This window comes from Pan troglodytes, chromosome 7 (assembly GCF_028858775.2).
Source record: "Pan troglodytes isolate AG18354 chromosome 7, NHGRI_mPanTro3-v2.0_pri, whole genome shotgun sequence".
Taxonomy (NCBI): domain Eukaryota; kingdom Metazoa; phylum Chordata; class Mammalia; order Primates; family Hominidae; genus Pan; species Pan troglodytes.
In genome coordinates, this window is record NC_072405.2 from 127,901,755 (window position 1) to 127,973,843 (window position 72,089).

The 72,089-nt window shown below is 38.8% G+C and overlaps 1 long non-coding RNA gene across 1 annotated transcript; it reads right to left on the minus strand.

Annotated features, from left to right (window-relative positions):
- Positions 1–22,279: 22,279 nt before the first annotated feature.
- LOC104007733 (uncharacterized) lies at positions 22,280–46,753 on the minus strand. The gene is made up of 5 exons (XR_682013.4): positions 46,643–46,753; positions 44,532–44,586; positions 30,784–30,976; positions 25,922–26,083; positions 22,280–23,242 (listed from the first exon to the last, which is right to left on the minus strand). It is a non-coding gene; the product is annotated as an uncharacterized LOC104007733 (long non-coding RNA).
- Positions 46,754–72,089: the final 25,336 nt, after the last annotated feature.

Below are 72,089 nucleotides of genomic sequence, written 5' to 3' on the forward strand. Positions count from 1 at the left end.
TTTTTCACTCAAAGTGCAAATGACTCTATTAAACTCACATCAAAAAGTTATATTCCTATACCTGAGATTTTTCTTTTACTGTGTAGGGAATTAAAAGTAAGAATATTAGTCACCCCATTTAACTCAGGCTAGGAGCTCTGGAATCATGAAGAGGTGGCTTAAAATGATAGCTTGCATTTTCCTTTTCTTCACTCTCCCTTAAAATTTTAGGTTAACTTCATCTCCAGCAATCTATAATAGCACAAGGCATCTACGGTTTTCATGGCCTTTATCGCTGGTAAAGATTCTGGGGAAGGCTTTTAACTTCTCTGTGGGTAGCTGACTCCACAGCTTAAGAGGAGGCACGAGATATTGCTTTGGAGGTCATTACCCACCTCCTCCCACCCTCTTTCTTAATCCATGATATTAACTCATTGGTTCATTCACTGATTCACTTTTTCAGCCAATATTCACTTGTACTAGTGCCACGGAATTTCATGGAGCCTACAGAATAGAGAAGAAGACAGACAGTAAACAGTGAGTTATATAACTCATTTTGTTTAAATACATTTATGATAATGGCTAGAAAAGAATTATCAAGTACTCAGAGTGTAAAATAGGGTATCCTAATTTAGCCCAGGATGGATCAGGAAAGTATTTTCTGACAACTTGGCATTATAGCTGGAATCTGAGAAGGTGGTAAGAAGGGAAGGACAAGGAAGAAGGACATGCCTGGGAAAGGGCCCGTACATATGTGGGAAGGGACAAGGAGAATGTGGGGAGCCAGAAAAGACCAACATGATCAGAGTATAGAAAACAATGGGGTGCTCAGCACAGGAAAATAGGGGTACAGGAGGCAGAGACCAGGTAACTTAAAATCTTGCAAGCTTTGGTGAGAAAGGTACACTTTTTAAAAGCAATGGAACACCACTGAGTGGTTTTAAGCTGGGAATACAATGGCCATGTGGTCACCTTTCTCTGCTTCCTATAGCATCTCCTGTCGTCCCTGGGCTTTGCTCTGCAAAGCAACACAATCCTGGTTAGAGGAAAATGGAAAGTGCTGTCTGGTATTTGATGATGTCATGCACTCGCCTGGACAATTAGTGGGTTTTCTTTTTGTCCTTTTCTGAACACAGTTAAATATGTAAAGGCAGCACGCTGGACAGCTATCAACTCTGAGCAGAAAAGAGTAATTAGTTAATGGCGGTGAAGTGTTTTGTGGATGGAAAGTTAAATGGGAAATATTATTAAAATGACCATGCATAGGCAGTGGCAGTTGATGAAACCTCAGGGCAAGCTTTCCCTCTGGGGTGTTTTCCCACATCAGGGCAGCTGGTCCTGCTGCCATAGATAAGCACAGACCATTCTAGGGGGAAGAGAAAATCTACAGCGTGAGCAAGCCTTCATTTGCTTCACTTTAATCTCAGATAAATGTTGTCCCATGGAGAACAGTCAGAGTGGGCAGTCATTTCAGTTTAATACAAAGTCATTAGACATTGGGTAACTGATCTGCCTTCCTAATGTAGTCATCTCCTAGGGAGCAGGGGGTACCAGCAAATTCTGCAGCCACCACCAACTGTGTGAACTTAGGCAAGTAGCCTTAACTAATTTTAATTAATTGGCCTTAATTAATTAAGCCAAGCCTTAGATTGCTCAAAAACAGATTTGTCTATTTATTTATTCGTGTAGCTGTTCATGCAAGTGTTCATTAAATAATTTGAAAACCACTTGCTGAACGCCAGACTAGACCTGGAGACATAATGGTAAGCAAACCCGGATTCCTCAAGAGAGAAAGATACACAAATAGTGGGTTAAGGATACTGAATTGGTAACAGCAGTAAAATAAAATAAAATAGTTACAGACTCAAAGGAAGTTTCAAAAATAATACAGAGAAATTGGTGTACCCTTTCCTCAGCATCTCCCAATGGGAATGTCTTACATAACTATGGTGAAATATCAAAGCCAGGACACTGATGTTAGTACCATCTACAGAACTTGCTCAGACTGTACCAGTTTTTACATACTTGCCTGGATATGTGTGTGTGCTTCTGTATTGTTTTGTCACATGTATAAGTTTGTGTAACCACAACCAAAATCAAGATAAAAAATCATTCCATCACCACAAAGGAACTTTCTTATACTCTTTAGAATAATATATCTTTTAAAAAATATACGTGCATATATGTGAAACAGATGTTAATGACACTCAGGAGAAAAATTAAAGTTTTTGCCCTCAAGGAGTTCACAATTATTTGAGTAACTGGGTACTTTTTAACTTTGAATTATTATATTGGAATGTCAATAATAAAGTTGACATTCCTGGGCCTCAGCTGAGGCCACGACGAGAAAGAAGAGAGCTAGTGTTTTGAAGACCTACTGTGTCCTAGGCACCTTGTTAGGAACTTTACCCTGTTAACTCATGTTCATCTGACAGATCTCTTCCGCCTCTGTGGTTCTGCCCATTGCTGAACCCGTGAACTGGCTCGGCCAGTTCTTAGTGTGGGATAGTTTCTTCTCTAGGCAATCAGGTTCTTAGAGAAGGTCATGAAAAAGTCAGAGAGTAGGGATGGAGCACTGGATTCATTAGCCAGAGGAGCAAGTTCCTGGTCTCACTCCTATGTACCACTAGATCATAAATTCCTTCCTGGCAGGGACCATTCCATAGACATATTTATATCCTCAATGACCAATAAACACAGTGTCTGCCATTTGGGAGATACCCAGTTTAGGTTTGCTGCTCTCTCTTACCCTGGCTTACCTCTCTTACCCTCAGCTAGAGCAGTGGAGTCAGTCCTTCACATTGAGACAAAGATAGAGGATCATATGAGATGGGGTGATATAGGAATGAACTTTGCTATCAATCTGCTTTTTTCCAGACACAGCAAAGAGCCTGTTACATTACCTCACTGAATTTTACATGAAGCCTTAATGCATATATTATTATTCCTATTTTATTGACAGTGACTCAGAGAGGTTAAGTAAATTGCCAAAACCTATGTATCTACTGAGCAGTTTAGCCTTATTTGAGCTCAGATCTCTGGCAGCACAGTCCTGCTCTTCTACAGGGAGGCAATTCCAGAAGAAGAACACTTCCTGCCCAGCACCAGCTTATTGTCCAATGCCTAAAACTCTACCCCTGTCACTCAATTCCTTTTGGTTCACGCTATGAAAAAGCACAGTGAGACTCAATGCACTTTGTCTTTATCCATCATTTATACCCCAGTGGGAAATAACTTATAAGCTTCTTTCCTAAAAACAGCTGGAGAGCAGGTATGAAAAGTGGAAAATAACTGAAGGATAGATCAAAGAGGAGCAACCAGGATACCAAAGACAAATTCTGACTGTGTCAGAGGGTGGCCACTCTATAAAATCAGTTCAGGAAGGACTGACACAGAAGTACTGATTCCTCTCACATAGGTCTAATCTAGCTTTGAAGGTTCATCATGAATCATTCAGCGATAAATTGTCCTTTAACCTGGAACTTTTATGCACAATTGGGTATGGTAAATTGATTGCAAAAATGGCTCTACTTCTCCACTCCTTCTTGAATTTGTGCCTCTTATATGTAATTTTTTTTTTCTTTGATGGCGTCTCGCTCTGTCACCAAGGCCGGAGTGCAATGGCACTATCTTAGCTCACTGCAAACTTGGCCTCCCAGGTTCAAAAGATTCTTCTGCCCCAGCCTCCCAAGTAGCTGGGACTACAGGCATGAACCACCACGCCTGGCTAATTTTTGTATTTTTAGTAGAGACAGGGTTTCGCCATATTGGCCAGGCTGGTCTCCAACTCCTGACTTCAAGTGATTCGCCCGCCTCAGCCTCCCAAAGTGCTGGGATTACAGGCGTGAGACACTGCACCTGGCCTATATGTGATTTTGAAGCTCTTCCTACAACCTTGAACCTAGGTTGCCCTTGTGGTTTGCTTCAGCTGACAGAATGCAGGGAAAGTGAAGCCCTATCAGGTCCAAGCCTAGGCCTCAACAGGCCTTGGATGCTCTTAGAGCCCGACCTCACTATGTGAACAATCCTACATTAGTTTGCTGGAGGATGAGAGGCCATATGAAACAAAGCCAAAGTATCTCTGCCAAGGCCATCATAGACATCCAGGCCCCAGCTGATCTGACAGCTGACCACAAACACATGAGTGAGCCTAGATGAGGTCAGCTAGGCCTGACCCAGATTAGCAACAGCACCTCACCAACGCATAGATGCATGAGCAAAACTAAGTGTTTATTAATATATGCTACGGAGGTTTGTGGTTGTTATTATACAGCATTATTGTGGCAATGGATAACGGATATAGCAAGAATCTTAATCCCTTCCCCATCTTGGGAATTTCTTTTTCTCTGCCTAGCTACAATGGATCTAGAGCTTTTTCTGAGTTATGCTAGATTTCTGCTTTGTGAGAGCAAGCAGCACCCTGTAGTAGGAAGACAGTGATGTGTTTTGCTCCTGTGTACAATACAGCCCACAAATCTCTTGCAGGCTTCTCTCTGGCAGGGCTGGAGGCAGGCTGCTAGCATCATCCTTCAGCATGAAAGAAGTTAAATTGAACACTAGCTCCTGGGCCCAACCACTTCCCATCCAATCCCCAGCATGAGTAAGAGCTGACTAGCGAATTTCGGGCACTAGGTTTCCAGTTTCACAGACCAGAGCCACAATATTTCCACATGCAGATATTTGTTACAAATATTTATAGGTGGGGGAGATAATCTCTCAGTGCAGCCTGAATTGTGCTATTCTCTACCGTCAGTAGATGTCATGTAACTCCATAGTTTCTCTGACCCTGATGGATTTTTTTGTAAGAATGTGCTTCAAACAGAATATTGATCTTCCTAAATTCCTTTTCAAAGGCTGAAATGTTCTCCAATAGACAAGGAAAGAATGCATTATTATGATCTATTAACAAGCATTTCACCAATTAATTCTTATTTATACTTTATGGCTAAATCTAGCAAATCAACTAGCCCTGTGTACCCGAGTAACTGATTCAAAATACAAAGCCATCAATAACTTCGATGACTACTTGCTTTCATTACCCATTCTTACAATAATACAATAAAAAGCTTTCATTTTTAGGCAAGCCACAAATACAACTCAACAACTCAATACTGTCATTGCTGCATAGCAGCTGACTCAAGCTCATCCTTAACCAATCAATATAAAGACTGAGCTCTCTTCCTCCAGTGGAAAACAGAAGCCAAGGACCCAGAATCAGCAAATCAGTCTGGGCTTGGATAAACCTAAGAAGGGTTATTTGTATGCTGTCTCTTACAGAAATTAGCATTTCCCCTACTCAAAGTCTGCCTACTTCAGGGCTCAAATTGCTTCACATAAGCTATTCTTAACAAAAAATGCAGGTTAATGCAATAATATTCTGGGGCTTGCAGACACCTATAAAAAGTAGATAAATTATGGAAATCTAGATCCAGCTGACATTTTACATCAAACTACACACATTGTATATACTCAAAAGCTTCTAGAACTGAGTACCCCTCCATTCACTGTCTGCATTCTTATTTTTTAGAAACAGTAGTTGCAATAAGCCAACTTTAACAATTAAACTAAAAAAAATTATTTCAGTAGAGTTATATCTACTGAACTGGTTAGGTTCTGATTAGGTTAGGTTCAGATTGAGAAAACAGCTATTTCGCATCTCCCATTTTCCACTGCATTCAGAGAATGTATTCACTGAGTTGATGTAGGACAAAAGAGCTCACTCCATTTAAATGGTTAATTTTTTTCTTTCTGAGTGCATATCATTTAATTGGCAATTGCTAAAACATACACAGTGAAACACCATTGGTGCTGCAATTATTTCCCTCACTAGGTTGTAAGCCCTTTAAGGTCAGGAACCAGGTCTTCATGTTTCATTGCTGTCTACACAGTGCCTAGAAGGGCAATGTCTGGTACATAATAGGCATGCAAAACATATTTGCTGAATAAATGCATAAACTAATGCATCAACAAACTAATTGACACACCAAAGACCACGGTCATAACACTCACTCTTCTCAGGCAGCATTTAAGGCTCTCCAAAATTATGGAAGCTTTTTCTTGACCATTCAGCCTATAGAGACCTATTTTGTTATAATAGAACTAGTGGCACCTTGCCCAGATCCCTTTATATGGCTGGTGTGCTCATCCTCCAGCTTTAGTAAGTGTTAACTTCTAAGGGCACATGGCTGTATCTTTCTCTTGAAAATTGCCCTCGCTCCCAGGAGCTACCTCACCTGTGGATGTCTGGAAGGTTACATAACCCCTCCTTGTGGGTAGCCAATAGCCAATGATGTAATGATCCAAACATACAAAAGTCTGGACCCCTTGGCTCAAAGTGGAGCAATTCTGTGTTGTCAGTGACCAGAGCTCCCTGTGTGAACAGGAGTAGACTGGATTTCAGCTAATGTTGTCTTTGCTTAATTTCTTCCCCCATCATATCCTGCATCCTCACTTCTTTAAAGGTTTCTCCTGAGAGCACTTTCTTAATAAATTAATTGCACAGGAGTCCCCATCATCAGCTCTGTATGGTAATGAAAGCCCCATCCCCAGAGACAGATGAATTATTGAGAGTCCCTGGCATGTGTAACTGCACCTGAATTTTTCACCAAGAATGAAATTGGTCAGAATACAGGTGGAAGGGCATACACTGGCTTCTGTGCATTATCCCTGGACTTTGAGAAGTATTGAGGAAGTGGTAATTATAAGGACTATATAATTGCATAGCTACTTTATGAAGAGAGAAAATGCAGACTTAGGTAGATTGATCACCAGTGTGACGCAAGGTATGAATTTCAGAAAGCCTCCTTGATGCTGTTTAAAAAGACCTTCACCTTCTGTGGCTGGAGAGACAGTTATGCTGAAAATCAAGCCCAGAGCATAATTGTAAGAGTTGGAAAACTTCAGGAGGGGATGCGATTCTCAGTTTTGATAAGACCCTTCTTGAAAAATCAGGGCATCAGTGGGAGAAAATTTAAGCCTGGGAGAGGATCTTGAGGGTATTGTCAGGGATAAAAAGCTGGAAAGGAATAATTTATGGATATGGCAACACCTTCCCTGACACAGGACTTTACGTCTTGGTAAGGGCCCAAGAACTGTACCTGATACCCTGCTGGGGTGGTTCTCAAAGACTAGAAAAAGTAGTGGTCATGTTAAATGCAGTAGAGTTTCCAGAATTTTAGGCACAGAGTATGGAGAAAAGAATCAAAAGGCTCAGAGAAGTAAGCAGGCAAAACTGGGTATGACCAGAATCCATCATCATCTGCCTTTGCTCCTTTAGAGGGCCGAAGGAACAACTTGTTTTTTCAGGGTTCTGGTGTTAGTGACAGCAGCATTGTTGAAAAGCTCATTTGTGTCTATCCTCTGCAAATCAGGACTGACAATGGGCAATGCTGTTATAAAACTGGCCTTTCTGCCAGCAATGTGGGTGATGATGGTCCAGAGTGGCAGAAGCCAGGCGGCATCACTCAACCACCAGGAAGAAGATGGGCACAACTACCTTACTGGCATCCAGGTTGAAATTGCTGCCACATGGCCTTAAACCATGGGGATTTATAGATATGGCTAATAGATAATGGTATTTTAAAGAGCAAAATAGATTGGCAACCAACAAAGGTATTCCTTAATGTAGATAATCAAAAGGAATCAAGGATGGAAAAAAGAATGCTGAGGTCAGCTGCCCCAGAGGAAATTCATGGTCCTTTGCCTATTTTCTAGAGCTGAGCTGATTCTGAAATCTACAACCCATCAGTTGAAGGAGAAGAAGGATTCTATAACACCACAGCAAATACATGCAGCCCTTCCCCAGAATGCTTATAGCTGTTTCCTTGAGTAACAATATGCTGGGGAAATGGAAATATCCAGATCTTTTGAGGGTTGTTGTGTACTGGTTTTAATACTGAACCTGGAGAACCAAAATGCCATCATGGCCTACCTGGAAGATTAAAGTTTCATGGGGAACCAATAATGAGTAAACTCCTCGTTCAGGGTAATCTCAGTGTGTCTGACAGGAAGCCTAGAACTGAGTGTTTGCTCAGTTCACAGATGTATCATTAGAATGGGCATGTTTAGAAGTAGGCAGAACCCTCTTGGCCAAGACAGTAATTAAAAAGCAATATCAAATTCCAGGGCAAAGGTACAGAGTGGCATGATCCTATGTGTTCAAGAAGTAGCATATACAGAGGTCCAGGAACCAAGGGATGAAGTAGAAATGGTCATGCTCTCCATCACTTTCAGGGACCTAGATGGGAATTTGTGCTTCTCATCTCTGTAACTTTAGGTTGTGTGGTTACAGAGTTTGTTGTTCCCAGAGATAATGTTTCCATCAGGGATTCACTAAGACTCCCACTAAACTTAAGACTATTGCTTCTGCCAGATCACTCTGGGCTCCTTGTATTAGTAGACCAACAGCAATAGAAAGGGGTTAACATGTGGACAAAGTTAACTGACTTGGGTTATCATGAGGATATGGAGCTTCTGCTATAGAATAAGGACAGTGAAAAATATGTTTAGAACTCAGGAATTCACTAGGTACCCCTTGGTACTCCTATCCTCAGTTTTAGTTGTACACAGGCAGGGACAGAAACCACTGCTTGATAAGGACCTGGGAGCCAGGGGCTTAAACTCCTCAAGGATGAAGTTCTGGGTGACCCTACCAGACAAACCATCTTGCCCAGCAGAGGTGCTAGCCTAGAGGAAAGGGGACTCAGAAGGGGTAGTGAAGGAGGGAGATGATGGATACCAATTATAGCCTTGGGATATAAGCTTCACCAATGCCCAGCATTAAATTTCCCCAGACATGTAATCAGTTAGAATCCTAGAGGAGCTTTGCATGAATGGGCTAAACATACTGTGAAAAGCAAGCAGATATGAGCAATGCAAGCAGGAGACTGGAGCAGATGATTGGGGCCCCATCCACATCCCCTTTACAGGGGCACTGCACCCATCTTCCAGACATAGTGAGTTTTGGCAACTAATAATTCCTAGCTTTATCCTTCTCTGGAGAATTGCCATTGGTCCATGGGAATCGCCTTGCACAGAAATGTCTGGGAATTACACACTCCATTTCAGACAGCAATCTACAGCGAATGACACACTGATGCCTCAAGGTGAGACAACCCTGTGGTACCATTCATGCCTCAGAACTCTACATGAGATTGGGATGTAGCTAGACTTCCCTCCAAACCATATCTTTCCTTTACTTCTTCCTCTGCCTTACCTTGCTTCCAGTTCCCCACAGATTTCTTGGGGAGAACAGCTTCAATAACTCACTTGCACAAGAATCCCTATCTCAGGCTCAGCTTTCAAGGAACCTGACCACTCGTCAAGAACATCCATTGCTCATTATTACCACTCATCAAGAACATCCACTGCTAAGACTTCCTTGACATTAGCCCTTCCCTTCTGTGCAAGATGAGTTAAATCTGTTCCAAGCAGGCTCCTTTTTCAGCCTGTTTCCCCCTATCTTAGCACTGACCCTTCCGCACTGAATGGAAGACTTGTGTGAGTGTAAAGCTATCCCTGAATCTCAGATTCAATGCAACTCTAATTTTTCATATAAACAAGGGTATGAAATATTATGACTGATTAGCCTGTGACCAAATATTGTAAAATGTGTGCTTTTTAACCAAACTAGTGGTTTGGCCTCTTTCTGTCTCTCTCTCTCACACACACACACACCTACACACACACACATACATAAAACCATGAGTTACCTGCTGATAGTGTTGAAGTGTGAATTGCCTCTTTTCACTCTCTTAGGTTAAGCTATTTTCTGTTTGTAAATATAACCTGGAGCTCATCCTGCAGTGAGTTCCTGTATTCAAGGCAATGAAGCATGTCCTCAGAGCCATCAGATATTTTGGAACATCCTTGATTTCAGACCTTGTCTTGTAGAACAATGGCTATATTAGTTAGAGCAGGTTAACTACTGCAAATATTATCCCCATATCTCCATGGATTAGCATGATAACAGTTTGTTTCTCATTCACATCACAAGCAAATGAAGGATCTATTGTGCATGGTCTTCCATGGGCCAGTCTTTGATTCTATGGGCCAGTCCAGGAAGAGGCCATCCTCCCTTCTGCCCACACTGTGGCACATGTCTCTACCTAAATGAGAAGGTTTTGGGAAATATCATTCAGTACAGTTTCTGGGAAGAAAGAGAGAAACAAGATATTGATGAGCACCAGCTCTCTCTCTCTCTCTCTGCCATTGTGAAATTTCCACTGAAGTGTTATGCTGTTTAGCACTTCCTAGGACATTCAAATAGATCCTTATGGGAAGAGCCTCTAATGAAATTGAATCTCCTTCTCTAAGATACACAACTGTATGCTCTTCAGCGTGGCAATGCCACTGGTAAATGCTGATTCACCACCTCTTCCTGAGACAAATGGATCTCAGCAGTAGGAGTTTCTAACAAATACCACTTTAGAAACAATACTACAGGTTAACTTTTTAGGTCTCGAGTTTTTACAGTGCATTCGATTTTTTGTGCCACTGATTATAGTAGCTAAAGTATTGCTAAACACACTTGACAACTGCCAACACTTGAAAGTGCCCCTGCTATTCCTAATGCCTGTTTCAATGTAGCTTGATACAAAACTAGTTTCTGCTGCTTGGGGACAATCTAATTTAACTGAATTGTCATTGGTTTTTCTCCCACTTTCCCTTTACATGAACTTAGCACAATCATGCCTGCCACCATGGAAAGTCAAGGCCAGAGCCCTCCATTTTGGCTCAGGAAATATCTTAAACAATGGATGTCTAGCCTCATCTTTCACTGGTTCCCCCCATCTGTTTCTCTTTGGTTTTATACATTCTACCCATTTCATTGTGCCTCTATACTGGGATAGACAGCTCACTTGTAGGTTATCTACCCATCCCTGACTCTTCAGCCCTTTCATGTTGGAAGAATGGAAATTGTGCAAAACTCTTAAGAATGTACTTAGTTTATTTGTTGAATGCTTAACACATGCCACAATACAATGATGAGCAAAATGCTCATGGTCCTACCCACACAGAGTTTACAGCCTATGAAGAAAGAACTCGTTCTTCCCTCCCTCACAAAAAAGTAAGCACTTGAATAAAAACATTGCAAGTAGTGATAAAGACTATGAGAGAAACAAACGATGGAATATCATATGAGATGTTCCAACTCAGAGATTGGGAAAAGCATGGCATGTCTGAGAAACTAAGTGAGAGGAGTTGGAACATAATGTACAAGAGTAGGGGAGGAGCGGTTGATGTGCTTGGAGAGATAAATAGGGGTCATTTTTACCCTACCCATCACCACCTGGGATGGTGGACAATGGCTGATATCAGGCATGTACATGTTCTCACATACACACACACATTTAAGCATACAATTTTTCATCACCACCATGATACTTCTGGCTTCTTTCCATCAAGATCACTATAATAAATCCAGTACTTCAGGCAACATTCATTTCTGTAGAAATTCCCTAGCTATTCCTCAATGTTTAATACTCCAAAGCAAGCTATTCAGAGTTAGGTTATGCTCTGGGTTCACAAAACAAGCTGAGGCTATCACATTGTTGATTTGGCACCCTGTAGGATAAAGAATTGTACAGAGCTTTACCCATGGAGTACTCACACTGTGAGGCTGGCTTGTAGGGACAGCCCAAATACTCTATTAGCAGCCCATGGGTGTGGCACATAACTACCAGAGGTCCATCTAGCCTACCAGTGTCAGGATAGCTTTTCCAGTTCTCAACTTGAGTTCAATGCTGACCATAGAAAAGGGTGTTTTTCGTCTCAGTGGAACCTAGAGGAGAAGGTTCTTGCCTGAAAGACTGAGACCTTAGATGTTTCTCACTTGATAAAGTAGAAAACTTCCATGCTTCCTGTGGTGGATACCAGTACCCATGAGGTCAATCCCAGCAAACAAAGCATAGAGATGTATCCCCACCCTGGTCCTAGCCTCCCTAATGTGGAAAGGCACAATTAGGCATATCCTGAAATAGATATCCATAATAGCTATTCCTTATACCAAGGCCTTTACTACTATTTGCAAGAAATGTTTGGTATTTGCTTATGAGTTTGCTGGTGTCCCTCTTTGTACAGTCTTTGACATTGTTATTTCTCTGGAGACTGGCTTCTTTTAATAGACTGAAAAATACCAATTGACTGCCTCAGTTACTAACGTCAGAATTTTAACTCAATGCTAAAGCTATCACAGTCTTCCCCTAATATGATCACTCTATGTGTTCTATCATTTCTCTTTACTGTGACATAAAGATATTTTTAATATGCTCTTGTGATATACAACCTCTAAGATGGGGCCCAGCAATCCCTGCCTCCTGATGTTTATGCCTGTGTGTGATCCTCTCCCCTTGAATGTTGGCTAAGCTTTTTGCCTCACTTATAATAAGAAGAATATAACAGAAATAATGAAATGTCATCTCCAAGTTGATTCCAAAAGACTGTGGCTGCCATTTGGGTGCCTGCCTTCTGTCTCTTACTTGTTTTAAGAAAAGCCAGATGTCAAGTTGTGAGCTGACTTTTGAGGAGGCTCAAGTGGCAACTGAGGGAGAACTCCCTCAGTCAACAACCAGTGAGGATTGAGGTTCTCAGTCTAACAACCCATGAGGAGCTGAATCCTTCCAAGAGTAAGCTTACAAGCCGATTATCTTCCAATTGAGCGTTTGGATGAAACCACAGCACTGGCCCACAGCTTCACTAAAATCTCATGAGCGACCTTGAGCCAGAGGCACACCCATTATTGCATTTCTGATCAATGAAGATTGACAATGAGATAATAATTGTTGAGTTTTTTATTTTAAAATAATTATAGATTCACAGGGAATTTTAGCAATAGTGCAGACGGGTCTCACATACACTTCACCCAGTTTCTCCCAATGGTTACACCTTACATAACCGTAGTAAAAAATCAAAACTATGAATAAAACCAGGTACCATATTTGTGTAGAGTTCCGTGCCATTTTACCAGTATATAGATTCATGAAAACACAGCAACCAAGACACAAAATTTTTCCATCACCACAAAGATCTTACTTGCACTACCCCTTTGTAGCCATATCCCTCCAGTATACCATCCCTCATTCTTGGTAATCAGTAATCTCTTCTCCAGCTCCATAATTTTGTTATTTCAAGAATGTTATATGAATGGAATCATACAGCATATGACCTTTTGAGGTTGACTTTCTCATTCAGCATGGTGCCCTTCATATCCAACTGTTTTTTGTTTTAAGCCATTAAGTTTTTGTAGTGATTTGTTACATGGCAATAGATAATTAATACACTACTCCTATGGGAAAAATTACTTTCTGATTAGAGTGTGAGCTGAAAATAGATTTACCACTGGGTACAGAAACATGAATGCTGACTGAATGCCTCTTATAAGTGTTCATCATACCATAGAAAAGAAATTTACAATGACCTTAAACTCATGTTCCTAGGGCTCATCTATTCACACAATGGATGAGTTAGAGAGGAATAAAATTGTGTACACATAAACCAACTTTTTTCAAAATATATTTCACCAAACAAATTGCCATGAGAGCTATCTCTTTGGGCAACACTCCCGTACAGTTAAGCACAGAAAACAAAGCATAACACATTGGCGATCATGGATGGTCACTAGGTATGTAAGAATTACTTTAGTTTCTTGGGGGAAAATGCATATGCTTATATCCTTGAGATTCACACCAGGAGACTCTGATTCTGTAGTCTAAAGTGGGATGAGTTGAGTTGTTTTTTTTCCCAGTTTTAACAAGCTTTTGAGCTGATTCTGAGGTAAGTGTCTTAGGATCACATTTGTGAAAAATACCATTCTACAGCTTTTTTCCCTTTTCTTTTATTTTGCCAGTCTCGGAACACTTCCTCATTTCCTTTGGTCTTTGATAGCTTAAATTACTATCTTAATATTGTTCATTGAATAGTAGGGAACAAACAGGAATAAGAATCACAGATAGGAAACATGATGCTAGGTCTGCCATCTTCTACCTGTGCTACCTTAAGATAGTTCCTTAAGCTGCCTCAGCCTCAGTTACAGTCATCTCACACAGCTGGTGTGAGGCTTTCAAAATAGTGTTTAAATCATGCTGGTACGTGGTAGGAGCACTGTAAATCCTAGCTAGCTTTAGAGTACTATTCCCCTCCTTCCTTTCATTTAATTATTTGGAAGCCTGGCTGCTCCATTTCATGGTTCTCCAGCAAACTTGTCTCTTTCTTTTTAGCTGCTGGTAGCCTCGTGCTTTGCCATTGTGTCTGGGATCTTGATAATCACAATGCATTTTGTCATTGCTTTTGCCACTGTTGTTCATGCAGCAGCTCCATGGCAGGACATTCCTCTGTATAAATCATTATTTATGGGCCAACTGCCAATAAAAATAACCACAGGAAATATCTAAACCCTGATTTTGTTTTCTAATACATTTTCCCCTTTGTAAAGGACACCATTATTAAGACATTTTAAAACAATTTCTGGAACCAGTTACCTCTTTACAAGAGTCTCTAGTTGGCAATGAAAGAACGAACATTAAATGCTTTCACAAAAGTGGCTGAGGGAAAAATAGGAATCGTTGTGTTAAGAAGAACAGTTATTTAATTATGAGCATTTTATGGTGCTGTTAAGGTATCAGAACCCCACAGCTTGCTTTACTAACGCTGCATTTCTAAACCTAGCTGGTGCTGGTTTCCTTCCATTTTCAACATTTCGTTTCCTGGGCAATTTAAAAACAGCAGGCCAGTTTGGGGATAAACATTAAAATACAAATACTTCAGCTCTAGTGATTTTGCAAAGCAGCCACACAAAGCACTTGCGGTTTTAAGCATATTTTTAAAAACACACATTGCTTTGGGACCGCTGTGCCATAATATGTTACCCTGAATAGGTTGTTGATTCGTGGCAATGCATTTAATGTCAGTGCTTTTATTATTTAATATAAAATTTGGGCAACAAAACTGGCCCAGATTCAGAGGGAGGGAAAGCTGACAAGTTTCTATCTTGTTGATGTGCTATTTAGCAGAGAATCTGGGTTTGCAAAACACATTGACCTGCTGCTTCAGGGGTCTTCCAGGGGGCCTTCTTTTAGGACCAGCAGTGGCGAGTGCTGGTTTTTAAAAAATCATTATCATTGTGGTTATTACTTTTGCAAATACAGTTGTAGCCAAGTATACTAATACGTAGCTCTCCTATAATGCTTGCAGTTTACTAAAGGTTTCCTCCTCATGGACTGGCTCTATTCTCACAACAGCTCTGTCGGGGTGAATGTCACCGCTCCTACTATATAGATGTGGAAGCCGAGGCCCAGATGAGTTAAGTGATTCATGCAAAGCTCCTAATTGGCAGAAACAGAAGTTGAACTCAGGTGTTTGACCCAGTACCAGAACTCAGCTGATCTTGTTTAGTCAACGTCTCTCCAAACTATCAGAATAATTACACATTTCAGGTAAACAGTAGAACCATTTGTTAGGAACAAATCAGGCAGGTTAGCTATTTGGGAGTGTGCCCTTTGTTTTAAATGTTCAAATGTGCATTTCCCCCACTGAACTCCTGTATACCCTTCAAAAGCCAGTTACTCCTACTCATGCCTTTTCCCAGTTCTACCAGACGTCATCCTCTACTTACATCTTTCTAAAATAGTTGTAAAGTACTTCTGTGCTTGGCACTGTGCTAAGCATTGAGGCTTTAGCAGCAAGAAGTACAGACACTGTCTTGAGTATCAGGAAATTACAAGTGGGACAGGTATTAAACTCAAAACTGCAAACATGATTTTTAAATTACAGTGGTGATAAAGGCTACAAAAGATAAGAACATGGAGTTTTGAGGATGCACAGTCAGGAAGCCTAAGCTAGATGGAGAGAGAGGAGAGAGGACAGAGAAGGTAGGGAGGGGACATAAAAGAATCAAGGGCAGGTTTCTCTAAGAAAACAATATGGCTCTTATTCTTCAGACTGCGACTAGTGGTTTATATGTTCTTTCCCCCATTATTCTATATAGGTCTTGATGACATGAGTCATATTTTATCTATATTTCATTCATCTCTGAGCTTAGGGTAGGGGTTCAATGATATTTGTAGCTGTTTTGTTGTGCCCTACTGAGCCAGCAAGGCAACAACCCTCTTCCTAAACCCCAAGATAAAAGCTAGATGATGCATAGTTTCCAGCTGATTGTAATACCTGGTGTTTTAGGGAGATTAAATCACACGCAAGGGTTGCTTAATAGTATTTCCTCTATCACTGCCTCTATTACTGTTACTGTTAATAATCTTATATTTATATGTTCCTGTATATGTGTTGAAATTATACATGTCCATCCATCATGTTCTTATGTTAACAGGCCTCTATATGTCGTAATATTAAGCATTATGAACTAATATTAATGAGATTCATAATATCAATATTTAGAGCACTTACTTTGTGCTATGCCCTTTTCTAGGACCTTCATAAATATTTCCTAATTTAATCTTCACAGTATTCCAATAAGAGAGGAATTATTATTTTACAGATGAGGAAACTTATACAGCAAAAGGCTCCATAACTTGTTCACGGAACAAGTAAAACGCGGTGGCATGATTCGAACTAGTAGTCTGCATCTGGAGCCTATGATCTTAGGCACTCTCCTTAAATACTTTGTATTTTTGAGACAGAGTCTCACCATGTTGACCAGGCTGGTCTCAAACTCCTGGCCTTAAGCAATCCTGTTGCCTCAGCCTTCCAAGGAGCTGAGATTACAAGCATGCCCCACCATGCTCAGCTACTCCAAAGTACATTTTTCCATGATTTGTCTAGTCTAGGACCCACCTAGTCCAATGGTCTTCCTCATTCAGTACTGGCTTGCTGCAGAATTTTAGTCTTTATCTAAAACAAAAAAAGTCATTGGGTGGATGTACAACATGAATCAGCGCATCCAAATGCCATAATTCACAGGGATATTCATCCATGAGGAGAAGATGGCATTGCCCTGAATTTGAGGATGAGGCAATACAATGCCTATATTCATCATGTTCCATCAGTTAACATTTGGATTGAATTGACCCATTAAGAGGGTGACTGACCTGTTGGCTATTTGATTTGATAGGTTTCATAGACAACAAGAAGGCTTCAGATGTAGCAACTGATCAGCCTGTCCCAGAGGATTCAAAACTATTATCATATAGTTGAAATCGTCAGCAATTCTTCATAAGCACAAACTGAAATAGTCATTTTCTTTTCAGTTCCATTGATTTTTTCCCCCTTTCTATCTGAAAAGCCCTATGCAGGCAGAACAGAATCTTTCGATCCAGCTTTACTGCTCCCTAGAGTGGTGCCTGTTTCCTAATGAACCAAGTTCATGGAGAGGGGAGGACCACACAGACTTTCAATGTCCCTCCTTTACTCTTTTTTTCTCCCTAACTAGTTGTGTTAGATTTTTGTATTAGTCTGTTCTCATGCTGCTAATAAAGACATACCTGAGGCTGGGTAATTTATAAAGAAAAAGAGGTTTAATGGACTCACAATTTCACATGGCTGGGAAGTCTCACAATCACGGTGGAAGGTGAAGGAGTAGCAAACGCACTTCTTACATGACGGCTGGCAAGAATGCTTGTGCAGGGAAACTCCCATTTATAAAACCATCAGATCTCGTGAGACTTATTCACTACCACGAGAACAGTATGGGGGAAACTGCCCCTGTGATTCAATGATCTCCACCTGGCCTTGCCCTTGACACGTGGGGAGTATTACAATTCAAGGTGAGATTTGGGTGTTGGTGGGGACAGCCAAACCATATCAATTTTCTGGGACAAGAAACATCAAGACAAATCTATGGTCCATTCATCTCCTTTGAGAGCCATCAGTGCTCTCTCCTTTTAATATCATTTCAACATTTATAGAACCCTTTCATTTTCACATTATACTCATGCCCATAAAATTTATTTGCTGTCTTAGAATTTTGCTCTTTATGAAAATGTCCCTTGTTCAGGCTTTTTCTATGTGGGCTTTTCCTAGTTTCCTTTATTTCCTGCTACTCAGCCTATCATATTCAGAGCATCCTACTTCTCAAGCTATGAAGGCTGGAAAGTGCTTTGGCCTGGTGGTCAAGTTTGGAGTTCTAGTTTGGGTTCTCTTCTGAAGCCAATCATGTGATTACATCCTCTCTATAGTCCTCCTCTTTTTCCTTTGTAAAATTAGGTGTGGGGGTTGATGATTGGATCATTGTAAAGAACTGTGCCAGCTGTAATTTTTTTTTTGTTCCTATTTTTCTGATTTTTGTTAAGAGTTAAGTGCTAGAGTTACTTATGGTCAGAGTAGATGGAGGGAGACCTGGAGATAAGTCAGCCAGGTATTTTTGTGTGTGACTTGACCAAATTGCATTAATGAGGAGAGAGGAAGAAATTGCCATTCCTAGCTCACAGTGACAGCATCTGAGAAAACAAATCACTCTTCCCTCCTGGATTCCTTAAATGACAGAGCACACTGGTGAATAAGATAAACTGGAACTCAGCTTTTGCCATGACCACACTTGACCCAACTGCCATGTCTTATCCAAGTGACTGTATCTTATCCAAGTGACTCTTGACCAAACACAGGCAGAAGAAGAATTTTGTATGTGTCTGGATTTCAGTGGTTTTTTTCTTCTTTATATTAATCACTTGTCAGTGGATTCATCCCCGAGCTCAGAGCTAGCACTGTATGTAGGATAAGAAACTAAAAGGACTAGTTTATTTTATTTAGTATTTCTAAAACTTTAGATATCATTCTGCACAGCTATAACCCCTGTAGATTTGCAAGCCACCCTTCATGCACTTCCCAGAGAGTCCTGGTCTGTTAGCTCTGACAAGCTTCTTATTTCCTTCCATTTCTGACTCTCCAAAAGATCCATCCTGGAGCTCAGAATCAGGCAGCATATTAAAAATGGACACTAATGTCTGCACTTTCTGCTGCAACCATAGATGTCTATTACAGCAATTGGATCTGCTTGTTTAAACCCTTCCCAGTAATACGAACCAGGCTTTGGAGTTGACAGCCACAGCCCTTCAACAGCTACTCTATACCCCCAATTAATGTTCTTAACATGTCTTGAATTTTAAGTTGTTTGAGTTTTTAATTAAATATTGAAGAATTTTTGTGGCACAACATGACAGCCTATTGCCAAATCATTTACCTGATCATGTTACATTATATTTAAAGCACTTGCCCTAGTATGCAAAATCCTCTAAGACATGCAACCAACCAAAATCACTAGGGTTTTCCATAAATTAAATTTTAAGAAAAGATACTTATAATTTTGGTTAGCATTTCCAGAGAAAAATCTTTGCTTCACAGAGTTATTAACATTTAACAGCTCAACATATTTTAGGAATTTCATTCTTTCATTCTTTTTTTTTTTAAAAAAAAAAAGATGAGGTCTCACTGTGTTGCCCAGGCTGGCTCCAACTCCTGTCCTCAAGGAATCTTCCCACTTCAGCTTCCCAAATAGCTGGGATTATGGGCCTGAGCTACCATGCTTAGCTGGAATTTCTTTCTTTATAAAAGCATTTATGAGGTATTGTGCATGCTTTAATATACTATCTTAATCTTTATAAAAATTCTGTAGCATAATAATTTCTTACTTCCCTTGAAGAGATGAGAAAACTGAGGCCTAACTAGTAGAACAGCTTGTACAAAGTCACAGAAGGAGAAATTGGCAAAGCCAGGATTTAAACTGATTCCAGTTCAGAACCCTTTCTCAAACTCTAGCCCTTTGCTTCTGTCTATTAGGCTCACTTAACACCTTTTCCTTGTGGATTAAGGGAATGACTGATAACCTCACAAATTTTCTTTCAGACCTGTGATCCTATGATATTAACTAATTCCTTCCTTCCTTCTTTCTTTAATTCCTCCCTCCCTCTCTTCCTTCCTCCCTCCCTCCCTCTCTTTCTTCCTTCTTTCCTTCCTTTCTTCTTTCCTTCCTTCCTTCTTTCCTTCCTTCCTCCTTCCCCCCTCCCTCTTCCCTCCCTCTCTTCTTTCCTTCTCTCCCTCCCTCCTTCCCTCCCTTCCTTCCTTCCTCCTTTCATTCCTCCCTCCCTCTCTTCCTTCCTTCCTCCCTCTTTCTCATCCTTCCTTCTTTCCTTCCTTCCTTCTTTCCTTCCTTGCTTCCTTTCTTCCTCCCTCCCTTCCCTCCCTCCTCCCTCCCTCTCTTCCTTCCTTCCCTTCCCTTTCCTTCCTTCATTCCTTCCTTCTTTCCTTCCTTCCTCCTTCCCTCCCTCTCTTCTCCCTCCCTCCCTTCCTTCTCTTCCTTACTTCCTTCCTCCCTCCGTCTCTCCCTCCTTCCTTTCCTTCCCTTCTTTCTTCCTTCCTTCTTCCCTCCCTCCCTCTTCCCCCTTCCCCCCTTCCTTCCTTCCTTCTTTCCTTGCTCCCTTCCACATTTACTGAACACCTATTATGTACTATAGGCCAAGCATACAAAAAAGATGCTGCAACCACCTCGGAGCATGTTATAACGCACTTTTCCAGTCCTAGGATAGTCTCTGGCCTTCATCTATGCATCCACTCATGCATTAACTGAGAAAATATTTATTGAACACATAGTAATGAATTATACTAAGCTTTAGGGATTCAGAAAATAATTCAGGCTCTGTCCCGGATCACATAGAACTTCTGCTCTGGTGTTTCTACCTGGTTCTCTCTTCATTTTCTCTTTTCCTTCCACATGCTTATTCATAAGGGCTTTGCTGAGTCAGGAGGGATTGGCAGGCTCATGAATTCAGGGTGCATATTTTCAAGTGGGAATTGAGGTTATGAGATGTTCTATCAGCCAGTCATTTCCACTTATTTGATAGTCAATCATGGTACCAAAATATATTTTCATTTATCTTATTTCTTCTCCTCTTCGTTTTGTTTTTATTTAACCTTTTCTATGTGCAGTTCTCACCTCCCCCAATTTGTCTGTAAGCTCTTTGAGTCACTCTATGGTGACTCTACACAGAGTATAGGCTATAAAAATATTCACTGAATAAATTCCAAGTCCATTTCTCTGTCCCTTGTTGTTGCTATGTGTCTATAAACATGAGGTAGCAACTCTAAAGTCTTGTTATAACAGGCTAGCCTGTAACTATGAATAATACATATATCTCAAGCAAACTCCCCACCCTGGATAGCAGGCACTGCCAGTGAATGATACTACCAGTGACTATAACTTCTTGAGGAATATAGCAAATGCTCTCCTAAAAGTTATGCAACTCCCCAAAGTGGATTTCAGACTTTTCTTTCCTTCTCAATAACAACATTACAGAGCTGGGTGTGGAGGATGGTGTGGGAGGGACAATAAAACAAAAGTTGTCACATTTGTCTTAATCTGTACCTTGATTTCCTTATCTTGGATTTAAGCTTAACAATAAAACATACTCCATCTGTACCTCTATCACGTGAAAGTGTTTTTATAAGCAATAAACATATTATTTATATTGTGACCAAAGTTTAAACCATATATTGTATTGCAGGCCAATTTAATTTTTGTTCTTTCATTGTCCATTTTGTGCTTTTACCTTACCAGGTTTGTGACCCATTTTTTGGGTCAGTCCTCCCAGCCTTGATACTCATTTATGCCAAGATGTTTGTGCTTGATAATAGTTTAATTATCAACAATCTTCAGATACTAATAACATGTAAATACTGAGTATCATGACTTTTCCAAGTAAGGAAATATGGTAGAATAAAGAAACCTTGACACTATTCATCCTACAACATGTACAAATGTGTCTGATCCACTAATCTTCCCCCAAGGCCAATATTGCTAGAAGATCAAATGTTGAAATGTTGCAGAACATTCATTTTATTGATGTTTGAAAGGGACACATATAAGAGTTAATAGTTTTTGCACTGTAATACCTATGACAGGTACAACTCTAAATGTCTTTCATGGGTTAAATCTTCACTGCAACCCTGTGAAGGGGACGATATTGCCCCCCTCGACACCTTTTTTTTTTTTTTTTTGCGATGGAGTCTCACTCTTTCACCTAGGCTGGAGTGCAGTGATGCGATCTCGGCTCACTGCAACCTCTGCCTCCCAGATTCAAGCGATTCTCCTGCCTCAGCCTCCAGAGTATCTGGGACCACAGGCACGCACCACCATGCCCAGCTAATTTTTGTGTTTTTAGTAGAGATGGGGTTTCACCATATTGGCCAGGCTAATCTCTAACTCCTGACCTCAAGTGCTCCAAGCTGCCACTCCCGGCCTCCCAAAACGCTACGATTACAGGCACGAGCCACCGCGCCCGGCCTATCCCCAATATATAGAAGAGAAAATTGATAAAGGGCGGCCTATCCCCATTTTATAGAAGAAATTGATGAAGGGAGAAGCCAGGTAAACAAACTGTGCAATGGCACTCTAGTAGCAAGAAGAGAAAGGTTTGAACTCAGGCAGTCTGACCTCTGAGCCTACCCAGTTAGTCACCATGACACACTGAGAACCACTGCAGTAGTAGCAATAGAAGAGTGATTCAAAGTTTCAGAATACCTCATGGGAAAACAAAGATCCCTTACTGTGTAAACTCAAACTACCTAGCCAGTCACATTTTGTTTTAATTCCCACCCCCTCATCTCCATGTTTCATACCTTCTCATACTGTCTCATGCCTATTTTTTTGTGCACCGTGTGACCTCTGTGTGACTTGTGCTCTCACCTTTGCCTAAGGCTTATTCATTTTCTGAGTTAGCTTAAGGCTCATCTCCTGTAGGCAAATGTGGATGCTTCCTTCGTATAAAAGAAAAACTTCAGCTGAATTAAATTTAAAGGAGTTTAATTGAGCAATAAACGATTTGCAAATTGGGCAGCCTTCTGAGCCAGAATAGGCTCAGAGACTTCAGCGCAGCCACGTGGTGGAAGAAGATATATGGACAGAAAAAGGAAGGTGACATACAGAAAACAGAAATGAGGTACAGAAACAGCTGGATTGGTTACAGCTCAGCACTTGCCTTATTTGAACACGGTTCAAACAGTTGGCTACATTTGATTGGCCAAAACTCCATGACTGGCACAAGTGTAGGCTACGGTCTGTTTACACCTCCACTTGTTATAGGTCACGATGTACAGTAAAACCATTAGACTGAACTTAAATATATATGGAGGCAGCTTTAGGCTAAACTTGATTTAACACTTGTATGAGTTCCCATTGCCCAATATACATACCCACCGTGGTACACTTATCTTCACATACTGTAATCATCTGTTTACCTCTTTGTCCAATAGACAGTCAGTTCTTGAGAGCTGGGATGAGCCTTTCCATCTCCATTTCACCATCATCTAGCATACTATCTGATACCTGTAGAAAGATTCATATGAGCCTATCATCTGTGAGTGGAGCTGGGAGGAAACTGACTTTATATTAATGAAAACTACCCAGAGTCTGATTCACTTACAAATGTATTTCACTATTTGAAGCAGAATTCTTTTTCTAAAAAATTCTGGAAGGCATCAAACATTTTAGTTTTCTTTTGTGGTTTTCCAAATCACAAAACTACCTGGAAGGCATATTATATGTTTAAAAATTAAGAAATAAAATAAATCACTTTTTTTTTTGAGATGGAATCTTGCTCTGTCACCAGGCTGGAGTGCAGTGGTGCCATCTTGGCTCACTGCAACCTCCGCCTTTCAGGTTCAAGTGATTCTCCTCCCCACTGCAGTACCTGGGACTACAGGCATGTACATCACACCGGCTAATTTTTGTATTTTTAGAAGAGACGGGATTTGGCCATGTTGGCCAGGCTGGTCTCGAACTCCTGACCTCAGGTCATCCACCCGCCTCTGCCTCCCAAAATGTTGGGATTATAGACATAAACCACCACACTCAGCCCCAAAACAAGATTTAGGATTGTGTGTTTCCTGTTTCCCTGGTTTCTTCACCTCTTCTGCTCCTTAAAGGCGGTCTTTGTCACTAGAATATTGTGATGCAGCCTCAGGAAAATAAGAAGAGAGGGGTAGATCCAGAAACAGAAGACAGAAGGAAGGACTGAGCCAAAACAACTAAATCAATCCACACGATGACGAGCAAAGCAACAGGGAGAAGGCCAGAGAAAAGAAAATAAGCAACCTGGACTGGAATAGAGAAAGTGGAGGGTAACCACGTGAAGGATTCTGGATGAAACAGTTATAAGAGGAAACTGGGGGGTGTACTGGCAGCTATAAGAAATAAGATAGGACATGGATATTCTTTTATTTTTATGAGAGATGTGAGCAAAAACATTTTAGAAATTATTTGTGGCTAATCAACTGTAATTCTTTCTTTCTTTTTTTTTGAGATGGAATCTCGCTCTGTCATCCAGGCTGGAGTGCAAGGGTGCTATCTAGGGTCACCACAACCTCCCAACCTCTGCCTCCCGGGTTCAAGCAATTGTCCTGCCTCAGCCTCCCCAGTAGCTGGGATTACTGGTGCCCGCCACCATGCCCGGCTAATTTTTTTTTTGTATTTTTACTAGAGATGGGGTTTCACCATGTTGACCAGGCTGGTCTCAAACTCCTGACTTCAAGTGATCCACCTGCTTGGGCCTCCCAAATTGTTTGGATTACAGGTGTGAGCCACTGCACCTGGACAATTGCAATTCTGTAAATATGACTCCTTTAAGAAACAGAGCCAAGATACCTAAGGCTATATGTACCATTTTATTCCAGAATTTTGGCCATAGCTACATGCGTATTTTACAAAAATGCTCAAAAGATATGTCAAAAAATTTTCAGTTTTTAATTTCACTCAAGGGCAGTGTCCAGTAGGAGTGAGATGAATTTATACTTTATCAACTTACTCTAGTAATGTTTTCTTTTTCCTTATAGAGGGCACTCCAGAGGCTGACTCTCTGTTCTGTCCTTTAACCTAGCTTTGCCTAAGGCTAGAGACATCCTTGATTCAGAGAGATTTGTGCCATTTACTATGGAGCAGTATTTCAAAAAGTTTCCAGGTCCTGAATCCCTTTGAGAATCCAATGGAAAGTATGGACATGCTTCAAAAAAATAAATGCACTGTATTAGCCCATTTTCACACTGCTGATAAAGACATACCTGAGACTGGACAATTTACAAAAGAAAGAAGTTCAATTGGCCTCACAGTTCCACGTGGATGGGGAGGCCTCACAATCATGGTGGAAGGAAAGGAGAAGCAAGTCACATCTTACATGGAGGCAGCGGTAGAAAGAGAGCTTGTGCAAAGAAACTCCTGTTTTTAAAACCATCAGATATTGTGAGACTCATTCACTATCATGAGAACAGCACTGGAAAGACCTGCCCCCATAATGAATCCCACCGGGATCCTTCCACGACACGTGGGAATTGTGGGAGTTACAATTCGAGATGAGATTTGGATGGGGACACAGCCAAGCTATATCATGCAAATAAGAAAATACACACAAAATTTTGCTTACACTTTGAAGAGACTCAGGAATTCCTGAAGTCTTTCTGTGAGCCTTCCAGGCATCCACAGACCCACATTACCAATCCCTACTGTCCCTAGATGGGCTCATTTGCATATCAAGCTCCGCCATGTTAGAACACTTCATCTTACTTCTCATCTCAAATAAGCAACATTTCTGGCTAAATTTTCTCTGGGAAAATATGGAGTTTTGCTTAACCCTAATGTGATTCTGGTGTCTAGAAATCTCAAATCTGATCCTTTCACCTGTGACTAGAGACCACAGAATCACTCAGCATGTTAACAAAGACAAATGTTGGTCTTTATCATTTCCAAGATAATTTAAAGTCACTGTCCTGCATGGGACATTGTTTAATAATTGATATGCAGTTCTGAGTGGCAGGTTTTTGATGAACAGTTGAGGTCTTTGGGTTAGAAGGGTCACCCATGAAGGAAGAGGTTGGAGATAACAGGTTTCTCCTAGACAAAAGCCCGCAAGGGTACTCCTGCTGCTATACTGGGTACCATCTGTAATTGATGAGTGGTTTTCAAAGCCATCCCCAGCTAAAGCATTTTGCAGTAATCCACTCAGACAATACTTACTTGCTGCCAATAAATCCCATAATTCAGGCTGTCCACCTGAATCACTCCTCAAGGAGTGTGAGTAAAGGCTTCTTCCTCCTCTCTACTTCCTCCCTCTCAATCATCTCTCTCTCAGGAGCAGGCCAGCACTACTGAAGGCAGTTAAATTCATCTCAGATCTCACTGTCAAATGAAATGTTAAAATTCCCTCAACCTCTCAGAAGAAACTTTTGACAATCAAGTAATATAACAATTCCAACCAGATGTCAAATACTTTTAGAATACAATTTTTCATATCTCGCTTTTTTCCTCTAATCATTTTTATGGCAAACATTAATAAAAATAAAATACTATGTTCTTAAGAATTATGACACAGATGCTTTTTCCTTAGCTGAAGTATGAGCCTTCCTTTTTCAATGAGATACCAAGGGCAAAAAAAAAAAAAAAAAAAAAAAGTATTCTTAATGCCTAACCACAAACAGCATTTATACTTCTGGGCCAGAGTAGGACCTCAATGTTATATAATTGTATTTACATTATATAACAAAATAAGATTTGAATAAAAAGCAAAAGTCTTTGAGTCCCTGCTATGCACTAGGTACTGTACCAGAGCTGAGGGCCGGGTTTTCTTTTTGAAAAAAAAGAGTTGAAAATCTTTTGAAACAAAAAATGTCAACCTCATATAGAATAATGGTTTTTACAAAAATAAATACAAGAGGAAAAAACCTTTAAAAGTGTGGGAGAAAACAAAACAAGATATCAATGTCCAGAATAAGGGATATTCTGAAAAAATTAATCCAATTGAAAACAAAGCGTTCCCATTTTTCATGTAATGTCAGAAGTGGTTAAACCTCATCAGGAATAATTTCTTCCATATTAACCCCACTATGAGTATATGTAAGAGTAAGATCCAACATCTCTAAATACTTTATTCCTCTCAGATTGAGGGAAATGCATTTTCCTTCACTTCTACCTTCAACAGAGCAAGGCCCAGAGTATTATGACATCCTAAGGGAGAGAACTGCAAACACTATTCTGTAACGAACATTTGTCATTCTTGTGTCATTCTTGTCATTCATGTGTCATTCTTGCATAATAGCTGAAACCCATTCCTCCTTGGAGAATCCCTCCCTTTGTGGGCAAAGCACAATTTGTGTGTCCCTGTGGAGACTGAAAATGTCTGATACTCATTTTACTAGCCTTCCCTTGCACCTAGAGATAGCCCCACAACTTGGGCTCTATCAATCTGATTTCTGCACCTGGACCTTTAATTTAATGTGAATCTAAAAAGCAGAGGTACTAGAGATAATTCTATGGCATGGGTGGTGGTTATAAAAAGATGAATCATCCAGAGCAGCCACCGCAACTGTGCTGGTGGTGGTATAAAGTGTGGAGTGCCAGCTACAGCAGCAGGGTAAGCTGCAATGTGTGGCACACCGTAGTGGTGGCAGTATTGTCCATGGGGTTCAGCTCTGGGGTGTGAATTGGACCATGGTTTCCTGTTCTGAAATCTTTCAGCCAGGATCTCTTGCAATCTAGTCTGCTCTTAAGCTGTTCACTAAGTATCCTCCTCGTTGTCTTTAGAGGTGTATTAAAGGTGTATTAAAGCAAGTTTTTGCCTCACTGCAATCTTACTTTTCATCTTCTTGTATCACTAAACATTTTTTTTTATTTGGACATAAGTTAAACTTATACAAAAGTTGCAAGACTAATTCAAAGAATTCCTGGATATCTCTTTGGCCAGATTCCTAATATTAATATTTTTCTACATTGACCTCCTCCTCGTCCTCCTCTTTCTTCCCTCTCCCCCTCCTTCTCACTCTCCTCTCTCCCCCCCTTTCTCTCTGTGTAGTTTTTCTAAACTGTTTAATAGTAAATTGTAGACATGATGCTTTTTCCCTAAAATGGCATTGTGTTTTTACTAAAAAATAATTATCTTACATAATCACAGCCTACTTTTCAAAATCAGGTTACATACAACACTATGATCTGATCTGCAGACCTTATTCTGAATTTGCCAATTGTCCCAATAATGTCTTGTCTAGCAAAAGAAAATTCAAGATCATTCTGGAACTAGTTTAGTACATTGAAAATAAATGTATATCTTGTTTAAATCAGCCAGAGTTGTTTTCTGTTTCTTGTGACAGATAACTAAAATTGATTTTAAAAAAACGGAAGCAGGGATGAAGTTCTGCAAGTAACACATTTTGAAATGTCTAATTACCTATATGGAAAAAGTAGGGACAAAGGGGAGAGAGGACCTCAGTGTGCTGGGCTGACATGTTGTTAAACGATTGTGTGCTGAAGCCTTGAGACCATTTACATCCTAAGGAAGCTGCCCTATAAATGAAAATTGTAGGAATTGTTCAGAAGGTTGACAAATGCCAGCAATTTCTTCTGGTCATCAGTAGCCTCCTATAAGAAAGAGACCTAAGGAAAACATGGCCCTTCTTCTTTCTCTAGAATCACGTCTGAACATGATGCCTGGGGCTCTAATATTCATTTTGCAACTAGAGGGAGAAGACTAAAGGCAAGGACAAGCCTCTGAGGAAGGGATGGCGTAGATGTGGAAACAATGGGCACTTTGGAATACGGCCAAGCAATGCTACCTCCGGACTTTGAGCATTCTGCGATACAATTTCTTATTATTTAAGCCAGTTTCTGTCACTGTTTCCTATTACACAGAGCTGAAAACACCCTAAAGATAAACATACTCAGTTAAATGACTCCAGCTCCGTGTTGACACTTTGTTTGATGTGTTAGATGTTCTCATAAATATAAAACTAGAGGAGGTGTCATTATCCTCTATTATATCATACAGCTAGATTGCTAGATCTTCCTAACATGGTATTTCTTTTTTTAAAGCATCAGAGAGGATGGAATAAAGTTTTAAAACCACCAAAGATCTATAAAATAACACTGGTGAAAACAATATGAAAACGCCTCCTAAAAATGAGCTTCTTTGTGTTCTTGCATAACAGATAAAAATTTCAACTTTTATTTATTTACTTACTTATTGTTTGTTTGTTTATTTTAGACTCAGGATCTTGTTCTGTTTCCCAGGCTAGAATGCAGTGGGACAACCATGGCTTGCTGCAACCTCGAACTCCTCAGCTCAAACAATCCAACAATATTGTAATGGTTAATACTGACTGTCAACTTGATTGGACTGAAGGATACAAAGTATTGATCCTGGGTGTGTCTGTGAGACTGTTGTCAAAGGAGATTAACATTTGAGTCAGTGGGCTGGGAAAGGCAGACCCACCCTTAAAGGTAGGCACCACCTAGTCACCTGCCATAGAATCTAGAATAAAAAGCTGGCAGAAAAATGTGAAACGAGAGACTGGCCTAGCCTCCTAGCCTACATCTTTCTCCTGTGCTGGATTCTTCCTGCCCTTGAAGACCAGACTCCAAGTTCTTCAGTTTTGGTACTCAGGCTGGCTCTCCTTGCTCCTCAGCCTGCAGATAGCCTATAGTGGGGCTTGTGGTCATATGAGTTAATACTTAATAAACTCATATATATATATATATATATAAAACTTAATAAACTCATATATATATAAAACTTAAACATATATATATATTCCATTAGTTCTGTCCCTCTAGAGAACCCTAATATAAATATTTATTAAGGAGCTAATAGTACTAAGTTGATAGTGCTAAGTAGTCCTTTGTATGAATTAATGTATTAGTCTATACAGTATGCTATGCAACCGTTATTAGTTCCATTTTATAGATGAGGAAACTGAGGATTAGAGAGATAAACCAACTTTATCAATTTCACAGAGATCATAAATAATGCAGTCAAGATTCGGGATTCAATAATGCAATCTGCTACTTTTTTTTCGATAATTAGGCCAAAGTGATAACTCTCCTCGAGGGAAAATTAAATTAAAGGTTGCATTTAAACTGAAAAATAGGTATGTGTGTTATACGGGTATAATTTCCAAACCCTTATGGATGCCTTTGAAGAGATGGAGGTGTTAGTTTGAAGGAAGGGGATTGATATATTTCCATCATCAATGACCCCCTACCCTACTCCAGAGCAGCCACAGCCACCCAACTCCCTCCACAGATAAAGAAGTGGCTGGCACAGAGGCACCATAGCAGAATTGTAATGTTTTCAGAGGACTCGTCATGTTTAACAAAGGATCCTCACAGAGCAGCTAGGGCTAACGGCTTCATTTCCTGGAAAATGAATCTGAGATACTTGCTCAATTATATCCCTGACCCACTCTCTTGTGCTTCAGAGGGAAAGATAGGCTTGTGTGCTGCCCCAAGGTGGGGAAATTCCTGCTTATTTTTACAGCAGTCATGACCGATTTCAGCTGTGCAAGGATTTCTATCTTCACTATATCTGCTCACTGGCAGCCTGAAACTTCAGTTTCAAAGACAGGCCTGGATCATTCTTCACCAGAGAAACACAGAAGTATGTTTCTATCACTGATGCTCCATCTTTAAAACATCACTGATCTGAGTTTCACACATCCTGTCTCTGAAAGAGACAAGATATAGGGTGTTTGCTAGAGGGCACAGGGGCAATAGCAGGGTTTGGTTTATAGATTGTTTAACTTCTATTCTGCAGCAATAATATGTAGATATTATCTCTCCAACATAGTTCTAAACAATTAACTATGTTTAGGGCCAAAACACTAGAAATAACCCTTATTTTCTCACTTTTCTTCACATCTGTCATCCAATCTATCTGCAAATCTTGGCTACTCATCTTTCTAGGATTGCTTGATAGTGATCCATTTCCGTAGTTAGCCAATCATCATCTGGGAAAAAAATAATAAAAGCTACCATTTGTGATCTACTTACCTTCTGCCAGACACTGAGCTACCACTTTGTATGCATTACATTAATGAATCCCCACAACAAACCTGTCATCTGATATTGTCATCTTCACATAACAAATGAGGAAACCAAGGCTCTGAGTGGTTAAGTAATCTTCCTACATCTCCACAGCTAGTGAGTGGTGGTACTCTAATATCAGTAATGCCAATGTTGAAAGGTAGATCCAAGACCCTCCAGATCTGTCAAAATGCCATTTTATCCACTTCCTAAAATAGCAGACTGAAAAAGAAAAAAAATGGAAACAATTATTGTTCTGTAATTAACCTCCTTTCCAGTAGAATCAAATGCTAAGGAGAGGGGCATGGTATTGTGGGTGTTTGGGAGAAATATAAAGCAGAAATGGGATAGAGCATTAGTCAGTTTTCAGCATATGGCTTTCTTCTTGCAAAAATATCTCCACTCAGCGTTCACAACACTACTCACACCTGATTTTCTTCTAATCTGAAACTTGTGCCTTCTTGGACTCCATTTCTGGTTCCTCCGCCTCTGCTAACCCTTAACTCTGTCCTCCACCCTCTTTTCTCTCCAAATTCCTTCTCTAGGTGATCTCATCCTCTTCTATGGCTTAAAATAACATTTTTGTACTGATGACTCATAAATCTCTATCTCCAGCTCTTACCACTCCCCTGGGCTCTAGATTTATATACCCAACTGCCTACTTGACATCACCTCTGAGCTGTCTAATAGACATCTCTAATTTAGTATTTCCAAAATAAAATTCTTGATTTACCCACAGCCATCTTCCCCATCTCTCAGTTGCTGGTATCACCACCAATCAAGTTTCTTGGGCCAAAACACTAGCAATAACCCTTATTTTCTCACTGTTCTTCACATCTGTCATCTAATCTATCTGCAAATCTTGTCTACTCTTAATTCCAAAATACATTCAAGATCCCACCACTTATCACCATCTCTATTGCTACAACCCCAATCGAAATGACTAATTTCTCACAGCTGGGCTGCAATGGGCTGCTTCCACTCTTCCCCTGCCAGAATTCATTCTCCATGCAGTAGCCAGCCAGAATGATCGTTTTAAAGAGTAAAACAGATCAAATTGATCCATTGCTTAAAAGCTTTCAATGGTTCCACTGGGTTTCGAGTAAAACAGAAACTGCCCAACATGACCAGCAAAACTGTACACAATGTACTCCTTGCCAGCCTCTCAGACATGACCACATACTTCTCTCCTTACCATTCTCCCAACTCCCTGGCCTTCTTTCTATCCTTCCAATACACTGAGCTCCTTCACGTCTCTGGCCTTTTTCACCTGCCGTTCCTTCTGCATAGACTGCTCTTTCCTCAGATCTTCTATGATTGCTTCTTCCCCTCCTGTGAGTCTCAGCTCAAATATCCCCACCTTAGAATGGTTTTACTGGCCATTCCAGCAAAAACATTTTCTTCCATTCTCTCCTCCAATTTTCACTATATACCATTACCCAGTTTTATTATTGTAAAAACACATTATATGAAAACTGTTGTTGTTTTTTATTTTTAATTGAGACAGTCTTGCTCTGTCATCCAGGATGGAGTGCAGTGGCGCAATCTCAGCTCACTGCAACCTCCACCTCTCAGGTTCAAGTGATTCCCATGCCTCAGCTTTCCTAGTAGCTGAACAGGTATGCGCCATCATGCCCGGCTAATTTTTGTATTTTTACTAGAGACTGGGTTCCACCATGTTGCCTACGCTGGCCTCAAACTCCTGGCCTCAAGTAATCCGCCTGCCTCACCTTCCCCAAATGCTGGGATTACAGGTATAAACCACTGCACCCGGCCCAAAAAGCATTTCTTCATGTTCATCATTTGTCATCTTTCTCTGCCCCCCAAGAAAATGAGATGCAGAAAGACAACCCTATCCAAAAGAAAGTCTTGTACTTTGGGAGGCTGAGGTGGGCAGATCACGAGGCCAGGAGTTCAAGACTATCCTGGCTAACACAGTGAAACCCCATCTCTACTAAAAATACAAAAAATTAGCTGGGCGTGGTGGCATGCACCTGTAGTCCCAGCTTCTCAGGAGGCTGAGGCAGGAGAATCGCTTAAACCCAGGAGGCAGAGGTTGCAGTGAGCCGAGATCCTGCCACTGCCCTCCAGCCTGGGCATCAGAGCAAAACTCTGTTTTGCTCAAAAAAAAAAAAAAAAAAAAAAAAAAAAAAAGTCTCCTGGGCAATGACAGCTGAGCTCTATGGTACCGAAAGGGAGATCAAGATTCTTCAAAGATTAAGTGAATTATCCCACAATAGTATCCACTAATGATCAAGGAATTCATTAAAAGTCATCAAGAAGGAGTCAGGCTGGGTTCAGTGACTCACATCTGAAATCCCAGCACTTTGGGAGGCCGAGATAAGAGGATTGCTTCAGGCCAGGAATTCAAGACCAGCCTGGGCAACTTGGTGAGACTCCATCTTTACAAAAATTAGAAAATTAGCTAGGCATGGTGGTGTGTGCCTGTAGTCCTAGCTACTTGGGAGGCTGAGTCTGAAGAGTTGCTTTAACCCAGGAGTTCCAGTCTCAGTCACCCATTATTGTACCACTGCACTCCAGCCTAGGTTACAGAGCAAGACTCTATCTCCAAAAATAAAAAGAAAACAAAAAGAAGAAACATTCAGATTAAAACACTGGTTTCTGGAATCCATTGACCCACGGAATATGTTCTAAGTTAGAAAATACAGATATTCTAGTCATTTAGGTGGACTTTCAATTTTAAATAAACAAATCAGCACTTTTTTCTGTAATCTCTTAGAAGTTTGAATGTGTATTCCAGTTGCCTGGGACAAAATCATTTAATAACAATCAAGTTTCAGGGGTCTACAAAACTGAAAACTAGATTTCTCTTATTCTGGCCAATTTTTTAAAGCATCTTTTTAAAAAAAGAATTGGAGTAATACATCAAAAACAAAGTCTGTGGCATTGGCTCAGTGATCAGGTGGCAGGCAGCAACGAATCTTCGGTTGCAGCTGCAATGACAGCAATCTATGTTATGCACAAATGAGCTATTTTGTAAAATTGTCACCTGTGAAAACTTAAAAGGAAGGTAATGTCCTCTGTGAACTTATAGCTATAGGCAAAATGATTGAAAAATAGAACTTCTAGCAAGTGTCAATCACTGTTGGCTTCATTTGACAAAATACTACAATAAAACAATGAGCTAAAAACGAATTAACAAGCAAGCAAGTATGAAAGATAACAGAGATGGTCAAGAAAATTTGAAGACTTGGAGAATTGGACAAGGCAATTGTTTCTTATCACTAATTAGAGACAGACTGATAAGAACACAGTCTTGCATCAAGGAATAAATCAAGGGTATGGTTTCCACACAAGTTTTTAACCTTTGAACGGGTTAACATAACAACCCAGTTAGTCTTTCATATGGACAGAATGACTCAATTTTTTTTTAAGACTGAAGCTGTGGCTCTTTTACTGAAGCTTAGCTGACTTAAGATATCTACAGTTCAGAGAAAACACAGAGAAGCATGTATCAAAAAAGCTGTGTATGGGGCTATTGGCACAAGAAATTGACCATAATCAACTATAAAAAGAAGCTGATTACTTTTTTTAGAAACTTGTACAGCCAAAGAAATAATGAACCTTCTAAAACTTTTGTGTAAAGACAAAAACATTAACATGGTTAAGTACGTGAACTTCTATGAGCAAGTATCAGACTAAGAAAGCTTCTCATCCTTGAAGGAGTGTACATTCTATAATACACTCTGCAGACGTAGCCAAGGCAACAATAGAAAAGGAAGAACCTCCAAAGAACAAAATTAAGGGCCATGGACTGGAGAACCCCTCCCCAGGCGTCAAATCAGAACATAATTAAGAGCTTTCCTCATCCCAGGGAATGGGGACTGGCAGTAAAATATCAGAATTTATATGAACCAGCCTTGGCAATATTACAGACACCTTGCCCCATTCTGCTATTTTGTACTAAGTGTCAGGGGAAAGAGATAACCTTTTTTGTTTTTGTTTTTTTTCAGTTGATTTTATAACCAAAAGGAGCCACATCCAGACCTGATAAAGAGACCACTTGGTTACCACCCAGAAACTATAGACATAAGAGTTTTATGCCATAAAACTGGATAAGTTTATTCTGTAAGACGGGATAAGACTTTGGGGTTGTTTCCATAGGGACATACTGAGTGAGCTGAATACTGATGACCGTAAGTGGTATCCTTAGTACTGCTCACAAAATATTTCTAATTCTCTCATACTCAATTACATAGAGGATTATAATGTCTTGCTCTCTTTTGCATGGATGGGACATGTGTCTGGATCTGACCAATGAGTTTGAATAGAAGCAACATTTTACTTCCAGGTTAGAGCCATGAATTCCCAGTGTGAAACCTTCCAGGACTCCTTTCTATATGACATTGTGAACACCATTTATTTCAATGCTATCTTCAGCCTGGCATCCTGAGTGATGGATGAGCAAAGCCTCCCTGCTGATTCACAATAGCCATATAGCACAGGTATTGTTGTTTTAAGTCACTAAAATTTCAGAGTTTTTGTTCTTTGAGACTGTGCCTGAGTCTCTGGTAAAGTTCCTTCTTTGACAACCTTTGAAAAATTTTTTATTTTATCATTTTATAACAATGGATTAATACTCTGTGCACTGTTTTACAGCCTACTCATAAAAATAGTCACATATATCTTTCTGTATCCTTTATATATTTTTATGCAATATCAGCATTCATGGCTGCCTAATAATCCATAATAGAGATGTTATATAATTTTTACTCAATCCCACATTGATAAAACTAAATGAGACATTTCAAGCATTTAGTATTATAAATAATAATATAATGTGTATTCCTACAGCTAAATTTTAATAGTAGATTCATGATGACTTCCAATTCTTAGGATTTGTGCATCAAAGCATATGCAAAATTTTAAAGATTTTGACATTTATTCATTTATTCAGGTTTCCTTCTAGGCATTAGGGATAGTAATGAATAAGATGTACAAAGCCTTCACAGAGCATATTTCCAAGTTGTTTTCAGAGAGTCTGCTGATGTCCTCTAATACACCCTACTACCAAAAAAGTGAATGCCCACGTTCCCACGCTGTTGGCCACGTTGCTTATGAGCATGTAAAAATTGTCTCTCTTGTTAGCCATAACATCATCTGTCCAGAATGTCTTACCTATATTTGAAGATGACAAGAATGATAGTAACCCCACAACCACAGGCCAACCAAAAGATGTTTGTTTATTCTCAGAAGAGTACACAACACGAACTACAATGAGTAGTCAACCTTTTCTATCAACTTGGGAAAAGGGGCAAATCCTGCATGACTATTGTCTACTTTGTAGCATTTCTTCCATTATACACGTTGTTTGCATCTCTTTTTCTCAATAGACTATCAGGCCCTTGAAAAAGAACAAGGAAGAATGCTTAAAGAGGTGTTAAGGCAGTCAGTTACTCAAGCCAAGCTGCAGGAGATAGGGGATGAATCACAACCCTGCTTACACCTTGCTGCTTCACTATGTCAGTTGCAACAAACAGTGAGTGCCTGTGCTCGCCTCTGCTCACATCATCTCCCTCCACCAACAGGCAAGTTAATTATGCAAATAAAGGCAGCAACTGTTGTGCAGTTGAAAGAGCCTGGTCGCAGAAACCAGTAATCTTTTGCAGAAAAATGGAGTTAGAGAAACAGCTGTAATTTGGCACCGTTTATGTAGATGTAAGTTTCCTACTTACATTATAAGAAAAAACAAAATAAATGAAAGTAGATGTCTATAGATTCTTTTTTCACACTAATTCCACATGCACAGCAATGGTGATATGGAGAACAGAATTTCATACCCCAAATTCAAAGAACTTAAAATTCAAACTCAAAACAACTACTCACTGAAATTTCACTGGTAAGTTTGTATGATGAAGTGTTAAGGATGATTATTTTTTAAGCCTCTCAAGGGAGGATTTGGGGAAGAGCCTAAAAGGATTATGATTTTGATATTTTATAAGGATGTTATTATTTTTCAATAAGATATAAAATATTTACTGTCAGTGATGGTGTGCTGAGTGATTTGTAGATATTATAGTGACAACATAGCATTTAAGCATGTACTTCATCCTATATAAGCAATAATTTAAGCTATATATCAAAACCTTAAAAAAATCCAAACCCCAGGGCAATCGAAATTGGCTATCTCTGAAAGTAAGTGTGTGTATATCCTTAATATTATTAGTTCTCTGTGGGTTTTCTCCAAATATTCCCACTTAGATTTTTCCTACCAAACTTGTAAATTTTAGTCAAACACCGTGAAGTCGTGTGCAATATAGAGATGGAAAAGGAAATCTGATAGACTTACTGCCCTATTTAATTTGCCAGAATGATTTTCATTTCTTTTGAGTTTCTTTCTGGGTCCTTGAGGAATGTTTTGTCTTTCTCTAGAGTGGGAGTGGAATGTATAAATCTTCCAAAAGCTTGGCTTACACTTAGTCTCTTACTCAGAGAAAAAATTTTCCAGCAGGCATTCAGCTTTCTTACATCAACTGCTCTCACCTCACTGACCCAACCTAGTTCCTCCACCTCTTCCACAGAGGCTCTCTGTGCAACTCAGGGCCATCTTCACTACTTTTGTTGATCTTTTTTTAACCTGATTGTATCGTTTTTTCTGTATCTCTAATGTCTGCTTAGTTCTGTTGCCCTGCATTTATTTATTTTGTTTGCCACAACTAAAATGTCTTCTTTCCAGCATTTATGAGCTCATGCTCTGTATTTCCTTAAAGTACAGCTCCAGGCTCACCTCTGCCCTTAAACCTTCCTTGAATTCTCTTGCTCAATGGCAAATATTCTTGGATGTCCCACAGATCAGGCATACAGGATGATCCCACACTTGCTTACATAATAACTTGGGATTACTTATTTTCCAACTTTTTAGGCAGACAAACATATCTGACTTACCCAATAAATATAGTAGAAAACTTATTGGACTAGGACTTAGAGCCCTGTGGCCCACCACATAAATTTTTAAATATTACCTTAAGCAAAATACCTAACAACTGTGTCTTTGTCTCGAAAAGAGAACATAGAATTACAATAACATCATTTTTTAAACTACCTTCAGTTTTAACGTTATGTGAATCTTCAAGAGTAAAGATTATCTTTCGTTTCCCTTGTGTCTTTCACAACATCTACCACAGAGCTGGAGAAATAGTAATTTAATAAATGTAATTTAACAAATTTAATAAGTAACTGTTGGGAAATGGATAGATGGTGGATGGGTTGGTGATCGCTCAGTCTTTGATCTTATCAACTTTATAATCCTTCGTTTCTTTGAACCAGCCTAAAGCAAAATCACCAGATACTTAATTGTTCTCTTTCTATATTGATCACATATGAATATTACTTTTTTCCTTTTCTTGTTTGCTTCCCAGATTGACTTCAATAAAGGAAAATGCTCTGCCTTGTACGGTTTCTTCAGAAAAGCCCTGTGGAATCTACCTGTTGAAATAAGGATGTCTAGCTGCTTCTACAACTTTAATTACTAAAAAAAGAAAAGATCCAATGCAACACTGAGAAATGTTATATATTTTTTTAAATGACTGCTTCTTATGAGAAAAGATAATGTTGCATAACCAAGACCTGAAATTCAATTCTCATCTATGGTAACTCTGGCTGTTTCAATTATGTGAAATCATGTTCATCAACAATTTGACAGAGAAAAGCAAAAGAAAATTATTTCACGTCTTCTAACAGCTGCAGATTTGTGAGCAGAGAGCAAATGACAGGAGTATATTCGGATCAAAATGTGAAGATGTGCTTAATTCTATTCCAACACTCATTCTCAGCCCCATTTTTAACATATAAGAATTCATTCTCATGTACACCAACCAGATCCAGACTTCCATGGGATTTACTACCATGAGGGACGGTGGAGTTTGTTATGACATAAACCCTTACTCCAAATATCCAACCTACAAGATAAGTTTCCTAATTCATACAACACTCTATCCTGTTTCAGGCATAATTAAAATATCTTTCTTTATTCCAAAATCAAGACATTCCATGGTGATGAGAATGAGAACCACCCATTCTGGCTTGGATGGTCTGCATTTTAAATGTTGCGTAGGAAGATTATCTAAGTATAGACCTACTTGACAGGTTGTACTTCAATTTTTAATTTCGATCCCATGGTCACCATAGCTGTGGGTCATAAACTAATTTTAGGGATGATCTTGGCAATATCCTTCTCAATTTGTATTTACTCAATAATCATATATCAATTAGAAATTTACTCAGTCAGCCAATATTGCAAATATTTACTGTGTGCTTATTAGGTGTCAGGTTCTGTGACATGATTTGAAGACACAATGAAAAACAAAATACAATATCAACCCTCTAGAAAAGAGGTCAACTAACTTTTCTGCAAACGGCCAAGTAGTAAATCTTTTAGGCTTGTGGACCATATTGTTTCTATCACAGCTATTCAACTGTGCCATTGTAACGGGAAAGCAGCCATAGGAATATAAACAAATGTGCCTGGTTGTGTTCCAATAAAACTTTATTTCAAAAAGCAGGTGGCAGGACTAGATGTGGCCCATCCATCATAGTTTTCCAATTCCTGCTGTAATTGCCTAGGGTCTAAAGCAGTACCATCTAATAAGAATATAATGCAAGGCACAAATATGAGCCATGGATATACTTTTAAACTTTCAGTTAGACACACTTTGAAAAGTAAAAAGCAATAAGTGGGGTTAATTTTAATAATATGTTTTATTTGACTGGGTATATCCCAAATATTATCGTGACAACACGTAAACAAGTACTTAAAAATTACTAGGCAACATACTAGGTTTTTGAAATCTGATGTTTGTTTTACATGTACAGCACCGTTCAATTCGTCTCAGTCACATTTCAGGTGCTCAGTAGCCACCACAGTGGTTCGTGGCCACCATGTTACACAGTTCAGGTCTAAACAGATGCATAATTGGTAGGGATAAGCATGAAGTATTTAGAGTGAACATGAAGGAGGAAAAGCCAACCTTATATCCATGGCGGTTATGGCTGGTGGTCAGGGAGAGTTTTTATAGAAAAGAAATCCAGCATGAAGAACAGGAATTCCCTAGTTGAGGATAGAAAGAAAGACGATTTTGAACAGAGAGGAAATATGCATAAAAACCTCGAGAGGGAGAAAGGTGCAGCTTCTTAAAACAATTTAAAGCAGCTCCATATGTATATGTATAAAGTCAGGGTGGGTGGTGTGGACCCTGAGCTAAGGGAGTGGCATTGGGAATGGAGGGAAGTGACTTAGATGTGAGAGATATTAATGAGACAGAATTGACACAGCTTGGAGATGGATTGGACATAGATCAGATGAGGAAGAAGGAAGCAGAAAGGATGATGTGGAGGGTTTTAGCTTGCACAGAATGCAAAGACGAAGCTATCATTTGTTGAGATGGGACATGCAGAAGCAGGAGTAGAGTTGGGGAAAGGTGAAGAGTTCAGCCTTTGAGGCCTCAGGGAGATGGGCACAAAGATAACAAAAGACGTGCAAAAGCCACATCCATGTGCAGAACATGCCTTCATGCTCAGGAAGGCCTTTTATGGCAAGAGCTTCCCTCATGCTGTGAGCAAAAGTCTCTCTCCACACTCCCTCCAACCTAAATTTTTATCTAGTAGCTCTGCCACCACATGAAGGGCTAAAATCCTGATTCTGTTGGCCTAGAATGCTTGTTCTTTCCCTTCTGTTTTACGTACTTAGCTCCTGTTCATTTTCAGGTCTCAGTTTAAATGCCACTTCTCAGGGAGACTTCTCAGATACCCCAGATGATCCCCTTGCCTCATAAATTCATGTATCTTTCCTCGGTGACAGTTTTCACACTTGTAATTTCACAAGCATTTGTGTAATTATTTGATTATTGACTTTCTGTCTTGAAAATAAAGTTTAGTAAGCAAGAACTGTGTTTATTCTTGCTTGACACTGTGATACTACCCTCTGCCATTTACCTAGCACATCATGGATGTTCAATAAATATTTGTGGCATTAATTAACATAATATTAAAAGTCACTGTTGAGATTCAAACTTATCTGGAAAAGATTGTGAACCTTAGCATGAATCAATACAATGGATTCCAATATTCATCCACAAATACAATCTGGCAAGACGTATTACTTCTCTTTATTTTTCTATCGTTGAATCTAATTTTTATTTTTAATTCTTCATTTACAGCTAAGGTGGCAAAAAATTAATCTCAGTCATTTTATGTTTCCTGACATTACTGGAGGCATTCCCAGTCCAGGAATTCTTTTCCTACTGAATACAGAAATTAGATCCCTAATTTCTCGTAAGTTTTTTCTATAATTGGGGTTATGCCCAGAGTCTTCACCCTTTCTTTGAGGGGACGGGCTTTTAAAAACCACAGCCAAAATGATTGATTTCTCCCCCAGTTTTCTGCCGTATAATAGCCATTTCCTTAGGTAATGAATGTACAAAACTTTAGCTGCATGACTGGAAGTAGAGGGTGGAAGAGAGGGATAAAAGATAAATTTTGGAGAAAAAAATTGGTCAATAACTTAAAAAAGCTGTCGTCCTATCACATTCATTTACTTAAAACATAAGAGGTATTGCTTCTCACCCTTTTGGCTAAGATCAAGTGTGAAAAATAAGGGGTCATAAATGATTTTGCATGAACAGATTTAGCATCACAGAAATTTTAACTGCAACAAGACAGATAAAGAAGAACAAACAATATTTTCCAGGTAAGGTCTATCCCTGTGGAATGTAGCACAATCTGGGATAGAGTAAGCTCTCAGCTCATAGTTCCTGAATTGAAGAGCATCCTAAATTTCTCCTCTGTAATTACTCATTAAGTGCCTGTTAAATTGTCATCTCCATCTCTGGATCATAAGTTCCATGAAGGGATGAACTTTGAATCAGGGACCTTGTGTCATGCTGCCAGCACCTACTATAATGCCTGTCACAAAATAAGTGCTGGACAAGTATTTATTAAATAAATAAATGTATTAAACAGGAAAAAGGAAGATGAGAATGTACAGAGCCAAAATTCCTCTTTCTTCAAATCCCAGCTCAAATTTTAAGCCTTCATCTTCTTAGAAGCTCTCCTTAGAAGTTTTTGCTCACACCTCTGACCTCCCCCAAATGCTTTGTTTAGTCTTCTTAGAGTATTTATTAGGAAACAGTATACACAATGGTAAGGATACAAACCCAGGAACCAGAATTTGTTTGAATACTAGCTCCCGCTATTTGCAAGCTGCATTATCTTGAGCAAATTACTTAAGGTCCCTGAGCTCTGCTTTCTTATCCACAAAATTGAGAAAATTATATGATCAATTTTATTAGGCTTGTTGTAAGGATTAAACTACATAATAAATGAAAAACATTTAGTCCAATATCCCACACATAGTAAGCACTCAACAATTATCTATTACATGTATCACTCTCCACTTTGGCAATGATAGTTTTAAAACTGCTGCGTTTATTGAACATTTACTATATTCCTAGTACTATGGAAAGCCCAGAATATGTTTTCTTAAATAATATGGGTTTATATGAGTTTTCACAATGCAGCCATAGTTGATTCTATGGGTTATTATTTTACCTATCAGCCATTATGAAACTGAGACTGAAAGGGATTACATAAACTGTCTGAGTTCTCATAAGTAGTAATTAGATTTACTGTCATTTGAGCACAGCTGATATTGCAGGAGCCCCACACACTGTCTCCATGGATGTACACATCTTATGTCTTGTACTGAATTGTAAATTCCATTGCAGGCAAGGATTTGATCTGATTTATCTTTGTATCCCCTGATGTATCTAGCTTAATACCTTATATGCCAACGATGAGTAAATATTTATTAAGTGATTGTATACAAAGTGAAGGGACCCCAAAGTCAAACTTTATCAATGTCACAATTCTGTCCTAGCATTAACTCTGCAGAAGTTGTTCACATGCATTTTGAGTAGAGGGAATCCTTTCTAGCAGCACCCATACTAACAGTCACATTCTAAAGGGCAGTGCTGCCCCAACAAAAATGGCATGTAAATAGGTCCTTTGTGCCACCAAGTCTATCTGCACATTGGCTGCGCTCATCCAATACTTAGTACCCTAGAAAGTTGGTATTTATACTATGGCAGCAGCATGGACTGTACATATTTGAAATTTTAAAAATTGTTTATGATGGATGCAGTGATCTTCCTCAGAAAATACTAATAGCAACCATTGCTCAGAATAATGAATCAAGAACTTGAGCATCAGACACAAAACAGGAGCAGCTAGGAAGTGAATTGCCAGCTCCAGAGAGGAAAGGACTTAACTGGTAAAGAGTATAAGAGTTCACAGTAAAATAGAGCTACCATTCAACCCAGCAATCCCATTATTGGGTATATACCCAAAGGAATATAAATCTTTCTACCATAAAGACTCATGCACATGTATGTTCACTGCAGCCCTGTTCACAGTAGCAAAGACAAGGAATCAACCTACATGCCCATCAATGGTGGACTGAATAAAGGAAATCTGGTACATATAAACCATGGAATGCAGCCACAAAAAAAAAAAAAAAAAAAAAAAAGGAATGTAATCATATCCTCTTCAGCAACATAGATGGTGCTGGAGGTCATTATCCTAAGGGAATTAATGCAGAAACAGAAAACCAAGTATTGCATGTTCTGACTTACACATGGGAGATAAACATTGAGTACACACGTACACAAGGGAGGGAACGACAGACTCTGGGGCCTACTTGAGGGTGGAGGGTAGGAGGAGGGTGAGGATTTAAAAATTACCTATCGAGTACTATGCTTATTACCTGGGTGACAAAATTATCTGTACACCGAAACCCCAAGACACGCAATTTACCCTTGAAACAAACCTGCTCACGTACTCCTTGAACTAAAATAAAAGTTGGAAAGAAAACACATAAAAATAATAAAAATTTTACAAAGAGTTCACAGGATTCCAAAACTGCTAGAGCAGCAGTTCTTTAAGTTTGGTCCATGGACCATCAGCACTGGCATCACCTGGGAACTCAACAAGCAATGTAAACTCTCAGGCCCCACCCAGATTTTTGAAATAAGAAACTTTAATATGAGACCCAACAAACTGTTACAAGAAGCCCTCAGGATGATTCTGATGACTACTCAAGTTTGAGAACCACTGAGTAGAGCATAGATCTTCACAATGTATAACTTCATTCTCCAGATATGAATTCTGAGACACATAATTTTTTCATGACCACACAGCTAGTTAGCAAAGACCAGAATAGGTACCTCCTGGTTCAGAGCAAGGAGGGCTGGGAGAGGTAAAGGCAGATGTAAGGAAACTTTATATTCCTGGAGCCTAAGTCTCATTTTTAAAATATGGATTGTGAGAACGGCTGTTATTTCTGGATGAAGGCTGCAGGGACAGGCTCTGAAGACCACTGGATTAATGGTTGGAAGTCCTAGAGTAAAAAGAGTTAAACCAGTGTTCTTTACTGAAAAACATTTAATATGAGGATATGGAATATTAATCTTCTGGAGGATAACAGGGTACATAGCATTTAAAATTTTTTTTTGACCATAAACTGTGTTAGGTTATAAAAACAAAAAAAGTGAAATGCCCCAGAAGCTGCCCAGGTTGCCATGTGACCACCATACACTTCCGTTTCTGGTTCTTAATTTCAGAAGTTTCTTTCTAAAGCAGCATTCAGGGGAAAAAAATGGGAAATGCTGGCCTACATTTATGTCAAAATAGTATGTAATTTTTGTTTTATAACTGATTTATGTTTTAACTGTCAATCAAATCAGTCAGAATCACATGTGCTTACCTTGTAGTTCACAGGGTCCTAAAGGGTTCCTGGTTCCCAAGGTTCTATAAGCTCCCTGAAATTATAAGCAACATTTTGAGTATGTGTAAATGTGGTATTTTTCTGGGGGATTTCCAGAGATTTTTCATTAAATTTTCTAAGGGACCTATGGCTTATGCAATCACTAGATTTGTTAGCTCCCTGAAAATACAGCTAGTGACATCTGGGTTTTCCCTTTATTAACTTAGAGTCTCACAATTTTTCACTTAATTCTACTACAGAATTCTCCTGATTGCTCATGTTACTTCCATTCCAGTCTTTCTTGGGTCTGTACTCTAATTTTCTTAAATTTCTAATCTATTACATTCATTTCTAAAAACCTTTAATGGCTCCACAGTTGACTGCCAATTCAAGTACAAATGCTGTAGACCTCCCACAATAAGGCTCTTATTATCTTGTCTTTCTCTCGTTCTTGTGTATCCTACAGCCAAATAGACAACTTTCTCCAAAGATATACTTACCCATACTACCTCTATATTTGGACTGCCTAGGTCTATTTCCTTCTTCAACATTCTTTACATGCTTCTAAAAAGCCTTCTCTTCCATGAAGTCTTCTTGATTCCCCAAATATTTATTATGATTTTCACCTTCCATCATGAACCCAAAGTAAATATGTGCCAATCTCTTATGAAACTAATCCTACTTGGAATTCATATAATCATTATTGATGTGCTTACTACCCATCCTGTGCCAGGGCACAGGAACTGTTATTCCCCTTGTTTTAAATTTGTCATTGGGTCTTTCACTGGATCACCCCATTCAAGGCTTTCACCAAAAAAGCAGTATTGGCCCCTATCATGTTTTAATCTGAAATGCTCAGATTTTGATTTTTAAAAAGATTTGTTTTCTAGTTCAGAAACCGAACCACAGACAGCAGCTTCTATGCAAGCTCGTCTTATTTCTAAGATGAAAGAATACTATTAAGGCAGATCAATAAAACAACAAAGATTTCCCCTTTCTCTTTGTTCTTTTGCTCCTTGTGTTGAAGAACCCTCAAATACATTTTCAGAACTCAGGAGTCAAAAATAATCATTTTTGTTTTTAATAGATCAATTGACCTCTAGTAGTCATCATTTCCTATTCCTACTTTTTTTTCCTCTTCAGTTGAAATGCCTAGCCTGGAGAAAGATGTCCCCTACCTCAACCCAAGGCCCTAAGCAGTCTGCTTCAGTCTGACATATGGACAAAAATCACAGTGAAGATGAAGTAGGAACAGAGTAGTAGGTAGCCACGACCATGGAAGCAGCAGAGTTTGGAGCCAGCTCTATCTGTGTGTGTTAGGAGGGTGGGGAGCTCCAAGGCTAAAATCTTCTGATGGTCTAGGATCCTCTTTTATTCATTGCCATCATAAAAGAGAGTTTTAAATGAACCCATTGGCTCTGGATCTATTGACACAAACAAAATGTTTCTTGAAATAAAACTTAGGCACAGAACTTCGAGTTTCCACATTGAGAAAAATCCTACCATAGCCATCAATTTATATACTTATAAAAGATAATCGGGGCTCACTCCCCTTTTCCTAGCTCTCATTTCTCTCATTGGATAATGACTGATACCAACTGGCAGAGACTGATTGGCACACACAAACAGAATGATGGCTGAGTCAACACAAGTGCTTACCTACCACCCCTCCATGTGTTTACGCTTAAGCATCTCAATTAACTGTTCATGTTCAGTATATTTTCTTTATTCCTGAGATTTATTTTTCTGGCAAACTCAGCTATGTATAAGTGAAAAGAGCAATCTACCAAAAATAACCTAAGTGGGTCCTAATCTCCTCTCAATATTTTCTGTCTGACTTTGGGCAAGTCTTCTTTCTACCTGTTGGCCTTGGTTACTCTCTATAAAACAGGAATAATGTCTTGCTTTTCTCATTAAGTCTTGTGTCTGCTCTAAGTTATGTGGATGCTATAATTCAATAAATGTTAAATGATGCTAACAGTTTGCCTCATATCCTTCAAAAGTACCTTGAATGCTTAGGATGAATCCAATAAATAAACTAACATAAATTCGATATCTAGGAGAACTGCTTAATGAAAGAGTAACTGAAGTATTCCCAAGTTAATTATTACCAATCAGGGTGGGTGTGAGAGATGATTTGCTTTTTTCAACTTCAATTTGAGAGATTGATTTTATGGCTTCTCAGGTCTCCTTCACTGTTGAAATCCTACAAAACAAATGGAGAATCGATAAAAGAAAAGTGTGCTATGGCTTAAGCCTGAGATCCTGTTCCCTCCATCTTTCCAGTTTTTCCGAAATCAGTGTTACTATCATGGTTCTTTTTTATTAAAAATCTAGATATGCACACACAGTTTTTTAAAAATAATTCAAATATGTGTGGGCAATGATATTCTGTTATGGTCTTTTCCATGTGCTGTGCACTATCCCAGAACATTGGGAAATTCTACATTCAAATATTAAAACAGAAGACTTGCATGAAATGTGCATTTACTTTCATTTGAGCTTATCTATTTAATAAGGCATTTGGTCTAGAACCTCTTTCTGTTACCGTGCTTGAAATTTAACTAACTTCCTTCTTAAGAATGACCATAAAGGGTATGATATTGCAAAAAATCACATTTTATGATAATTTTATAATAATATAGAAAATATGGTCTGTACCACACAATGGCAGGCTCAGTGACAGAGAGTCAGTCTTCATTTATCCAGGATGATTGGGAAATGAGGTGTCTCTGCTGTGATTTGTCCTGATAACTGAGGCTTATTCCCTTTGCATGCCAAAAGGTTTTATTTAAACTAATTTCAGTAGAAAGATTTCTCAAATGTGTCACAGTGTCCAGCCTAATTAAATATATACTGAAGCTATTAACCTGTTGTTAATGATAAACTCAGCACATGGCTATCAGCCATCATACAGGGCCACATCATGGTCAGAGGGGAGCCTGAGAGGGGAAACCTCACTTGCTCCTTTGCTCAGCACCCCCAACTTGTTCTGCTTTCTGAGTCGTGTCTGTAATAGGCTTTCTATTCCCTTTCTCACTATTAGTGGCCTTTTTTTAAAATCAGTTTTCAATACTCTCACTCCAAGCAATTTTTCATTCTTTTAAATTCCTGTTTTTAATTTGTAGAAAGCCCAATAATAAAGCCCTGTTAGGACTAGATAGTAAACAAGAATCATTCCAATTGGGGTACAACTAGGAGTCAGTGAGGATCAATGAGGGTTCGTGTGCAGACAAGTAGATGTTCCAGCTGCCTGGTTTTCTACCGGGACCCAGAGAGTGAGGTTACTGAGAGCCTTCCATCAGAGCAGCAAGTACTCTTATTATTTTTCTTTGTATTTTTATGTCATTATTTCACTCTGATAGCTTATATTACCTATGTTATATATAAAGTCCTTACCTACATTATATATAAAGTCCTTGAGGGCAGGAAACATATTTTATTGTTCATCTGTTTTGCCACACTACCTAAAATAGTGCTGAGTACATTTAAAAAAAAAAAAAAAAAGGCCGGGCGTGCTGGCTCATGCTTGTAATCCCAGCATTTTGGGAGGCCGAGGGGCGTGGATCACTTGAGGACAGGAGTTAAAGACCAGCCTGGCCAACATGGTGAAACCCCGTCTCTACTAAAAATACAAAACAATTAGCCAGGCGTGATGGCAGGCGCCTGTAATCCCAGCTACTCAAGAGGCTGAGGCAGGAGAATCACTCAAACCCAGAAGGTGGAGGTTGCAGTGAGCTGAGATCATGCCATTGCAATCCAGCCTGGGCAACGAGTGATACTCTGTCTCAAAAAAAAAGAAAGAAAAAAAAAAGAATGCTTATGTAATTTGGCTATGCTATGCTTTCCCCCAGAACCTTAGAGAAATCCACATTGAAACGTTAATTCAATATGATACCTATTTCTGTCATTTGGCATTATTTGTGCCATACTTTTCTTCCAATAGCGTTGACTGACTTGCCCTAGACTTTGCTGTAAATAAATATAAAGATTTCTTGTTTAATTTGTGGTACTGTAATTGGAAACTAGTCTCCACCTCAGCTATTCTCTTTTTTTGATTAGCAATCCTTGCATAGAGAATCTCCAGCTCTACCCTAAAGCCCAACTATAGTCCTTATTTTTCATACCTTGAAGGCCCAGTAACTCATCAATATTTCTTAAGCTGTGCCTAACTTAAACTTTTTGGCCTATCAAAGGATCTTTCTTTTTTAGGATCTGTCTCTCTCTCTCTTTTTTTTAATGATGAGTAGAAAATGGCCCTCAGACCAGATGGATTCACAGCCAAATTCTACCAGAGGTACAATGAGGAGCTGGTACCATTCCTTCTGAAACTATTCCAATCAATAGAAAAAGAGGGAATCCTCTCTAACTCATTTTATGAGGCCAGCATCATCCTGATACTAAAGCTGGGCAGAGACACAACCAAAAAAGAGAATTTTAGACCAATATCCTTGATGAACATTGATGCAAAAATCCTCAATAAAATACTGGCAAACCGAATCCAGCAGCACATCAAAAAGCTTATCTACCATGATCAAGTGGGCTTCATCCCTGGGATGCAAGGCTGGTTCAATATACACAAATCAATAAATGTAATGCCGCATATAAACAGAACCAAAGACAAAAACCACGTGATTATCTCAATAGATGCAGAAAAGGCCTTTGACAAAATTCAACAACGCTTCATGCTAAAAACTCTCAATAAATTAGGTACTGATGGGACGTATCTCAAAATAATAAGAGCTATCTGTGACAAACCCACAGCCAATATCATACTGAATGGGCAAAAACTGGAAGCATTCCCTTTGAAAACTGGCACAAGACAGGGATGCCCCCTCTCACCATTCCTAGTCAACATAGTGTTGGAAGTTCTGGCCAGGGCAATCAGGCAGGAGAAGGAAATAAAGGGTATTCAATTAGGAAAAGAGGAAGTCAAATTGTCCCTGTTTGCAGATGACATGATTGTATATATCTAGAAAACCCCATCGTCTCAGCCCAAAATCTCCTTAAGGTGATAAGCAACTTCAGCTTTGGGTATTTATAATACCCAAAGGATTATAAATCATGCTGCTATAAAGACACATGCACACATATGTTTATCGCGGCACTATTCACAATAGCAAAGACTTGGAACCAACTCAAATGTCCAACAACGATAGACTGGATTAAGAAAATGTGGCACATATACACCATGGAATACTATGCAGCCATAAAAAATGATGAGTCTCAGGATACCAAATCAAGGCACAAAAATCACAAGCATTCTTATACACCAAAAACAAACAGAGAGCCAAATCATGAGTGAACTCCCATTCACAATTGCTTCAAAGAGAATAAAATACCTAGGAATCCAACTTACAAGGGATGTGAAGGACCTTTTCAAGGAGAACTACAAACCACTGCTCAACAAAATAAAAGAGGATACAAACAAATGGAAGAACATTCCATGCTCCTGGGTAGGAAGAATCAATATCGTGAAAATGGCCATACTGCCCAAGGTAATTTATAGATTCGATGCCATCCCCATCAAGCTACAAATGACTTTCTTCACAGAATTGGAAAAAACTAGTTTATAGTTCATGTGGAACCAAAAAAGAGCCCGCATTGCCAAGTCAATCCTAAGCCAAAAGAACAAAGCTGGAGGCATCACAATACCTGACTTCAAACTATACTACAAGTCTACAGTAACCAAAACAGCCTGGTACTGGTACCAAAACAGAAATATAGACCAATGGAACAGAACAGAGCCCTCAGAAATAATGCCACATAGCTACAACTATCTGATCTTTGACAAACCTGACAAAAACAAGAAATGGGGAAAGGATTCCCTATTGAATAAATGGTGCTGGGAAAACTGGCTAGCCATATGAAGAAAGCTGAAACTGGATCCCTTCCTTACACCTTATACAAAAATTAATTCAAGATGGATTAAAGACTTACATGTTAGACCTAAAACCATAAAAACCCTAGAAGAAAACCTAGGCAATACCATTCAGGATATAGGCATGGGCAAAGACTTCATGTCTGAAACACCAAAAGTAATGGTGACAAAAGCCAAAATTGACAAATGGGATCTAATTAAACAAAAGAGCTTCTGTAAAGCAAAAGAAACCACCATCAGCGTGAAAAGGCAACCTACAGAATGGGAGAAGTTTTTCAACCTACTCATCTGACAAAGGGCTAACATCCAGAATCTACAGCGAACTCCAACAAATTTACAAGAAAAAAACAAACAACCCCATCAACAAGTGGGTGAAGGATATGAACAGACACTTCTCAAAAGAAGACATTTATGCAGCCAAAAGACACATGAAAAGATGCTCATCATCACTGGCCATCAGAGAAATGCAAATCAAAACCACAATGAGATACCATCTCACACCAGTTAGAATGGCGATCATTAAAAAGTCAGGAAACAACAGGTGCTGGAGAGGATGTGGAGAAATAGGAACACTTTTCACTGTTGGTGGGACTGTAAACTAGTTCAACCATTGTGGAAGTCAGTGTGGCGATTCCTCAGGCATCTAGAACTAGAAATACCATTTGACCCAGCCATCCCATTCCTGGGTATATACCCAAAGGATTATAAATCATGCTGCTATAAAGACACATGCACACATATGTTTATTGCAGCACTATTCACAATAGCAAAGACTTGGAACCAACCCAAATGTCCAACAGTGATAGACTGGATTAAGAAAATGTGGCACATATACACCATGGAATACTATGCAGCCCTAAAAAATGATGAGTTCATGTCCTTTGTAGGGACATGGATGAAACTGGAAGCCATCATTCTCAGCAAACTATTGCAAGGACAAAAAACCAAACACCGCATGTTCTCACTCATAGGTGGGAATTGTACAATGAGAACACGTGGACACAGGAAGGGGAACATGACATACAGGGGACTGTTGTGGGGTGGGGGGAGGGGGGAGGGATAGCATTAGGAGATATAGCTAATGCTAAATGATCAGTTAATGGGTGCAGCACACCAACATGGCACATGTATACATATGTAACAAACCTGCACGTTGTGCACATGTACCCTAAAATTTAAAGTACAATAATAATAAAATTAAAAAAAAAAAGAAAATGGTCCTCAGAAACAAAAGCAAAGACACCTTGAATATCTGGCCCATTTATATATTTATTCTGAATTTTTTATATAATACCGTATGTTATTTCAATTCTTCTCATCCTGCAAGTCACTACAGGAAATCATCTTTCCTTATGGCATCAACTTTCTGAGCATCACCTTCTTGATTTGCCCAGAATGTGAAAGTGCATGCGCTGTCTTCCACACAGCAAACATTTCTTGCTTCTGTCTGTAATGTTTTGGTTGCTTTTGAAGTCATTCTCTAAACCTGTAATGTGTGCAGGTCACTTGTCTGTAGACACTTGGAAAGTGGGGTCACTGATCTAAAGACAATATGCTAATACCAAGCTCTGCTTTATACATAGTACCTGTAACCAAATCCTCTTGAAAATCCATGATACCTTAAGTTTTATTTCAAGAAACATTTTGTTTGTGTCAGTAGATCCAGAGCCAACGGGTTTATTTAAAAACTCTCTTTTATGATGGCAGTGAATAAAAGGGGATCCTAGACCATCAGAGGATTTTAGCCTCGGAACTCCCCACCCTCCTGGCAGTGGTAAGGTCTATTCAGTTTCTGATCTTATTGCAATCATTCACTGGATATCTCCTTTGACATGACCTTCTTTTCTCAAAGCTAACTCTTTAAAACCCCTTCTCATTTACTTGTGAGAAAAAAGGTACGAAAGTCACCTTTGTGCTTATTGCAAACATTCATTTTTCTTCATGATGCTCTTGAAAATCCAGAATGACCACAGCTTATCCTGATCCTTCAGCTGTACACTCCATAAGCACAATGTAGGATTCATACAATATAGTCCTATAGGTGGCTAAATAGATTTTACAGTAAAATATGTGTGCTAAGGAGTGAATAAAACAAACACGTTTATTGTATGTACATCTTAGCGGGCAATAATAAAATACTCATGTACTCACCAAAAACTTGAGACATTCAGCATTACAACCCCGTAGCAGGCTGTGTACCCCTCCCCACTTGTCACCCTTTCTCTTTTCCTAGAGGTAACCACAGTCCTGAATCTTGTCTCTGTCTCTCCTTCTCTTTTGCTGTCTCCCTCTCCCTCTCTCTGTCTCTCAATCTCTCTTTCTCTCATAGTTTATCACCTTTATATGGTTTCCTAAATAATATTTCATTTGGTACTTGCCTTTTGTATTTATGCAAGTGAAATTCTATATGTAATTTTTTGTGATAGGCTTATCACATTCCATATTGCAAGATTCATCTATGTTGAAGAAAACAGCTGTAGCTTGCTTGCTTGCTTTTTCTTTCTCTTTTTCTTTTCTTTCTTTCTCTTTCTTTTCTTTCTTTCTTTCTTTCTCTTTCCTTCTTTCTCTCTCTCTCTTTCTCTCTCTCTTTTTTTTTTTTTTTGAGATGCAGTCTCATTCTGTTACCCAGGCTGGAGTACAATGGTGTGATCTTAGCTCACTGCAACCTCCACCTCCCAGGCTCAAGCAATCCTCCCACCTCTGCCTCCCGAAGTGCTGGGATAACAGGCTTGAGCCACTACACCAAGACAATAGCTATATTTCATTCTTTTTAACTATGGTATAGTATTCTAGTCTATGAACATACCACAACTTACGAGTCTATTAAACTGTTGGTAGACAATTTGAATAGTTTCCTGTTTTCTGCTATTATGAACAATGCTGCTTGGACAATCTTGAATTTTCTGGTGTACACATCCTAGAATTCCTCAAGGGCATGTATCTGGGAGCGTAGGTATGATTGTAGGGAATTTTCATCCACATCTCTACTCTATAATGACACACTGCTTTCCAGTTCTACTAGTTTATACTCTTGTCCGCAAGAGATGACTATTCCTATTGCCCATATCCTCACTACACTTGATATTAATCACCTTTTAATTTTTTAATAAACTGGTAGGCATGAAATGATATCCTACTGAGATTTAATTTAGCATTTCCCTGCTTAACAATAAGGTTGAGCATCTTGTCTTATGTTTATGGTAATTCGTATTTCCTCCTCTGTAAGATGTATGTTTAAGTTTTTTGTTCTTAGTTTCATTGCGGTGTTCATCTTTTCGAACACAAATCTTTACTCATTGACATGGACCACAAATCACTTATTTCAGTATGTCTTTCTCTTCATTGTCTGTAAGGTGTTTTTATTCTATAAATGAAAGCTTTAAATTGTAATGTACATACATTTTATCAACAATTTCCTTTGGACTTTGTAATTTGCTTAAGAAACTATTTTACTTCAAATTCATATGACTATTCCAAATATTCTTAGAAGTTTTGAAATACTGCCTTTTACATTTACATCTTTCATCCACTTGGAATTGTAGTTTATAGTTTGTAATACGGAACTGTTTTTTTTTATTTTTCATGTGTATAATCAATAGTCCAAGCACCATTTATTAAATAGTTGATTCTTTCCTCACTGATCTACAATGGCTGAACTGACATAAATTAAGTTTCATGTATGCTGTGGGCCTGTTTCTGAGGTCCCTGTTTAGTTGAATTGACACTGATTAAATCCCTGTAGCAATAACACCTTGTTATAATTACAATAGCTTTAAACTAAAATTAAATCTGGTAGAACAAGTCCCTTTCCTTATATGAAAACATTGTTCTTCAGAAATGTTTGAACTAACTTTTGATTAGGTATTTAATTTGAGATGTTTCCTCCTTTTAGTATAGGTGTTCAGAGCTATAAATTTCCCCTTAAGCATTTCTTATGCAAGATGAACACTTTAGATTCGAAGACACAAATAGGTTGAAAGTAAAATATTGGGGAAAGATATACCATTCCAACAGTAATCAAAAAAGAAGTGAAGTAACTATATTTATATAAGACAAAATAGATTTCAAGACAAAAATTATTACTATAGACAAAGATATTTTATAATGATGAAAGGGCCAATCCACCAAGAAGATAAAACAATTATAAACCCATATGCACTTAACAGAAGGGCTCAAGAAAACATGAAGCAAAATTGACAGAATTGAAGGGAGAAATACATTAATTCAATACTCTAATCTCAATAATGGATAGAACAACTAGACAGAAGATCAACAGGAAATAGAAGACTTGAGCAACAGTATAAACAAACTGGGCCTTGCAGCAGCTGCAGAACATTCCATGAAACAACAGAATACACGTCCATCTCAAGTGCACATTGAACCTTCCCCAGGATGGAACGTAGGTTAGGCCATAAAAGACGTCTCAGTAAATTTAAAAGGACTAAAATAGTACAAGTATGTTCCTAGACCATAATGGGAAAAAAATCAGTAACACAAGGAAATTTAGGAAGTAGGAAATTCACAGATAGTGGAAATTAAACACACAATATTAAATAACCAGTGGGCCAAAAAAGAACTCACAAAGAAAATTTAAAAATACATAAGAGTTTTTAAAAAAGTGCTATGGCAACGTAAGTTTCACATGCAAAAGAATGAAGTTGGATCCCTATGTCATATTATGTACAAAAATTAACTCAAAATCCATAAAATATCTAAATATAAAGGCTGAGATTATAAAACTCTTAGAAGAAAACATAGGTGTAAAATCTCCATGACTTTGGATTAGGCAATGGTTCTTAAATATGACACCAAAAGCACAAGCAATAAAATAAAAAAATAAGTACATTGGACTTCATTACAATTAAAACTTTTGTGCTGCAAATGAATACAGTAAAAAAGAAACCTAAAGAATAGGATAGCTTATTTGTAAATCATATATCTTGTTCAGCTCTCATATCCAGAATATGTAAAGAATTCTTATAATTCAATAACAAAAACACAAATAACACAATTTTAAAAATGGGCAAAAGATTTGAACAGACATTTCTACAAATATATATATATATATGCAAATGGACCAATAAGCGCATGAAATGGTGTTGAACGTCAATTGTCCTTAGAGAAATGCAAAGCTACAGTGAGATACTACTTCACACTCACAAGCCTGGCTATAATAAAAAAAGACAGGAAAAATAACCACAGGCGGTGTTGAAGATGTGAAGAAACTGGGACCCTCATACATTGTTCAGGGGGAATGTAAAATGATGCAACTGCTTTGGAAAACAGTTCAGCAGTTTCTAAAAAAGTTAAACATAAAATTACCGTTAAGATTCAGCAATTCTACTCCTAGATATACACCCAAGACAACTGGGTACATATAAACTTATATTTCCTTTATGCCCACATACACCCTTAGATATATGTAGATATAAATATATGCCTAAACAAAATCTTGTATGTGGATGTTGCTAAAAGCATTATTCATGGTAGCTAAAAAAAAGAAACAATCCAAATATCCATCAGCTGAAGAATAAAGAAAATGTGGTATATTTATATGATAAAATATTATTTGAACATAAAAAAGAATGAAGGACTGATACATACAATAATATGGATGAAGCTTGAAGACATTATACTAAGTAATGAAATTGGTCCCAAAAGGCCACATATTGTGTGATTCCATTTGTATGAAATGAGAAATTTCTATGGATCTTTTATGTTTCCTTGAAAATTATATGTATTCTACAACTGTTGGATACAGTGTCCTATAAATGTCTATCAGGTTCCATTCAAATCTTCTACAGTCTTCCTAAGTTTTTAATGTGCTTGATCTACCAATGAAAGACAAATGTTTAGATCTCCCATTTTGATAGTGAAATTGTCACTTTCTCCTTGTAGTCCTATTAATTTTCATTGTATATGCTTGAGGCTATTGGGTCCATACAAGTTTAGAATTATTACATCTTCCTAGAAAATAGAATATTTTATCATTATTTAATCAGCATCTTTATCTCTAGTAATATTTCTTTCCTTAAAATATATTTTGCCAGATATTAATATAATTACATCAACTAGCTGTAATTATATATATTTTCAACTAACATTGTAAGCTTATTAAAGGATTCCTTTACATTCAGTGTGAAATAATTGATTACCTTAATAAGAACAATTTGGAGGATTTTAAATTTTATAAAGTGCCTTTTCATGTGGCCTTTTGCTTTTTCACTAAGGTATTTCATTCAAAAGCATCTGATGTTACTCTCAGTTTCTCAAAATATCTGACAGTTGTAAGTTGCTAACCAACATACAATCATGTCCATGTCATGAGTTATGTCAAATGATACCAAAATATGCTGACTTAATTACCAACACACAAAGAACCTTCTTAATTAATCAGCTGATATGATGGACAATTACACTGTTTTAGAAGTTAGAATTACATAGTCATAAAACTAGGTTTAAATATTTTCTCTGCTCTGTAATATATAAAATGGGCTTTGACATGACATTAAAGTAAGTCTTTTTTTAAACCAATGCTTGCTCTGGATTATATTTACTCTGCAAAATATAAACCTTCTTTATCAATAACTTCAATCCATCAATTTATCTCACTACTTTTCTTTTCATTGCCTGCTCTCGTTGACCTGTATTTTCTCTGCAATTTCAAGGACAGTGCCATAACAACAGCAATAATACCTTTCATCTCATATAGTTCTTTGAAGTGTAAAAAGCACTTGTAGGCATATTAGTAGGTGTTCAATAACTAGTTGTTGAACTGAATTATTCTGCTTCTTCATGATTACCAAATAGGAATTTAACAATGACATAATCAAGAATGTTCTCTGTGTGGCGCTGAATGTCCTGGAAGCTGAGTCTGTTCCCAATCTCTATGTCTGTGTCTCCAGCCTTATGCACTTAAAATGTCTACTGCAATTTCCTTCATTATTATGTGCTAAGAATGCAGCCAAGAAAGACTGCTCACCTCTATGAAGTATACCTAAGCCAAGGATGTTAAATTCCATCCTTACCATCAAATATAGATTTTCTATGAAAAGGTCAATCCATTTTTAAAAGCTGAATGGATAACTGGAAAGTAATTTACAGCTGATTAATATTTAGGGACCAAAAAATCCAATACAAAAATATTTCCCAGATTTATTGAACTTTGATTATGACTTGATTGAATTTTCATTTTTTTCATTCACTCAGTTCTTACCTTTTTTTGGTTCTGAACTAGTCAGTGGAATGTCACTGGCCATATTGAGCTTCGTAATTCTGCTACCTTTATTGAATTAATCTATTTCTATGGCAAGACTGCCAGCTTGAGATAGTCTTTTGCCTGCTGAGCCATTTGCAGTGATGGATGACACAAGGAATAGTGACACTTTCCAATTTGGCATCTTTTAGGCATTAACTGGGTCTTTTATTACACATCCTTTCAGTCTTACTCTTATTTTTCTTTGAATTCATTGACTTCTAGACAAGAAAATGACACATTTCCTTAAGGAATCCCCTTTAGCTAGCAGTTGATGTCATTTTAAAAAGAACTTTTTAGAAAAGACAGAAGTGACTCTTAAAACTTAATGTTCTTCCTTTGGAAATAAGGTGAAAATTTTGTTAAAATAGGTGAACAAGTATTTGTTTACCTAATAATAGAATATATTGTATAGAGAGAACCACCTGAAGCTTGAAATTGGTATTTTATGAAAATTAAGAGAGAGTAATATTTAATAATTTACAATATTTGTAGTAACTTTATGTGTAAGCAATGATTATTACTGTTTGAATGATATTTTCACTTCTCTCCTTCCATATGCAGGACAGATTTATAGTTCCTGACCCCCTTATGGTTGAGTGGGGTTATTCAGCTAGTTCCACCTACTGAACTGTCTGATTATGAGTGTGTCATTTCTGAGCTGCGTCATGCAATGTGAGATCCTCAAGGGTTCTCTTTTCCCTCTGGCTGGCAACTGACAATGTTTGAGACAATGACTATCTTGTCAGTCAGTCTGATTCACCAAGTCACTACTTCAAGGAATCCACCTCTGCTGATTTGCAATGGATGGGTAGCATGACCAAGAAACAATCATTTGTTACCTAAACTACTGGGATTTGGGGTTTATTTGTTACTGCAGCATAAACTAGTTTTATACTTTATTTTAAAGATACTATGGAATTTGCATTAGCCCACAATAGTGTCTAGTTAAATTTAGAGATGAACCATCCATGACAGGCTCTTAAAGATTTCTAACTTTTTAAGGTTGTTAATAAATCCTTTAAGTTTGAAGTTGTTGATAAGGACTACCATATTTTCTCACAAATTCTGCCTAGCGTTGCTGAACAGTCATATATCAAACGTTCCGGATGTAAGTAAACCATGAACATTTTGAACTTTTGAGAAGCAATGCAGCCAGATTTGTTAAATCATGAATTTAAGAACATCAGTTTTATTTCTGACTGCATTTTTTATTAACACTTCTGTAACTGCTTGAAGCCTTGGTTTTCTCATCTGTAAAATGAAAATGATAATATTTCCATGTGATGGTTATGGAAAAAACACCAGTGAGAACACCATAACCCTCTTATAAAAAAGGAGTAAGTGTTTGTTCCAGTGCTGGGCCTCGAGGAAGTGCTCAGTAAATCCTGCCTCTCCTCCTGTTTTGAAGGGATAATGACACAAATTCAAACCTCTTACCAACATTATAGGGAAGCTACTCCATACACCACCCACTTTTTTTCTCTTTTCTGTTCTAACTGATTCTTTCTGGTTCTGCTTTATTTTTCATGAGAAAAATCAGCCTGAGTCACAAACTATGGCGTTTGTGCCACCAAGTCATAGGTAAGAGGAGCACGGTGATAATGACAGCAGCCTTGTCTCATGTGTTGTGTGCCTGGTCTTTGCTGTAGGCACTTTCCACAAGTTTTTCTCCTTACAACAGCCCAGTAAGGTGGACATTTTTCTGCTCATTTTGCAAATGAGAAGATTAACAGTAGATATTTGGATAAGGTTATGTATCTGTTAATTGATACTACCAGAATTTGATCCAAGATGTCTGAAGATTGTGCTCTTCACCACCAAATAGGGGAAGCATATACCCGGGTTTGCCTCCAGCAGTCTGTATGTATGACTAGTATCCTGGCATTCCATCTGGTTTACCATTTGTCTTAGATTTTTCATCTTTACAAATGTATTATTATTAATAGTTGCATTAAAACATGCCAGGTGATACAGTATGGCTGTGTCCCCACCCAAATCTCATCTTGAATTCCCATGTACTGTGGGAGGGTCCCGATGGGAGGTAATTGAATCACAGGGACAGGTCTTTCCCGTGCTGTTCTCGTGATAATGAGTAAGTCTCACGAGATCTGATGGTTCTATCAGTGGGAGTTTCCCTGCACAAGCTCTCTTTCTTTGCCTGCTGCCATCCATGTAAAACATGACTTTTGCCTTCTGCCATGATTATGAGGTTTCCCCAGCCACGTGGAACTGTTAAGTCCATTAAACCTCTTTCTTTCGTAAATTGCCCAGTCTCTGGTATGTCTTTATCAGCAGCGTGAAAACAGACTAATACACCAGATTTGCTAGGCTTCCACTCCACTGCCAGCCTCTGCCATGGTTTCATCTAGTCTCAGTGCAAAATGCACAGGCCATAAACAGAGTTCTTAATTTAACATGTGGTCATATTTGAAAAACAACCAAAGATCACCTTTCTTTCTTCTCCTGACCCTTTCTGGAGGCAATGTAACTAGTACCTTTTTAAAGGAAATGAAGAGACTTTGTACACTAGGGTCTGGGAAGAAGCTAAATCCTTCTAGTCTGTGGTGGTAATGGTGGCAGAAGTGTCCAACAGGCCTACCCCTATCAATCAAATGGAGCTGGCATGCAGGTGGTAGCCTGGCCTGTGCTACAGCCTACAAGATGCATGAAACATCAAACCAGGCTGCAAAGTCAGGAAAGCTTGGAAATGGTAGATTCGGTATATATAAAACATGTGGGAATAAAAACTGAGAGTTCTTTCACAGAGCATATAGAGAATACTTCCTAGTACCGTGGTTTTTATCATTTATTATATACTATAAATCAATAACTTTTTATTTATGTTATTATTTGGTAGCTTTTTAAAAACTTTTCAACTCTTTTCAGGAGCAATAAATTCTAAGGGGAGGGGAAGCACATGTTTAATAAAATTTTAAGTACAGAATTTCTATTTTGTAAGAAAATTGACAAATATGTAACTTACACAAAATGTTTGCTGGCATTTGACATCTAACTTGGGGACCGTAATGATATTAATTATCATTTGAAAAGGCACAAGTCTACTAAAGAAACATCAGCATCCATTTCAAAAGCTAGTAGTTACTTTGTGCAGGTTTTCTTGAAAGTAATGATTTACTGAAACTTATCACTAAACATATTAAAACACCAAAAGAGGAAAGAACAAATAAAAGGTTGAACCCTCAAGGGAGTGCTGTGTTTAATATTTAGATTTAGAATACTATAAATGCACTTTAGAGTATCTCAACTTGTGGTGTAATTTTTTTTTGATGGAACTGCTATTTTTAATCAGGTGAACTTATATTCTGACTAGAAAGGAGTGAAAATAAGAATGCTTATGATTTTCCAGCATCTGAATTTAGAGAAACAGTCAAAGGAATCATAGATACAACTTAGTTGAAAAACTTTGATTAAAATATTTTTCAAAGAAAGATATGGAGGTAAAAAGAGAGTATGTGTGAAAAATATTTAAGCTAGGTACACATTTTTATTTTAAAAATGGGATTAAATTTAAAATGATCCGCATGTTTAATTTACTTATCCATGCACCATAATATTTTTAGTTAAGTAAGTATGCTCTTTTCAGATACTAAAGTACCTGGAAAACTAAAAAAAAAAAAAAAAAAAAAATGCTACTACATGGTGGATATTTTCATTAGCCGTAAACTACTTAGAGTAAGACTGCAGGCAATTTTATGAAAAAAAATTTTAATGACACTATGTTGAAAAAAATATCAGACAAATGGCATTAGAAACAAATATAGCAAAGAAATTGATTAACGTATGTGAAGTGTATCAAGACTGTTATTGTTTATGTTATTTTTAATGTTTCAGATACTTGATGTAATAATCAAAGTGAAGATTTTTATTTTGCTTAAATGTAAATGCATATGTGTTATTTTCATTTTTAGGAAAAAATTATTTTTGAAAATGGTTTTTAACAGAACTAGTTTATAAATACAAATGTATTTTATAAAAACAATTGTATTCATTAACAAATGAATATTCCAAAAAGCATAATTTTAATTTTCAAGTGTGGCCTTGCAGTCTAACAATTATTTAGCTACTTGTCCCAAACGGGGAGTCTGTATGCACAGCCTGCAGGGTATGGTAAGTGACACTCTTTGTTTTCATCTCAGCTCCCTGGATGTGGAAGGCCAGCTTCATCCAAGGCATCATGGTGAATTCTTTGGACAGTTGTTTTAAGTAAAAAATTGAACATAATCATTCTGCTGCCCCTCCTAATTTTAAAGGGAAGTGTCTTTCTTTTGGGTTCTTTTTGATTCACCAGCATCAAGGATTCCAGGACACAGCAGTCACCTGAGAGCTATGGCTGATAAATGTCTTCATTGCCTCAGAGAATTGTTCCGGGGCCGTGACGCTCTCCAGCATTGCCTGAATTCCAAACGGAACTACATGCCTTTGTGACTTTGAAGATTAATCTCTGTCACTCACAGCTCGTTGGCTTCCCTTGCTCATTTCTGCAATGTCTGCAGATGGTGTGGTGCTCTGTGCCAGAGTTATTTACCCACAAGTTCCTTCACACATAGCTCCCTCTTTGAGCCATTCCAGGGAGAGTTAAATACTGAACAATTACGCAACTCTTTTGTCAACCCATGGGTCTTTCCAGCTCTGGTCCAAAAGAAAGTCTCTGCAGCAATACCTGCTATTCCTGGAGGCTGCTGCTGTCTCTCAATTGAATGCAGCAGAGACATCGCCTTCAAGAACCCTCTCACCACAAAAATAAACATTTTCAAAATATACACAAACAACACATTTTTCATTGGTAAACATTCCTTAACACACTTCCCAGAGTGCCTGCTGCTTCACTGCATTTTTCTCCCAGAACTCAAGTCGCAGAATTTATCATCCTCTAGCTTTTTATTAATTTACAAGTCAGCAAATATTTTGGCACTGAGTACCACAGCTTTGTCAGAAAGATGTAAGGTGGAAGGGAAAGATGGAAAAAGGAACAGAGAAAAATAGTAACTGTGGAGGTAAGTTCTTTACCTTCATTTTTTAATTTTTCCGTAACCACTATGAGTAAGTATTTTTATTATCCTATTTTACATATGTAGGAGACTGAGACTCAAAGAGATTAAATAATTTACACGAAGTCACATCCCCAGTAATGACGGAACAAAGACTTGAATCCAGGCAGTTTACATTTAAAGCCTGCAATTATAACCCCTAAACTATATCTCTTCACACTGTAGAGAAAGTAGGAGCAGAAGAAAGAGGAGAAAAAAGAAAACATGGGGAAAGGGATGGGAAAGAGGTGAAGGCAAGTGGAAAGAAGAAAAGTGAAAGGTGGTGATCAGAGGAGTGAGGAGGAATAAAGAAGAAAACACTGGTGAGAGGGAGGAAAAGAGAGCTGAGAGAGAGAGAGAAGATGGGAACAGGGAGAGGAAGAGGCAAAGGGGGAGAGAGAGGGGACAGAGGGAGAGACAGAGAGGAGAGAGAGAGGAAAAAAGAGAGAAGGGGCTGGGAGAGGAGCATATGCAGTGAGTAATAATCCCAAGACTTTCTATGGTTCATATCTTGGGTAATCTGTGCCTTGATAAATCTGAAATAAGTATAACAATTTTTTAAAAGCCATCATCTTTTTAACGACTTTATTTATTTATTTATTTATTTTTATACTTTAAGAGTCATTACCATTGATTCACTAGAGGAAACTTCAAGTATTAGAAGGACACTGGCTTTCAAATCAGTAAGGTTCAATTTCCTCTTCTGGAAATTAGAAATAAATACTCACTGACCTCATATATCATTATAAATAAGTTCTGTCAGTAAAGCATTAGAAATTGCACATCAAATTCCTTTGCACTGAGTATCATCACCTTGGTCATGGACCTAAGGCACAGAAACAGAGAACTGGGAAAAGGAAGAAGAAGAAATGGTAATAACAAATAGCTGGCATTGAGCACTTGTTATGTGTCAAGGACTGTGTGTACTACCACTGTGCACTTGGGAAGTTTAAGTTCTCTTGCTCTCTCCTCTCAAATAAAAGCAAGCGCTGGCTAGTACTTCTAGACCTAGACTTCCTAAACCCCAGCCAAGAGGTAGAATATAAAGTAGCGGTTATGAGAATAGGCCCAGAGCATTACTGTGTTTAACTGCCGTTCCTCCATTGAGCTCATTATTCTCATGACCCCCTAGATGCATTCTCTGCTTTGTGCTGAACTCTATGAACTGCACCCCTTGGCTGCTTCCTCTTCCTAGATCGCTGGGAGACACAAGCTCTCCTCTCTCCTCACTTCCTCACAACTACCCAAGACATGGTTGATTTGGGCAGGAAAGGACTTCCTTTCCTTAAAGCTATAGCTCCCATCGAGGGATTTCTCTCACACAGTTAGTTGTTGCTGTTTCAGTAACACTGTTTCTAGGGATGCTAAAGGATTCTAATTGTTGCTCATCTTTGGAGACTTTGGAACTATGTCTTGTTGGTTCCCTTAATCCTACCCTTGTCTCCATAAATAATCCTATCATTAAACTGTTTCAACTATCTTTTAAGAATTTGCCATCTGATTCTATCACCACTCCTTCCAACACAGATGTGAACTGTCTGTGGGATCTTAGATAAGTTCCCTAGCATCGCCAGCCTCAGTTTCATCATCTATATAATGGGGGTGTTGTACTTCATGGGGAAGATCTGAAGAGTGAATGAAAGTGCCTGTGCTTTGTTGCTTAACTTCTTGCCAGGCACATGCACAGTAGTAGTATTTACAACCTACTTAGAAAATATGAATGCATATAAGGTCAGACTTAAACATGAATTACCCCCCATCCCCCACCACTACACGCACAGACCTTTACCCCAGGAAGTTCTCCGTAGTATCCAAAATGCAAGTGATTATCTTCATATCATGGTCTCTGGTAGTTCCTGCTTTATTCTATTTCTAGTGGTTCTAGGATTTTCAGCATTTTCATGGAGCTTGTGAAACTCAGAAGATAAAACAGAAAGCCGTGTAAGTATATGTGGGATCAGTCTACCTTCCTGGAAGACAGAAGACTGGCCCTTTATACAACTAGACAGAAGCTAATCTAAATCCTAGTGGGTTCTGCCAGAACCCAAGGATCCCCAAAACCATCCTTTTAATTCAAGGAATAAATCCCAACAGTATCCAATGGTCTGGTCCTCATAATTATCACATTTCTTAGACATATCAGATATAGGAACACCCCACTGCTCTACCATTGCTCTGTGTCTGGGGATTGCAAATAGGTTTCTTTTTAAGTGCCAACTTGGATCAATTGGCAGTGTTGCCTGAAGTGCTGGGTGGAGAAAAATTCTCAGGCCAAGTGCAGGCTCAGCAGTAAAAATAAGCATTGTGATTGATTAACAATGTCTGCTATGGACCCGGGGTGAGGGGGAGAACTCCCACACTTGCTGCATGTTTGCTGACCATGCATTATAATGTGAAGGGATTTTCTGGAAGAAAGTAGAATGGGGTGGTGGCATCCCAGTGACTTTCAGGCATCAGGCCTGAAAATATTCTTTTTGCACCCTTCTCTTGTAGAACCTATTTCAAATAAAAGGTAATGACTGAGATTACAGATACATTTTCTCATTTAGACCTTTCATTTTTATGCACATTTGCATTCAGCAGTAAAATTATAACACATATTTGGTATCTGTTGTAAGCATCTGGGGATGGTTTATATTATAGAGATTCAAGAAGTAGAGCTCTCTACTGGACAGTGATTCAGTCAGATATGTTCAACATAGCTCACTGAGCTCATCTCATCAATGATATGTTCACGCAGCTAAAGGCAAATGTTTAAACATTTAGTTAATGCACCATATGTCTTAAATGTTTTAGTTCCATCTGACATTTTAAGAAATCCATTTTAGTGGAAACCCGCCAAGTAAATTTACTTCTCTGGAAGATGATTATTCCATTCATCTTAAATCCAATTCTCCTGGACCTCTCAAACACAATGAACTCTTAATTTGTAGGATTCTAATCCAAAGACAGGGCTGTCTTCATGTTCTGCCTCCTGAAGTGTGGGGAAATGCCTGATCAGGTGGTTCCATGTAATATAGTTTCTGTCCTGAGGGCCCCACAGCTAGGTGTAGGCAAAGGTGCCTCCAGAAAACTAATTATCAACTCTGGGGGCTCAGCAGGGTGGTAAGTGAAAGGCAAAATGGAGGACTATGAAAATAAAAGGAACAAAGTCAGAGAAACATGAGAATCAGAGTAGGAAAAACAAGAACAAAAGACAAAGGCAAATAATGAACATTTACAACAGGATGTGGTTATAACTCTTATGTTTCAAGTCACACACTCCTAGCAATTAAAAACAATACAGAGGGTAAAAATAATAACCATAGAACTGTGAGGCTTAGGCATAGTGGTTAGAAACACAAACCTTGATATCAAATAAATTAAAGTCTCAAATCTTGGCTCTACCAATTACTAGCTGTGACCTTAGGCAAATTATTTCATCTCTCTGAGCCTACTTTCCTCACAGGGTTGATTAAAATATTAAACTTGTAGAGTGGGTGAGTATAAAACTCAGATTTGCAAAAAAAGGTAACTTAATTTTTAATAAGTAAATTCAATTTCATGTATAAACTCCTAGTCTGCCCATAGCTTAAAATATATTTTATCACATTGCAGTATACTCAATTTGTATTCAGTGATTTTTATTAAGACACTTAAAGTATCATTCTATCAGTCTTTATCCCGTCCCAATCTTAGACATTTTTGGGTAAGAATTAATCATTTCTAAGGCTTCCCCTACTGCACCTCACCATCTACCTGATGGTAAGTCGGTAGAGAGGAGAGGAATGTCATATAATGTCCTAGCCTCTAACCCTTGCTGGTCTTCAGTTGAGAGGACTCATTCTGCTTGGCCTTTGGCCACCAGCCTTTGTCCTTTTTCATCTCTTCTGGTGAAGTTACTCTCACCAAGCCCTGGGCATCTTGAGTTGGCATCCATTCAAATCAAGCAGGTCCCACTTGACCTTTGTGATGGTTTGCTGTGACTCCTAGCTAATGCCTCTGGTCTAAAGGTCCTTGCCTTTAGCTTTGCTGTCCTGATCTCAGACCTCTTGCTGTCCATCAGTCCTCTCTATAATTCTGTGAACTTTGATTTTCAGAATCCAGGATTTTTATGAGGTATATTATTTGAACTCGAAAAGCTGAGCTTTACAAATTAAGAGCCAAGGGGTTTTATTTAGCATGAGTCTTGATGTGTGGAAGAGTGAGAATTGGACTGAAGGGCAGTTTTTGTCCCTAGGGCTAGAATGGAAGATCAGCAGATGGAGCCTAAGATGGGGAGAAGAAAAGTTGAGATGCAGAAAAGTGAACTTATTTTCCCATCCCCTTCAAGTTAATGTTGGGGGTTGGTGGGGGCTGGATCTAGACACTGATAGTTAGGGTCAGGGGATATCAAAACTAGGTGCTTATTCCTTGCCTCCCCAGAGCTCATGCCTTTCAGAGATGACCTGAACCTCCATGGCAGCAAGGCCAACATGGTGTAGATGCTGGAATAGAAATAAATGAGGAACGTGCCAGATGGAAGGACTTGAGAGAGCATTCTCCCATCCCCTGCCCTCCACTCAGCCTTTGTCCCATTCCCTGTGATCCATGGGGAATTTGAAGTTTCCAGGAGCCTAGAAATGGAATAGGATATACAGCCAGCCCCAAAGAATCAGCAGCTCCAGGGATAGCAAAGGTGAGACTCAAGTCCACCATAGAGAAATCACCAGGCCTTAAATGAGATGTGCAAACAAGTGACCCTGCTGTAGACACGTTAGCAAGGGCTACAGCATGAGCCCTTTCCAAGGAGAAGGCCAGAGGGACCTCAGGCCCCCAACACCTCAAGAAGCAGGTATTCCTCTGCTCCCAGGGCCTGTCTGGGGAAGAGAGGGGAATTAACAATCCATACAGCCCTCCATTTTAAGCCAGAAAGCTGAGAACACTTTAATTGGTGAGAACAAATATTTTCCCCATCAGTAGGGTAGGAGAGCAAGAGGTAAAGTCAGAGAAAATAATTGACTGACTTACAGAAAATAAAGGAAGACTAGGGGAGGAGTTAGTTCTTATATTTGGTTTTACTGTATGTACTAGCCTGCTCAGGCTGCCATAACAGAATACCACAGACTTTTCCAAGGTGGCTTAGAAAACAGAATTTTATCTTCTCACAGTTATGGAGGCTCAAAATTCCAGATCAAAATGCTGTCAGGATTGGTTTCTGATGAGGCCTTTCTCCTTGGTTTGGAGATGGCGACTTCTGTTTGTGTCCTCATGTGGCTTCTCTCTATGTGCACAGAGAGACAGAGAGAGCTCACCTGTCCTCTCAGATTAGAGCCCTACCCTTATGACCCCATTGAATTCCAAATACAGTCACATGGAGGGTTAGGGCTATAACATATACATTATGGAGGGAAAAATTTCTAGCCATAACAGTGTATGAACTTAACTTGAAACAAAAATTTTTTGTCTATATTATGCAGTAAACACCTTAGTCCAGCACTTGGACTGAATAAGTGCTTAACAAGAGGGAAGTGTAATAATAATATTGTTATATTATAATAATAAAATTAGCTAATTTGTAATATGTGCCAGGCATTTTTATGTGCTTTGTGTGTACTATTGCATTGACTCTAACAACAATTTATAAGAGATATACTATTACTCTCTGCCTTTACTCCTCTCGGTTCTCCTCGAAAAATAATCTCCCACCCCATACCCAAAGCTTGGCCTTATAGTTTTGATAATCCAAAACTGTGTGTCTTTCTTGGGACAGTAGCTTAATTGGAAACTATGAGGATTCAGCTTTCTTCCTCTTCATTTCCTCTGGCTTAGTGAGGTGATACCTTCAGTCACTTCTGACACCAAGAAAGGTCAGTCATGCTTCTGGTACTCACTGAAGGCACAATAACAACTGCTTGGACCAACGAAGGCCTTGCCACTGATTCCACCATCACTGAGGATACAGAGCAACAAGGTCACTGAGACAGCCACGTTCCTTTCACCACCAATGTTACTGTAGCTATGCCAATCCTGCTGCTTGTCCAAGCCATGCCATCCTGTTAGCACCCAAGCCAATGACCCTTCATATCATACCACTGCTGGGAGTTCATTCATTGTGCTCTGCCCGTAACTATCCATCCCTTCTAAACTTCTGCATCTTTCCTACCCTTGGATCTCCCCATCCTCAATGTTTATGCTGATATTTCTGAATCTTATGGTGAATATAGCTTGGGCTCCACGTAAAGAAAACAAATGGAGACCCAGAAAATACAAGAATAAGAACAACATCCAAAACGGATTAGGGGAGGACTAAGGTTGGAGGTGCAAAGCATAAAATAAAGAACAATTTTGGATTAAGGGATATGTTGTAGATGAAATCACCCAGCACCGTGAATGTTTTTCTTGAAACTTAATCCCAATGTACATCATCTCTTTTGTGTTCAGTGGGTAATACCTCTAGAGATTTTTCCTGCCATTCTCACAAAGTTTTTCAGGAAAAATATACCTTAAATATTAAGTAAAAGTAATCCTATGCACAGATTCCACTACCTTTATTTTTTAGCTTTATTTGATATAAAGCTGCCATTTTTCTCTGAACACACCAAAGCCCTGAGTTTAGGGAGAGAAATAAATCTGCAGTTCATCTTCCCGAAATGTTATTTTGGAGCAACTCCATTCGATGCTTCCTAGATAAAGCAATCAACCTGGAGAGGATTGAGGGGCCCATACACTAAAAAGTGACATATAATTATTACCATACCTATTAAGTGAATAAACCAGCCAGAGCCCAATTACATCGTTGCAACATACAATGAAATATCTCTTAAACAATTCTTCAATGAAGAAATAAACCTGTCACGGAAGAAAAATGTGCTGTACATCAAGGCTATGTATTGAGGAAGTAATGTTGCTGTCAGGGTCGCACTGGCTGTAACTCAATGTGCAATTAAAGGAAATTAGAAGCAATCCTCATTACATACATTTTACACTTTGTTTACTGTGCTACAAATTCTGTAGTGGAACCACTGACTTGTAGCAACAATAGCTCATTTAATGGAAAATGAGAATGTTTAACAAAGGATATTTGATGGCTGAGGAGCAGAATACACCAATTTACATTTCTTGCCATGTGTCCCTTCTTTAAAACCACATCTTTGGATAGAGCTGGGCATAATGTAGCCACAACCAAAGCCGATATGACATATCTGAAATTCTGCTTGATAAGAGAAAAAAAAAACATTAAACAGGAAACAAAAGTGTATTGTATTAGTCCGTTTTTACACTGCTATAAAGAACTACCTGAGACTGGGTAATTTATAAAGAAAAGAGGATGAATTGACTTACAGTTCTGCATGGCTGGGGAGGCCTCCAGGGAAACTTATAATCATGGCAGAAGTCAAAGGGAAAGCAAGGCACGTCTTACATGGTAGCAGGATAGAGAGAGAGAGCGAGGAGGGAAGTGCCACACACTTTCAAACAACCAGATTTCCTGAGAACTCACTGACTATCAGCAGAACAGCAAGGGGGAAGTCCACCCCCAGGATTCAGTCACCTAACACCAGGCCTCTCCCCTGATGTGAGAATTACAATTCGAGATGGGATTTGGGTAGGAACACAGAGCCAAACCATATTATGTATCGATGATTTTTAGCTCAAAGAATACATTTTCCATCAATCATTTTACAAAGAATCGGGAAGAGAGGAGGGAACAAAAGGGTCTGAGACAGCAACCTTGGGCTGAAACTCATTAAGAAGAAAATGCTGGTCTATAAAGATTACCTTTGAAAGCTCCCCAGTCCCCTCAGAAAATATTTGTTGAAAAATTGCTAAATCTTAAATTCTGACATATTCAGTCTGAAAACTCCACATTTGCCTGTAAGCATTATTTCTACAAACTTCCGTCATTCATTTGCAGGCAATGCTAAAAGGTGGAACTTTGAAAGGATGAATTGCAGGGCAACAGCGTGGTAATCAGATGGCCTCCCTGATGGGAACCTCAGCTTGGGGGAAGGAGTGGAAATTGGCCACATAGAGTCACTAGCTGGTAAGCATTTTAGCCTGGTTCTTGGGTACTGGGTCACTTTGTGGACCTCCAACAGAAAGTGAGTGTTGTATTTTACAAATTAGAAATTATTCATGGCTTCTTTTAAACTCATTTTGACTTTGGAGGGGAGTTCAGATGTGTGGCAGTAGCGACAGTATTGGCAGCAGAGAAATGGGACCACATGGGCTTTGGAGAGCCTCTTACAAGAAGTAAGATCCAGGAATATTGTTGCATGAAGGCTCTGCCTCTGAATCATTTGAGTTCTTTTCCTCCTTGGAGCTTTTATAATCCCTGACATCTTGACCACGAAGTCTCCCCAAATGAAACAGGCATTTGCATATTTGATGCTAATTATCCATGTAATCAGAGTACGGTTAATATTAGTTTAAGAAAAATTAAGAATGGCCCAATGACATTGGAACATCTTTTGCTCATTCGCTGTAGAATCTTTTCAAAAAAGGGTGCCTGGAGTCTGAAGTTTGGCAGATGTTTATTGTTGGGAGGGTCGTCAGGAGGACAGGAAAAGCTGCAGAGAAAGAGTAAAATGCCTAAATCGTTTGCCAGGATGCTTAAGGAGGGCAGGTTCTGCTTCTGAGCAATTAGAGGCATCCGCTGAAGTCAGAGCTCTGGCAAGCTGGAAAGGAGGAGCTATTTAAAATTCTGCTTCTCTTCCACAGCGAGAAAAGAGACTGTCGCATCCTTAACCCATCCCAGATGTCACAAAAATATTTATAAAGTAATAATTTTAAAATTGTGTGTTCTCAGACTTCTCTTACGCTCCTTTTCTAAAAGTGGTTTTGCATTGCTGGAAAACATTTTCTGTTGGTACTTCCATGTCTAATCCTAAATGGGTCTTTGATTCATTGAACACTATAGGGAAAAGTTGGTGCCTAAGGTTGCTGAAAGGACTAAGTTGATGAAGGTTTCAGGGATTTGGTTTCAAACTTACTTATGCTTTTTGGGGGAAAGGATTTAGTAAACATTGTCTGCAAATATAATTCTGAAGTTTTTTTCCTGTAGTCCCTCGTGGTGGTTGTGGCATAGACCCAAGACCTGTGAGAGGAAAAACTCACTCATTTACCCATTCAATGCCATGCATTTGTTCATTTATTCAACAAGTGATTATAAATGATTGGTGAGCATCTACTACGAATGCAGCACAGGCTGTAGTTGGTAGAGAATTGGCCAAACCTGTAGAAGGCTTACAGCCTCCTAGCTGGTATTATTACCATATAGTCATATGATATCTATTTTAGGAGGATTGCCTAAAATGAAGTAAAAAATTCTTAGGTTTACTACCACCTGCATTGTCAAATCAAAACACAAAGATTGCCCAAGCTGATAAAACACATAATCAAACCTGAGTTTA